General features: G+C 47.0%; 4 long non-coding RNA genes across 6 annotated transcripts; all 4 read left to right on the forward strand.

The window, feature by feature from the left end:
- Positions 1–4,409: 4,409 nt before the first annotated feature.
- Positions 4,410–5,310, forward strand: LOC132083622 (uncharacterized). The gene is made up of 2 exons (XR_009419963.1): positions 4,410–4,647; positions 4,782–5,310. It is a non-coding gene; the product is annotated as an uncharacterized LOC132083622 (long non-coding RNA).
- Positions 5,311–18,489: 13,179 nt separating this feature from the next.
- On the forward strand, positions 18,490–22,417 carry LOC132083663 (uncharacterized). Of its 2 annotated transcripts, XR_009419968.1 has the most exons (5): positions 18,490–19,043; positions 19,668–19,731; positions 20,429–20,504; positions 20,622–21,389; positions 21,984–22,417. It is a non-coding gene; the product is annotated as an uncharacterized LOC132083663 (long non-coding RNA). The 2 variants fall into 2 exon arrangements; XR_009419967.1 differs by having other exon boundaries at positions 20,429–21,389.
- A 16,494-nt stretch (positions 22,418–38,911) lies between these two features.
- Positions 38,912–42,972, forward strand: LOC132083664 (uncharacterized). Of its 2 annotated transcripts, XR_009419970.1 has the most exons (5): positions 38,912–39,598; positions 40,223–40,286; positions 40,984–41,059; positions 41,177–41,944; positions 42,539–42,972. It is a non-coding gene; the product is annotated as an uncharacterized LOC132083664 (long non-coding RNA). The 2 variants fall into 2 exon arrangements; XR_009419969.1 differs by having other exon boundaries at positions 38,915–39,598; positions 40,984–41,944.
- A 16,319-nt stretch (positions 42,973–59,291) lies between these two features.
- On the forward strand, positions 59,292–60,297 carry LOC132083633 (uncharacterized). The gene is made up of 2 exons (XR_009419964.1): positions 59,292–59,413; positions 60,010–60,297. It is a non-coding gene; the product is annotated as an uncharacterized LOC132083633 (long non-coding RNA).
- The last annotated feature ends 4,825 nt before the right edge of the window (positions 60,298–65,122 follow it).

The raw sequence follows: 65,122 nt of genomic DNA on the forward strand, positions 1-65,122 counted from the left end.
TGATGAGGTGGCCTTTGTTTGCACCTGACAGGGACCAGCATCCCCAGATGTATGAGAGATAAGTAGAGGGCTGTGACCCACAGAGGGGATGAAAGCAGGGTGCTTGTTTGGGAATTCCTGGGAGGGGTTTTTGAGTCCAGTTTGGAAGGGGGGGTGTTCATTAAATGGCTCGTTAGGCCCCATGAAAGCCAAGTCTCACTTTTGATCACAGTGCTGAGGTGTGCAGGGCAGAGCAGTCCTGGTGTGTCTCGTGTCACTTGTCTGTTGTGCCTTGTGTGTTGTTTGTGTATCTCCTGTCTTTTACCTTAGGCCTTTGAGGGCCCTGTCAGTACCCCTGGCATCATCGTTAGCATCTGTGATCTCTGCATTCCCTGGTCTGGCACCCGGGCCACAGAACTTTTGACTCGGGAGCTCAGACAGGCATCAGGCTCTCTTCTCTCTTTGGAAGCATCCAGTCAGACGTCTTTTCAGGTCTTGTTCTGAGCTGTATGGACAGCTGTGCCCCACCTGGATCCATTATGGTGGATTAGGACTTGTAATAGTACGAGGTTAGGTGCAGCATTCTGACCGTAGGATTTCTAGGCATCCACCTTTGCTGTCCTTGGAATTAATCATTCAGTTATCGTCTTCTTCCTCCAGGGTTCTCTGAGCCTCATCAGCTCACCATCGGTCTCAGCTGGGTCATCTCCTTTTGCATTCTCTCAGTCCTTGCAGCCATTTTCCTTGCCAAGAGATTTCTGTCTGTGTCTTGTGCCCATTGTTTGTCACGTCCTGTCCTGTGTCACGGGTGTCAGCACACATTTGGGATGGGGCTGCTCTGCCCTGCTGCATAGCCTGGTGCGATAGGAGAAGTCTTGGAGACTTGGAATGTGTAATGTGGGGTGTAGTTGGACTCTAGATGGGATTTGTAGATGGACACAGGATATCTGGAGCTCATCAGTTATCCTGCAACAGTGTGACTCTTGTCCTAACTTTTTTTTCAGATTCAGATGGCTTAAATCTGTGCCAGAGGGCCCCATGCCAGGTGAGGGGATTTCCCCGAGCAGGTGAGGCCCCATTTGTCTCTGCAGCAGTAGTCTATGTGGTGACTGTGTTACAGCTCTGTTCTTTGTCTTTCTTTTTAGGAAGTAACTCTGGATACCAGCAGCCAAGGTGAGCAGTGGAGAGAAGTGGTTGTTATTGCTCAGCTCTCAAGAACAACAATTTCTCAGCAAATTGATCATGTCACAAGAGGGATCTGCCCAGTGTCAAGGATGATGTTTGAGATTGAGGCTTCGGGTGAGTTGAGGATTGTGACTGGGAGAGGGAGGGTGAGCAGATATCCAGTTAGGAGTTCTTGGGAGGGGTTTTGCAGGCAGCAGGGTGAGAAAGGGTCTTTATTTATTTATTTGAGGACCCCCGACACAAGGTTGTTCAGAAGCCTAGCAGAGGCATTGCCATGTCTTAGAGCACACAAGGTGATCCACTGCACTCAGAGGAATGCCATTTAACTTTGCCTTTCTCTAACCCAGGTGCCACTCCTAATGAAGGCCACAGTCTTGGAATCAGGATGAAGCTGGAGCCTGAAGGAGCCAGGCACACTCAGGAGAGGGCAAGTAGCTGCCTTGGTGGGATTTGGCCCACATAACTCTGGACTCACACTTTGGTTTTGGTTTTCTTTATTGCAGCTGACCGAGAGGCTCACAGGCCATCACGAGGCCCTCCGAGGCAGACTCATTTCAGGTGCAACGTGGATTCCCATCACCGGTCATCCAAAAGATAAGTCGGGGGCCTTGGCCTGGAGATGAGAGAATAGTGGGTTGGGAGTTCTTGGGGCAGATTTGAAAACTGGCAGCAGGAAAAGCAATCTTCTCCAAGGGCCTCTTAGGAGAGCTAAAGGGAGAGGCTCTACTTTTGATGGCAGCTTTCAGGCGGGCAGTGCAGAACAGCTCCGGTCTGTCGTGTTGTCCAGTGTTCTGTGTTCCCTAGTGTGTCTTTAGGGTCCCTTTTGCCTTCTCCCCTCGAGACCCTCACCACAAGCATGATGTGTCGTGTTTCATGTCCCCCCTGTTTGTCACGTTCTGTGTCACGGGTGTGTGCACGCACTTGTGCCGGAGCTGTTCTGCCCTGCCGCATGGCGTGCTGCAATAGGACAAGCCTTGGGGAGTTGAAATTTGTAATGTGGGCTGTACTTGGGCTCTAGATGCTATTCCTAGATTGACATAAGGTGTTTGCAGCTTGTGAGTTACCCTGGTGGTGTTTGACATATGTTCTAACTTTCTTTCAGGTGCAGATGCATTCCATGTGTTGCAGGGGGTCAAGGTTAGGAGGTGCCGGGCCTCCTTTGGAGCACTGTGAGTAGCAGAGTGGTGGGGATTTGGCCGATGCGATGCCAAGATCAGGCACTGATGTTTGGTTCTCTTTAATCTAGCTGTCTGAGAGACACCAGCCCGGTGCCAGCAGGACCTTCCCAGGTGATGAGGTGGCCTTTGTTTGCACCTGACAGGGACCAGCATCACCAGATGTATGAGAGATAAGTAGAGGGCTGTGACCCACAGAGGGGATGAAGGCCTGGTGCTTGTTTGGGAATTCCTGGGAGGGGTTTTTGAGTCCAGTTTGGAAGGGGGGGTGTTCATTAAATGGCTCGTTAGGCCCCATGAAAGCCAAGTCTCACTTTTGATCACAGTGCTGAGGTGTGCAGGGCAGAGCAGTCCTGGTGTGTATCGTGTCACTTGTCTGTTGTGCCTTGTGTGTTGTTTGTGTATCTCCTGTCTTTTACCTTAGGCCTTTGAGGGCCCTGTCAGTACCCCTGGCATCATCGTTAGCATCTGTGATCTCTGCATTCCCTGGTCTGGCACCCGGGCCACAGAACTTTTGACTCGGGAGCTCAGACAGGCATCAGGCTCTCTTCTCTCTTTGGAAGCATCCAGTCAGACGTCTTTTCAGGTCTTGTTCTGAGCTGTATGGACAGCTGTGCCCCACCTGGATCCATTATGGTGGATTAGGACTTGTAATAGTACGAGGTTAGGTGCAGCATTCTGACCGTAGGATTCCTAGGCATCCGTCTTTGCTGTTCTTGGAATAAATCATTCAGTTATCGTCTTCTTCCTCCAGGGTTCTCTGAGCCTCATCAGCTCACCATCGGTTTCAGCTCGGTCATCTTCTTTTGCATTCTCTCAGTCCTTGCAGCCGTTTTCCTTGCCAAGAGATTTCTGTGTCTTGTGTCCTTTGTTTGTCACGTCTGGTCTGTCCTGTGTCACGGGTGTCTGCACATATTTGGGACGGGGCTGCTCTGCCCTGCCACATAGCCAGCTGCAATAGGAGAATCCCAGGGACTTGAAGTTTGTAATGTGGGGTGTACCTGGACTCTAGATGGGATTTGTAGATGGACATAGGATCTCTGGAGCTCTTCAGTTATCATGCAACTTTTTGACTCTTGTCCTAATTTTTTTTTCAGGTTCAGATGGCTTAAATCTGTGCCAGAGGGCCCCATCCCAGGTGAGGGGATTCCCCCAAGGAGGTAAGGCCCCATTTGTCTCTGCAGCAGAAGTGTGTATGGTGACTGTGTTACAGCTCTGTTCTTTGTCTTTCTTTTTAGGAAGTCAATCCAGATACCAGCAGCCAAGGTGAGCAGCGGAGAGAAGTAGTTGTTATTGCTCAGCTCTTAGGCATAACAGCAGATTTTTCAGCAGATTCATGGTGTCACAAGAGGGATCTGCCCAGTGTCAAGGATGACGTTTGCGACTGAGGCTTCAGGTGAATTGAGGATTGTGACTGGGAGAGGGAGGGTGAGCAGGTATCTAGTTTAGGAGTTCTTGGGAGGGGGTTTGCAGGCAGCAGAGTGAGAAAGGGTGTTTATTGGAGGGCCCCCCCACACAAGGCTTCTCAGAAGCCAAATAGAGGCGTTCCCATGTCTTACAGCATACAAGGTCCTCCACTGCACTCAGAGGAATGCCATTTAACTTTGCCTTTCTCTAACCCAGGTGCCACCACTAATGAAGGCCACCGCCTGGGAATCGGGATGAAGCTGGAGCCTGAAGGAGCCAGGCACACTCAGGAGAGGGCAAGTAGCTGCCTTGCTGGGATTAGGCCCACATAACTCTGAACTCACACTTTGGTTTTGGTTTTCTTTATTGTAGCTGACCAGAGGCTAACAGGTGATCATGGGGCCCTCCGAGGCAGACTCATTGCAGGTGCAACATGGATTCCCCTCACCTATCATCCAAAAGATAAGTCGGGGGCCACGGCCTGGAGATGGGAGAGCAGCAGGTTGGGAATCCCTGGGACAGATTTAAAAATTGGCATGTATGTAAGCATGTCGCCTTATATTGTGTGTACTTACACTCTATGTGGACTTGCACTGTATGCATCAGCTTATATTGTGTGTACTTACACTGTACCACTTATGATCGCAGCGGCCCTGCCCTGGCACGTAGTCACAGTTAGGTAGAACAGTTATAACAACTTTACTGTTCATCTGTCTTTCGTGGGATTTTGGGTAGAAAATTTATCAGTCCAGAGTGGGGACAAGTCCTAGCTGTCAGCCACCTGTTGACCCTTCCTGTTGTCTCACAGGTCCTCGTGGCTGCTGTTTTCCCCAGGATCTGCCATTTACCTCAAGGAGCGGCAGCCAGAAGATGTGTCAAAGCACCTTCTTCAGCATCTCAGGTAAGGGCCACAGTGAGCATGTAAGTGGAAGGAGTATGTGTGAGAGCACGTGGCTGTGTCTGTCTGCTCGTCTCTGTGTGTGTGAGCGCATGCTGACTGGATTTAACCTTGTGTGTGTGACTTTTGCTTTCCAGGTTTTGCAACTCCTTGTTAAATTTAGAATAAAAAATCCCCAGCTGCCTTCCACCCTGGCTGATTTTTTTTTTTGGTCCCGGCCAAGTAAAAACCCAGAAAAATACCACAAGATAGGCTAGAAAAGAACCAAAAAACCAAGAAAAAAAACCCAATATAGGTGAGAATACCGAGAAAAAAACCCCCAAGATGGGCAAGAAAAAAATGTAGAAAACACCCACAGAAAACCAAGAAAAAAACCCCAGGATGGGCAAGAAGAATCCCAGAAAAACAATGCTACATGGACCAGAAAAAACCCAGGAAAAACCAGAAAAAAAACCGGAAAAAAAAGGGAAAAAAATCCCAAGATGGGCAAGGAAAAAAACCCCCCCAAAAAAAACCACAAGATGGGCAAGGAGAAGATCCACAAAAAACCCAGAAAAATCACAGAAAAACCCCCAAGAAGGGCAAGAAAAAACCCAGAAAACACCCACAGAAAACCAAGGAAAAAACCCCAAGATGGGTGAGAAAACTCCCAGGAAAAAAAACCAAGATGGACCAGAAAAAACCCTTAAAAAACCAAGGAAAAAAAAAAAAAAAAAAAACGGAAAAAACCCCAAGGATAGGCAAGAATACTCCAGAAAAAACCTCAGAAAAAATCTGCAAGATGGGCAAGAAAAAACCCAGAAAAAAACACAAAAAAAAACCCCAAGATGGGCAAGAAGAAATCTGGAACAAACACCTCAAGACTGGCAAGAAAAAACGCCAAGATGGGCAAGAAAAAACTGACGTAAAACCGGCCGCAAAGCGCGACTGTCGTAAAGCCAGCCGTAAAGCGCGACTGTCGTAAAAGGTGCCGTAAAGCGCGACTGTCGTAAAACCGGCCGTAAAAGCGCGACTGTCGTAAAACCGGCCGTAAAGCGCGACTGTCGTAAAAGGTGCCGTAAAGCGCGACTGTCGTAAAACCGGCCGTAAAGCGCGACTGTCGTAAAACCGGCCGTAAAAGCGCGACTGTCGTAAAACCGGCCGTAAAGCGCGACTGTCGTAAAAGGTGCCGTAAAGCGCGACTGTCGTAAAAGGTGCCGTAAAGCGCGACTGTCGTAAAAGGCGCCGTAAAGCGCGACTGTCGTAAAAGGCGCCGTAAAGCGCGACTGTCGTAAAAGGTGCCGTAAAGCGCGACTGTCGTAAAACCGGCCGTAAAGCGCGACTGTCGTAAAAGCGGCCGTAAAGCGCGACTGTCGTAAAAGGTGCCGTAAAGCGCGACTGTCGTAAAACCGGCCGTAAAGCGCGACTGTCGTAAAACCGGCCGTAAAGCGCGACTGTCGTAAAACCGGCCGTAAAGCGCGACTGTCGTAAAACCGGCCGTAAAGCGCGACTGTCGTAAAAGGTGCCGTAAAGCGCGACTGTCGTAAAAGGTGTCGTAAAGCGCGACTGTCGTAAAAGGTGCCGTAAAGCGCGACTGTCGTAAAACCGGCCGTAAAGCGCGACTGTCGTAAAACCGGCCGTAAAGCGCGACTGTCGTAAAAGGTGCCGTAAAGCGCGACTGTCGTAAAACCGGCCGTAAAGCGCGACTGTCGTAAAACCGGCCGTAAAGCGCGACTGTCGTAAAAGGTGCCGTAAAGCGCGACTGTCGTAAAAGGTGTCGTAAAGCGCGACTGTCGTAAAAGGTGCCGTAAAGCGCGACTGTCGTAAAACCGGCCGTAAAGCGCGACTGTCGTAAAACCGGCCGTAAAGCGCGACTGTCGTAAAAGGTGCCGTAAAGCGCGACTGTCGTAAAAGGTGCCGTAAAGCGCGACTGTCGTAAAAGGTGCCGTAAAGCGCGACTGTCGTAAAAGCGGCCGTAAAGCGCGACTGTCGTAAAAGGTGCCGTAAAGCGCGACTGTCGTAAAAGGTGCCGTAAAGCGCGACTGTCGTAAAAGCGGCCGTAAAGCGCGACTGTCGTAAAAGCGGCCGTAAAGCGCGACTGTCGTAAAGACAGCCGTAAAGCGCGACTGTCGTAAAAGGTGCCGTAAAGCGCGACTGTCGTAAAAGGTGCCGTAAAGCGCGACTGTCGTAAAAGGTGCCGTAAAGCGCGACTGTCGTAAAAGGTGCCGTAAAGCGCGACTGTCGTAAAAGGTGCCGTAAAGCGCGACTGTCGTAAAAGGTGCCGTAAAGCGCGACTGTCGTAAAACCGGCCGTAAAGCGCGACTGTCGTAAAACCGGCCGTAAAGCGCGACTGTCGTAAAAGGTGCCGTAAAGCGCGACTGTCGTAAAAGGTGCCGTAAAGCGCGACTGTCGTAAAAGGTGCCGTAAAGCGCGACTGTCGTAAAAGGTGCCGTAAAGCGCGACTGTCGTAAAAGGTGCCGTAAAGCGCGACTGTCGTAAAAGGTGCCGTAAAGCGCGACTGTCGTAAAAGCGGCCGTAAAGCGCGACTGTCGTAAAACCGGCCGTAAAGCGCGACTGTCGTAAAAGGTGCCGTAAAGCGCGACTGTCGTAAAACCGGCCGTAAAGCGCGACTGTCGTAAAAGGTGCCGTAAAGCGCGACTGTCGTAAAACCGGCCGTAAAGCGCGACTGTCGTAAAAGGTGCCGTAAAGCGCGACTGTCGTAAAAGCGGCCGTAAAGCGCGACTGTCGTAAAAGGTGCCGTAAAGCGCGACTGTCGTAAAAGGTGCCGTAAAGCGCGACTGTCGTAAAAGGTGTCGTAAAGCGCGACTGTCGTAAAACCGGCCGTAAAGCGCGACTGTCGTAAAAGGTGCCGTAAAGCGCGACTGTCGTAAAAGGTGCCGTAAAGCGCGACTGTCGTAAAACCGGCCGTAAAGCGCGACTGTCGTAAAAGGTGCCGTAAAGCGCGACTGTCGTAAAAGGTGCCGTAAAGCGCGACTGTCGTAAAAGGTGCCGTAAAGCGCGACTGTCGTAAAAGGTGCCGTAAAGCGCGACTGTCGTAAAAGGTGCCGTAAAGCGCGACTGTCGTAAAAGGTGCCGTAAAGCGCGACTGTCGTAAAAGGTGCCGTAAAGCGCGACTGTCGTAAAGACAGCCGTAAAGCGCGACTGTCGTAAAACCGGCCGTAAAGCGCGACTGTCGTAAAAGGTGCCGTAAAGCGCGACTGTCGTAAAAGGTGCCGTAAAGCGCGACTGTCGTAAAAGGTGCCGTAAAGCGCGACTGTCGTAAAAGGTGCCGTAAAGCGCGACTGTCGTAAAAGGTGCCGTAAAGCGCGACTGTCGTAAAAGGTGCCGTAAAGCGCGACTGTCGTAAAAGGTGCCGTAAAGCGCGACTGTCGTAAAGACAGCCGTAAAGCGCGACTGTCGTAAAACCGGCCGTAAAGCGCGACTGTCGTAAAAGGTGCCGTAAAGCGCGACTGTCGTAAAACCGGCCGTAAAGCGCGACTGTCGTAAAACCGGCCGTAAAGCGCGACTGTCGTAAAAGGTGCCGTAAAGCGCGACTGTCGTAAAAGGTGCCGTAAAGCGCGACTGTCGTAAAAGGTGCCGTAAAGCGCGACTGTCGTAAAACCGGCCGTAAAGCGCGACTGTCGTAAAAGGTGCCGTAAAGCGCGACTGTCGTAAACAGTGCCGTAAAGCGCGACTGTCGTAAAGACAGCCGTAAAGCGCGACTGTCGTAAAAGGTGCCGTAAAGCGCGACTGTCGTAAAAGGTGCCGTAAAGCGCGACTGTCGTAAAACCGGCCGTAAAGCGCGACTGTCGTAAAACCGGCCGTAAAGCGCGACTGTCGTAAAAGGTGCCGTAAAGCGCGACTGTCGTAAAACCGGCCGTAAAGCGCGACTGTCGTAAAAGGTGCCGTAAAGCGCGACTGTCGTAAAAGGTGCCGTAAAGCGCGACTGTCGTAAAAGGTGCCGTAAAGCGCGACTGTCGTAAAACCGGCCGTAAAGCGCGACTGTCGTAAAAGGTGCCGTAAAGCGCGACTGTCGTAAACAGTGCCGTAAAGCGCGACTGTCGTAAAAGCGGCCGTAAAGCGCGACTGTCGTAAAGACAGCCGTAAAGCGCGACTGTCGTAAAAGGTGCCGTAAAGCGCGACTGTCGTAAAAGGTGCCGTAAAGCGCGACTGTCGTAAAAGGTGCCGTAAAGCGCGACTGTCGTAAAAGGTGCCGTAAAGCGCGACTGTCGTAAAACCGGCCGTAAAGCGCGACTGTCGTAAAAGGTGCCGTAAAGCGCGACTGTCGTAAAAGGTGCCGTAAAGCGCGACTGTCGTAAAACCGGCCGTAAAGCGCGACTGTCGTAAAAGGTGCCGTAAAGCGCGACTGTCGTAAAAGGTGCCGTAAAGCGCGACTGTCGTAAAAGGTGCCGTAAAGCGCGACTGTCGTAAACAGTGCCGTAAAGCGCGACTGTCGTAAAAGGTGCCGTAAAGCGCGACTGTCGTAAAAGCGGCCGTAAAGCGCGACTGTCGTAAAGACAGCCGTAAAGCGCGACTGTCGTAAAAGGTCCCGTAAAGCGCGACTGTCGTAAAACCGGCCGTAAAGCGCGACTGTCGTAAAAGGTGCCGTAAAGCGCGACTGTCGTAAAAGGTGCCGTAAAGCGCGACTGTCGTAAAAGGTGCCGTAAAGCGCGACTGTCGTAAAACCGGCCGTAAAGCGCGACTGTCGTAAAAGGTGCCGTAAAGCGCGACTGTTGTAAAATACCCTGGGTAGGTTCTAGATACAGTTCTAGGTCTGGTTCTAGGTGCGTTCTAGGTATGTTCTAGATGTAGTTCCGTACACTGAATATGGTCTGGGTGTGGTCTAGATTACGTTCTATGTGCGTTCTAGACATGTTCTAGACTCTACGAATCGTTGTAGATTGTGTTCTAGGTATGTTCTGGGTTCCATTCTAGATACAGTTCTAGGTACGTTCCAGAATGTTATGTTCCGTATATGTACTAGATATGTATTAAGTATGCTTCCGGATACGGTTCTAGGTATGGCTCTATGTTATATAGAATTATGTATAATATATATTCATAATATATAATACATACAATATATAATTCTATATAATCTATATAATACTATATATAAAGTATATATTCTATTTACAAATATTAATTAGTTTCACTCCAAGTATGAATTGAATTTGGCTGCTCAGTCATGCAACAAGCCGGTCCTTCATCTGAATGGATGTGCTTGCTTGAATGCTTGCCAGTGCCTGATGGCTGGAAGGCAAATGAAACTTTCCCTCACAAAACTGTGCAGTGGTATCATGGGTTGACTGGCAAAAAATAATGTATTTTCCTATGCCCGTTTGAGTTACTGATGATTATTTTCAGATTCAGAATAGAAGCATAAATTGTCAAAGCAAAATACCAGGTGAGAATTCTCTGAGGAAGAAGGAAAAGCCAGGCGTTTTTATAATCCCTAAAAGTTTGTGTTTTGAAGAATCCAAACATAAACTTAACTCTTGAGCATTTATGTTTATACAATTCATTGTACTCACAGGAAATAACATTAGGAATTGATTACTGCTGGTATCACCCCCTTCATAGCTGTGTGGACTAAGTTGATTCCAGTCATGTACAGAACTTGTGGCATTTTACTTCTTCAATTGTAATTGTTGTCCCAACCTCAATTTGAACCTGAAATGTCACCAGACTATCCTTTTTAGGTTAAAATAGAAAATAAAATATTGGAGCCTTTTGACTTCAGTAGTCTAACTCTGCTGAGTTTCCAGGATCCATCTGTAAATTAGTTTGGCTTTCAGCTTCCACTGTCCATAACATGTTCACTGTTCATAATTTTAGCTTCAGACAGGGAACTGATGTTCAGGCAAAAATGGATGGTTTAACACATAGCTCTAGATATAGCTCTAGATATATAGAATTAGATATAATATATATTAATAATATATAATATATAAAATATATAATTATATATAACAATAGATATAATGTTATCTATAAAGTATATATTCTATATAAGATATATTTCTATGAATACTATATATTTATATACATATTTTCAACTGCTTCTCAGATGAAAATGATTCAAGAACACTCCTCTTTCCAGACCAGTGACAAAATTGGATTTTCAGCAGAACAAAACACATGTGAGCTCTCAGGTGGGGAGCTCCTGAGTCCTGAGCCCCCAGCTGATTCCAGTGCTGCCTTCTGTCTAATCCCAGCCTGTGTTGGCAACCTGCCCTCCCATTTCAGCAGAAATTCAGAGAGGTGAGCTGGAATCACTAGGCACAGCACAGTGGCTGGAGCTCATCAGCCTGTTCCATACAGAAACCAGCTCTAGCAGAGTTATTCTGCTCCTGTGGTGTGCTCAGCTGGGCTGAGGTGAATCAGTCTGTTTGAATGGATTGCCTGGGAGCATCATGCAGTAATAGTCTCAAAGTGCATTGTCACCATATCCTTACCTGCTCAAGGAAAATTCCCTGGAGCTTTGAGTGCTAAGAACATGGAGTGCATGGAGGAATGGTTTCCTTCAGGCTCTCTGGTTTCCCAATATGTTTTTGGTGGCGACTGGTTCATGGAGAGGATGAGAAACAAGTATGATGTTCTATAGAAGAAGGTTTATTAGTTCTGTTGGTCTCTGACTATATTTCTGTTATTAATCTGTTTTAGTTAGTAATTGGACAGGTCACCTGTGCATAGGACTGGGAGTTGTTATAACTCCTCTAGGTGAGGCTGTAGCATGTTTCTTCAATCCTTGGCATAGAGAGGAGTCAATACCATGTTATTTAATGGAGGCTGAAGAGTGTTTGTGCTCCTAAAGTATTTGAGACAAGGAAGATCCTGTCCATAGTGATTTGATAAAGGACAGGGATCCTACCCTTTCTGTCTGTCAGTGCTGACTCACATGTGTTTGTTATTTGCACCATACCACTGCCTGTGTAGCTCTTAAGATGGCTCTTAAGATGGCCCTTAGGCATCCAGACACAGTCTGTATCTCAAACAGCCTAAAAATTCAATGATGGGATGAATTCTTTTGGAGATTATTTTTCTCTTATTAGGTTCCTATCTCAAGTGAACAAACTGCTTGATTTACAGCACTGTTGTTTGAGAGGTTCCCTTGTGTAGCTGAAGATTCGTGTAATTGCTACTTTGCAGCAAATAAAAAACATTTCTCTGGTTCAAACTGCAATTTGACTATTTCTGCTGTGTAGAGCCCATTATCAGAGCCTTGATGAGGCGCAGAACAGATTTGGATGAAAATGATGAGATTTGGATGAAATGGCCCTCCATCAGGGCAGGCTACAAAGATCCTCCTCTTTGAGGTATTGGCCCTTTTGATGCATAAAATGCATGAAAATTTGCTTGAAAAGTGCAAGTTGATGAGTAAAAGAGAATTCACAGTAATTGTAGTGAAATGAAAAAAGAAAACAAGGCAAAAGCATTGGAAAGAATATGTTTAATTGCATGTAATTACTTGATGTGGGTTTCAGTCAGGGAAAAAAGGAGAAAGGAACATGCTAAATAGCGCTGGTGTGGCAATTACTCTTTGATGATTTTCTCAAATGACTGAACTTTGTGTATTATTAAAAAAAATAAAGATACAGCAACAACAAAAACAACAAAAAAAAAAAAACCCAACCAGGAAAACCACACACACTACTTTATGTTGTAAGAACTTTGCTGTATCAGTCAAAATGCTCTGCCACGTCTTTCACCTCATGATTTTTGCATGTATAGACAAAATGAACTTTGTTTCCTGGTAATGCTGTGTCAACATGCTAGGTGGGATGCAAGTTTAATAGTTTTAACTATCAGGGTGTGAATAAAACATTGCCTGGGTTATCTGATAGCCTAAGCACTTTGAGATGGAGCTTCTCAGTTGAACAATTTTTTGACATGCCAGGTTTGCTGACAAACAAATCTGAACAAGTTGCAGTCTGGTGAAATAAAAATACAAGAGAAGCAGAAATAGAGGTCCAATAGAGGTGGGACAAGGTTCCTAGCACTAATTCAAATGGTTTTGTCTCTAAACAAGTAATCAGACTGTGGTGGTGTTTGAGGGTCCCCAGGACAAGGGAAGAAATGACATCTGATAATACCTCATCTTCCCTGAGGAGGCTTCCAGTAAGGAAAGGACAAATGCGGGAGTCTGGGGCTTCCCTTCTGGGAAATTGAAAATCGAGGAAGAAAACTAGATAGGGACAAAGAAAACTGATGCTATCCTTCTGATAACAGAACTGAAGTCATAAATGAATTTAGGACTGGTTCTCAGCATCTTTTAGGATTCTGTCAATGCACCTGTGACTGAGACTGGCAGTGATTTTCCCAGGTACAAAAGTACAACTTCATTTCAATGTGAAGGATCAGTCAAGGTCCAGCTGTATTTTGCTTGGGAAAAAATTCTGCCTGCTATATCTGCACCAGAACAGGCTTATTGGTGGAATTCTTTTCTGCAGATGTGGCAATTTTTGGGGGGGCTGTTTTTGGTCCTAATCTGGATTATTTCTTCTGGTTTTTGTGATAACTTTCACAGATAGGCAGGTAACTGGTAGTATTCTCCCAGTCTAAGTAGGTTTCTAGGAAAATGGAGTAGTAATAAAAAAGTAGGCATAGCAAGCTAAGGAAAGAAAAGACCTGTAGCCTTTTTTTTTATTTCACTGTGATGGAACACCACTCAGCTGAGTAGGGAAATATTGTCCAGTTCAGACTGTAATTGAGTAGAATCTGACTTATTTGGGGCTGAACACAAAAGTGAGGATAAATCAAGGAATTAACAAGACCAAGAGAACAGACTCTACTTTCCAAATCCCAGAGTGCCAGTGCTGGAAAGTTTATTGTAATGGAATTTCAAGCCAGGATTTCCAGGCTCAGGAGGTTTAGTTATTTTGGATGCATTTCAGATCAGCAGTGCCTGCTTGGCATGCTGTCTGCTCCTGTTGTAGCATTTAGTTTTGTGACAGGTTCTGTGTGAGAAACAAGAATGGCCCATATCAGCACACCTTGGCAGCTTTATTTCAGCTGTAGCATTTTCAAGGAGAAGTTCCACAGCTGTTATTCCTTGTAACCCTGGGCCGGTGTCTTTGCTTGAAATGGTTGAAAAGGACGTGCAAACTGAAGGCTCTTCCCCATAGAAAGGTGTCAGCTCAGCTGCTGTCGCTCCCAACGTGTGCAGAGTTACAAACACAGAGCCCTGGGGCAGCAATGCCATCAGCTGGCAGTTCAGCAGTTATAATTTACCACAGGGGATGGAATGGTTTTTTTGTGAGGGTTATCTTAGCAAGGCGCTCACTGGGGGACCCATCTGTTTCTGCTCATGTGCTTCCAAGGGTGACGTTTGCTAGCAGGGCCAAAAACCCCCCGGGAAACTGCATGTGAGCACAGTTCTCATGCGTAACCCATTGTAACTACATTTCCTCCTGTCTGTGATCTGCAGAACTCATCTGATAGGGAGTTTCTTTCCCAGTACTTTGGGTGAGTAGACTCACTAAATCCTGCTTCCTCTGTTTCTGCACTAGGGTTCATCCAGCACTGAGTACTGTGGGAATGTGTAAAATCAGAGGGGTTTGGGAAAGCTGCAAAAGGCAGGCCTCAGAGACAGCAGAACTGTGATCAGAGCTGAGCAGCAGCCATGAGATTGGTCAGCAGAAAAACTATTTAAACTGTGGAAAAGCAAGGACAAATAGAACAATGGTCTGTGTATTAACACTTGCCTAGAATGACTCCCTAAGCTACAGAAAGTTTATCTAGCAAGATATTAGGAAGTTCTAGGCTTAATACTGGAGCTCTGTGCATTGTGTTTAAGGCTCACAAGCAGGTATTGTATTTGAAATAAGCAAGCATTGTTTAACCAAAGGTACCTGTGCTTACAGTGGTTGGATAGAGCTACTGTCAATGTGCTTTTGCTTTGTGTGATTGGGCAAAAAACTGATAAAGTGAGTTGTGACATTGAGTTCTTGGTCTGCTGCCTGGGATGTGAGCTGGTGGCATCTTCCCATTGCCGTAACCATGGAATGAGGCTGATGCTGGAAAATCAAACGGCTCAAGGCAGTTCCCAGCAGCCCTGCCCTGTTTGTGATTTGTGCACAGACCCCTGCCAGTGTCAAGTACTTGGCACAGAGCTATGGTGAGAGGCACTGTGAAACTCCTGATCTCCTGCCTTCCTGCTTCCTCCCCATTTCCCTGATCCCTGAAAGCGTTTAGCCATGACAGCACTTCTCTTCACTTTAGCCATGACAGCACTGCACTTCATGTCCTAACAAGTGTTGGTTGCACAGAGGTAGTGCTGAATCTGTTGATGGTGCTGTTATTAGATGACCCCTGACACTCACCAACTAACTGAGAAACTGGAGACCATGAATTTCCCATTTCTCCTGAAATCACTTTCTTTCAGAAACTGCTGCACAGTCTTCCACACAACACATTACTTAAAGGCAGAGATGAGAATTCAGGGAGTGGGGTCTGACTTCCAGCTGAGGTAATTGTGCAAGGCTACTGCCAGGGAAGAAGCGAGGCAATCCTGACTGGATTGAAAGCTGCCTCACTGTGAGCAACCCCTGAACCTGGAGAGAACATCTGAGTGCTTGTTAGGCTGCTGAGAGGTGGGTCTGACAGCTGCTCCTTGTGTGCATAAAGACACAGAAAGCACACAGTCCTGAGGAAGGGAAAGTTGGATGTTAATTGGCTCCGAGTGACTTCTGGTGCCAGGAATGCTCAGTATGGGATGATGCTGGGGATGTAAATGGCAGGAGAGAATTAATTGCATATTGTGAGTGAGGAAGGACTATGGTGCTCAGAAATGAGTTTAGCTTGTTTTGTTGGTTTTCTGGTAATTTTTCTAATTTGGGTTAATTTTGTGGTAGTGATTATGCCTAAATATTGTTCTAAGTCTGAAATTAGTACTGTGGTTATCTGTTGAAAAAGTTCTTAGTCTCTTATCAGGTTTTTTTTGTATATATATATTTGTATATATTTATTTAATTTAAATAAATATAAGTAAAAAAATATGATACAGAAAATATATATCTATTATTATATTAGAAGGTATTCTCTCTAATATATATAATATCTATGAATAAAATAAATAAAAATATCCATATAAATATCATTAAATTTTGAAAAATAAATTTACTTTCTAAATTTTAAATCTGGTTCAAATAAAGGGGTGTCCTTGGTTTTTATTTGGTTAGAGGCAGGAGTTTTATTTTAAATAATATAAGTAATATAGAAATGTGGATCTTAAGATAGAAATATATAATAAATATATAAAGAGAAATTGCTAAAGTATGAATACAAATTTATATATAAATATATGTAAGTAATAGGAAGAGTTGTAGTATAGAATATAAATAACATTATATGGGAATATAAATATAAAAATAAGTAAATATAGTTTAAAAGAAAGGGAATGTTTTGGCTTTTATTTAAGTAGAGGCAGGGGTTTTATTTTGAATATTATAAGTGTTAGAGAAGTAAAAATCTTGACGCAGAAATATTTAATCAATGCATAAAAATATGTATAAAAATATATAAATATCTACTCGCATCAGATGTAATATAGAATATAAATTTATTTATAACTTGACATTGGTAAAGATAAATGTATAAGTAAGCAATAGACATTAATATACATTATAAATACAAATATGAATATAAAAATCAGACTTAAGGATAAAACATATTTAAATATTTTTTAAAAGAAAGGGTTGGGGTCTTTTTTATTATTGGGTTAGAGGCAGGGTTTTTATTTTAAATAATATGAATGTAGATATTATTGTTATATATTTCTAAATATTGAGATATAAAATCAAGATATAAATATATATATATAAACACAAAATTTAAGTAAATATAAATAATAGGAAGAGATGTAATGGAGAATACAAATAAGAGTATACATTAGTATACATTTTAAATGTAAAAGTGAATATGAACCTGAAAAACAGAATTTTAAAAAATATTTAAATACAGTTGAGAAGACTGAGGTTCTTTTTGGCTTTAATGTGGGTAGAGGCAGGGGTTTTATTTTAAATAATGTAAGTGTTACAGATGTAAAAATCCTAACACAGAAAGATATAATAAATATATAAAGATATGAATAAAAGTATATAAAAATATAAGTAATAGGAACACATGTAACATAGAATATAAATTTATAAATAAATCGCTAAATATAAATGCAAAATCGATCATACATCAGTAAACATTTTAAATATAAATTTGAAAAATGTTTTTTTAAAAAAATTAAATACAGTTGAGATGAAAGGGGGTTTTATTTGCCATGTATGGGGTAGAGGCAGGGGTTTTATTTTGAGTACTGTGAGTGTTACAGAAGTAAAAATCCTAACAGAAATATATACTTACTATGTAAAAATATGTATAAACATATAAAAATAAATTTAAGTTTTAGGGATATATGCAATATGGAATAGAAATGTATTCATAAAAACAAATGTATAAATGGACAGTGTACATCAATATACATGGTAAATAGAAATGTGAATATTAATATGAAAAAAATATTTTTTTAAATATTTAATTTTTTTTTAAAAGAAATTGTTGAGGTTTTGTTTTGTTTTGTTCTATTAGATTAGAGGCAGAAGTTTTTTTTTTCCTCTTCCCGGTTGTTTTGGGGCATTTATTTCAGAGCAGTTTTCGGCGGGGGTCGCCCCTGTTCTTTTTTGCCGTCTTCGCTGCCCGCAGCCCCGAGGCGCGCTGCGCCCCCGGCTGGGGCGGGCGGCAGTGCTGCCGCCTTGTGGGCAGAGCGCGGTACTGCAGCCCTGCGCCGAGAGGCCGCCACCTTGGGAGTGGCGCGTCGCGGATGTCGCGGACTTTTGGTTGACCTTCTCAACAGGGCGGCGAAAAGGGCGGGGAAGTGGAGGACCGGGGTGGGTGTCACTGGACTGCCTGCATGGAATACCGACCCCGGCGCGGCCCCGGTGGTATTTTCTGTGACGTTTCAAGTGTACCCGACACATGCTGTGGTCTCAGCGGCGCCGCGGGCGGGCGTATTTCGGCGGGTTTGTGACAGGCATGTGGGGAAACGCCTCGCTGTGCCGGGGTCCTCTGACAGCCGCTTTCCCGCCCTGAGGGAGCCGAGCCGGGCCGAATAGTTCCGAAGAGCCGAAGAGCCGAGTGTGGGCGAAAACAGCCGAGTTTCCCCGAAGAGCCGAGTGTAGCCGAAAACAGCCGAGTTTCACCGAAGAGCCGAGTGTGGCCGAAAATAGCCGAGTTTCACCGAAGAGCCGAGTGTGGCCGAACACAGCCGACTTGAGACGAAGAGCCGAGTGTAGCCGAACACAGCCGACTTGAGACGAAGAGCCGATGATAGCCGAGTGTAACCGATAGCCGACTGTAGCCGACATTGGCCGCATTTAGACAAAGAGCCGAATATGACCGACTTTAGCCCAACCGGGCCGAGTTCAGCCGAAGAGCCGGAAAAGCCGAATTTAGACGAAAAGCCGAACCGAAACGATTTTAGACCTAAGCCGCACCAAGCCTAATTTAGCCGAGTTTATTTAAACAGAACCGAACGACGCCGCAGCACTCTGCCTGCAGAGCGCCGGTGCAGACGGCAGGGGGCGGTGTATAAAGCGAGTATAAAATATCAACTGTATATAAGAAGGAATAAAAAGCTCTGTGTCATGTGCAGCAGTAGAAAATTTCAGGCTCCCAGGGAATAAATAGTTTTCTTTCAATCATTATAGTTTTGGTTTTTTTTTTACTCCCAGGTAGCCTGAAAGTTACTACTGCTGCTTTTTGATTCTAAAGCTAGGAAGGAAAACCAAGATTACAAATACAAGAAAAAGAAAGGGAAAGGGAAGGGGAAAAAAAGGAAAGGAAAGGAAAGAAGGCAGGAGAGCAGAAGGGAAGGGAAGGGAAAGGGGTGAAAAACAGCGTTAAAAAAAGAAAAAGAGTTGGAGGGGAAAAGAGAGGGCATTCGGGAGGAGCGGTCCTGCCTCAGGTCCTTCCCCGCCCTGGGGCGAAGGACCCGTTTGATGCCCGGGAGGGACTGCAGCTCCCGGTGGCGGGGGACGGAGCCGTGGCTGTCAGCCCGAGACTACAACTCCCGGCAGGCCCTGCTGCCGGCGCGGCGTGTGACGCAACGGCTATCGCGGCACATGAGTGGCTACCAGCCCGAGACTCCAACTCCCGGCAGGCCCTGCTGCCGGCGCGACGTGTGCCGCAACGGCCGACGCTGCCCGGGATTTTTCTCTAAATCGGCAGTAAATACAGCTGAGTAAAATTAGCTTGGTTTTCTTCCTTCTTTTTTAACTGAATTGTTTTTATTAAAAATACTATTTGAATATGTAGAAAAAGTGGGGATGTCCTGTACTATATCCTAGCTTTTCTTGTTTATAGGGTGCTCAGAAAACATGCGTCCCTTAGAGTCCCTCAGAAAGGTTCTCAGTGCGATCTCTACCAAGGTATGTATTTACTAATAAGTGATCCCTTTAGATATTTGCCTGTGTACCTTTTCCTGTAATTCAGAGCTTGCGTTCTGTGGGTTTTATGATAAACCTGTAAAATATGTAAGAATGCTTTTGCAAGTCTGAATCGTTGAAGGCAGCAGTAAGTGGATTTAGAGCCTGTTCTTGACCAGACAACGGGAAAAAGTGTGACTTTGATGCTGAACTTGTTTTTTTCATTTTTCATTTGACTTGTCTGGAATGATTTAGGAATAGAGAGAGCTAGAAAAAGAGAGAAATAGAATTGATTATTGAGCACTCCTCAAATGCTCACCACGATTCAGTGTAGAGCCGAAGTGAAGGGTGATGGAACAGAGCTCTGTGCTTTAGAAGGAAATAAATTTAAACCTGACCTCCGCACAGAGTCTCACTAACTTCTTTTGTTTTAAAATACAAAATATGATTAGGAAGTGTTGGAAGTTAGTGTTTTGGGAAAGAAACGGCAGTTCCACAGAACATTCCATTTAACAGAGGCTCTGGGAACGATTCATGTTGTAACTGCTGTCACTGCAATCAGTTGGTGGTTCAGCCTTGAAATGTGCACTTGCCCTTCTATAAAGCACTGTTTTGTTTGCCTTTCAGTGCTATGAGTCTTGATAAATTGGAGAAGAGCCCAAGAGAAATTTTTCATCCCTTGATATAAAAGGTAGGAAGTGACTTTTTTTGGTTTGGTTCTTTTTCTTTATTATTTCCTGGAAATAAAAGTAATTAAGTATAGGTACTACTGGTTTGTTTCTTCCAGTAGCAGATGATAACAATAGCAGTAGTAATAGTAAAAATAATAATAGAAATAATAATAATAGCAATGTAATACTACCTAAACTGTCTTTATCCATTGAACTGGCCATTTCAAATCAAAACTTCTAAACACAAATCAAACCATCATCCTCGTAGAATCTTTCACAGCAGTGGGCTATAGATCCTGGTTTTGTTGACAGGATTTATTGGTTCTGGAAGAGCAAGAGGGAAGTACAAGCCTAACTACTTCTAGCTCACAGACCCATCCAGTGAATACTGCTTTGTGTTTTGGTGGGCTTGTGATGACTTTGAAATCAATTGCTCATTCCAGTAAAAAAAATTAATGTTTTTTTGAACCTGACAGCAGAAATAACTTTAGGCACCAACTTAATAATAACAGATCACCAATTTAAGTTCATAATTTTATGCTGTACTATCAAAGTTTAAAGGTAAATTTTTACTTATTAGGAGATGGTATAAAGTGTATGTTCCAATGTGTTGGATGTATGCAAAGGTACATACGTACCCGAAAGTCCTTAGAGGAAACAAATTTTTACGTCTGCTGTTTGATTGTTTCTCATACAATATTTGGTTTTATTTCCCAGGGATCGGTGAATTTTAACTTTGGAGTCCTCTGTGCTAAGGATGCTCAGCCTACAGATGATGAAATGTTCAGTAATGGTGAGTTTTTCACCTTCTCTTTAATTGCTATGCTGATCTGAATAAGAAAAAAACAAAAGCAAGAGAAAAAAAAAGGATGGTTTATTATTTTTTACGCTGTTATGTTTGTTTCCTCAGTATTTGCTGCAGCTCTGCGAACCCAAGCTTTGGGTTCCTTCTGTCCCACTGGGAGTTGCCCAGTTTGGTTGCATCTGGTGAAATTCACCCTGAGACCTTACAGAGCTAGCTCAAACTACGTGAGAGCCATTTGCAGTTCTCTCCAGACACCTGGAGAATGGGTGATGTTTCTGAGGGTCTGGCAAGTATACTTGTATCAAAACTCAGTCTGTGAAATTTCTGGGGAAAACCCTTCTGTGTCCTGAAGGGTTCAAACTCTGGTGAGGATCCAGTTATCAGGTGCTCACCTGGATGGTTCCAGCTCTTAAAGTGAACACTTGTACTCTTACCCTGTAGTTTACATCTATTGTATTTTTGTTACTTTGCAAGATTTTACGGCTTTGCAAAATATTGTGCGTTTCACTCTTTGGAACCTCTCAGATCGTTCTTTGGTGCAGCACCACCTCATGGGACACTTGGCTGCCGTCCTGAAGGGGTCGGTCGCTAGAATTGTAAATCCTGGAGAGTTTGTAAGTCTTCTGTCCCCAGGGAGGTACCATGCTTTGTTTACTTTTGTTCTGTTTGTTAGGCGCTGCTTCTCATTGGAAGTATGAATTTCAAACTACCCTGTTCTTATTTTAACTGTTTTCCTGGTTCTCTCCCTACGGCAGGGAAAGACTCTCGTATCCTTGTCGTCGGGCTCGGTGCTGTCCAAGAAGATGCAGAGACTAAAAAAATCATAAGAAGCAAAATATGACTGCAGGGAAAACAAGCTGGAGAGAACAAAAGGTGATATTGTTATCCTTACCCTGTATTAGAAACATCCGCTGTGCTTTGATGCTGGCAGCTGCCAGGGGCTTGTTAGCTCTTTGTAGGCAGGTGTAGGTGTTCACTTGTAGGTTTTTTCTCTGGACAAGTCAATTCAAACTTTGCTAAGCTTATATTTGCAAATTACTCTCTAGCACAGTCCAGCATGACATTTTTGAATGTTGTAAAAATACCATGTTACTTGGAAATTGCTAATGATGAGAAGCTTTAGGGAAAAATAAGATGTCAGGGTTGGGAGATGTGAGAAGAATTTTGAGGGGATGTTAGACTGAAATAAAGCACACTTGAAGCTGGACTGGCACGCTGGCAGATCCCCTATTAAACAGTAGCGCTGAGATTAGCCTGGGGGTTGCCCATTGTTTCTGTAGAAATAAATGTTTTCTGGTCTTCAGAGGTAAGCTGCTTTGAAAAGCTGGAAGGCACAGCATAGTGACAATCCGTGTGCTTCGCATTAAAAATAGATTTCAGAAGGGTCCTAGGCTTTTGTCTTTTCCTAGAAGTCGATGTAATCCTATTGAGGAGTTTTTAATTCTGTGCTGCCATGTCATCGATCAGGGCCCTGTCGTACTAATCATCATACAGATGCAAAACAAAAAATCAGACCCTGTCCCGACCACTTAGAGCCCAGAACACGATTTCCTCAGGCTGCCATTTGTGTGCCATCGGTACTCACCACGGAAGCGAGCTGGGGATTGTTGCACCCGTTGGGAACAAACCGCTTCTCGTCACACAGAAATGGAATTGGGACGACGCCTCAGCCAGCCTCTCTCTCCTGAATCTGCAGCAGAGCAGTTCCAGTCCATGCGGGCAATCCAGTTCCTGACGATCTGAGCGCACGGAGCAGCGCTCAGCTGCTGTGGGGGGCTCAGGGAGGGCAGAGTGTGCATTGTCATCTTCCTGAACCTACAGACGCGAATCAAAGTGAGAAGCCACAGGGTGGAAATCAGTCGCATATATGCTAAATAAAACTTGCAGGTTTTTTTTAAGAATTGTTTTTGCTTGTTCTTTGTTGTGCTTCTGTGCTTAGAAAACCTCCCTTTACAATCAGTTCAATTCATCAATTGAACCTTTGTTTGCAGACTCTCACTGAGCAGAATTTGTTGCAGACTCAGTGCACGCTGTGCAGGCCTCCCGGGAGTGTGAGGAGCTCATGTGTGCTACTTTTTGCTTTAGGACGCTCTGAGGTATTTATTCCTTTTGGGATACATGATGAGAATTCCCAAGAGAGGTAGTTATAAGGTATGACATCGGGAAAAAGCCTGTGTGGTTGGAATGTTGTTGCTGTCAAAAGTTAATTTTTTCTTAGCCAGTAGTTAGCTTTTTGCTTTATTTTTGTGGTATCAATATTTTATTGTTTAAAAAATTCCTTCAAAATAACTTCAGTGGTCGCCCACCAGTACCTTGTTCAGATTTGCCTATTTGCTTGTAGCTGAAATGTTCACATCTTGTTTATCATTCTATTTAAGAAACTGCTGCCCAGCCAACTAATAACTGAATATCCATCTGTCTAGGACACGGGGAGAGGATTTAGGTAATGTCTTTATTTCCAGAAAAAAGTTCCAGTGTAGTTTCTAAATAGAGGAGAAGGGGGTGAAGACTCGGGGCTCTGATGCCGTTGGGGCACCCCAAGGTCCCCAGGAGAGGGGGCCCCACTGCGGTGCAGGAGCAGGTGTGTTCTCATGTAATATTGAACAAATTATAAATATAAATATGAAAATTATAAACATGAAAATATTTTTAAAATACTTAAATAAAGCGGGTTTTCTTTATTGGTCAATAGGCAGTGTTTTGATTGTAAAAATTATAAATGCAAATAATATAAAGGTAGAAATCTAAGTTTAGAAATATATAATAAATACATACAGATAAATATAAAAATTTAAAATATCAGAAAAAATTAGTTGTAGCAGTAGATATTATACATAATTTAAATAATGATTTAAATCTATTTTAAAATTTTATATATATATCATTATTAATGTAATACATCCAAAGAAACGATAAATTAAAATATGAATGTATAATTATACAAAGTATAAATAAAAAATATTTCAGTATCCTTTAAAAGAAGGGTTTTTTTATTTATTTGGTTAGAGACGGGGTTTTTATTTGGAATAATGGAAGTATTATAGAAGTATAAAATTAAATATAGAAATATACAGTCAATATAGAAAGATATTTGTAAAAACACGAGCGAACGACGCCTCCTTCGGCCGAACCAAGGCGAGACCGGCGGAACCTGACGGCCTCGAGCGAACCGAGGCCAGGCTTGCGAGGCTGCCTGAACGGAGCCGAGCTCAGCCGAACCGAGCCCGCTGCTCTCGTGCGCGCTAATTAGCGCGAGTGCGGTCACTGCCCAATGAGCTCCTGTGCCACGCCGCGCTCCCGATCGTGTCCGTGCGATGGCCGGGCCGCCCGCGGGACGCGGCAGCGGGAGAGCCCCGAGCCGGGCGAGTTTAACGTGAGGCGGCGCCGCTTGCCCGCCGTCAGGGAGCCGAGCCGAGGCGAGCTCAGCCGAACGCGGAGAGAGCGGCTCCGAGTTGGGCCGAAGCGAGCCGAGCCGCGCCGAGGGCAGAGAGCGGCTCCGAGTTCGGCCGAAGCGAGCCGAGGCGCGCCGAGCGCACTGATCGGCTCCGAGTTCGGCCGAGGCGAGCCGGGCCGCGCAGAGAGTGGCTCCGAGTTCGGCCGAAGCGAGCCGAGGCGCGCCGAGCGCAGAGAGCGGCTCCGAGTTCGGCCGAAGCGAGCCGAGCCGCGCCGGGCGCACAGAGAGGCTCCGAGTTCGGCCGAAGCGAGCCGAGCCGCGCCGAGCGCAGAGAGCGGCTCCGAGTTCGGCCGAAGCGAGCCGAGCCGCGCCTGGCGCACAGAGACGCTCGGAGTTCGGCCGAAGCGAGCCGAGGGGCGCCGAGCGCAGAGAGCGGCTCCGAGTTCGGCCGAAGCGAGCCGAGCCGCGCCGGGCGCAGAGAGCGGCTCCGAGTTCGGCCGAAGCGAGCCGAGGCGCGCCGGGCGCAGAGAGCGGCTCCGAGTTCGGCCGAAGCGAGCCGAGCCGCGCCGGGCGCACAGAGAGCGGCTCCGAGTTCGGCCGAAGCGAGCCGAGCCGCGCCGAGCGCAGAGAGCGGCTCCGAGTTCGGCCGAAGCGAGCCGAGCCGCGCCGGGCGCAGAGAGCGGCTCCGAGTTCGGCCGAAGCGAGCCGAGGCGCGCCGGGCGCAGAGAGCGGCTCCGAGTTCGGCCGAAGCGAGCCGAGCCGCGCCGGGCGCACTGATCGGCTCCGAGTTCGGCCGAAGCGAGCCGAGCCGCGCCGGGCGCACTGATCGGCTCCGAGTTCGGCCGAAGCGAGCCGAGGCGCGCCGAGCGCAGAGAGCGGCTCCGAGTTCGGCCGAAGCGAGGCGATCCGTGCCGAAGGGTCGAGTCCAGCCGAATGCAGATGACAATGGCCGAGTTTAGCCGATTAGAGCCGAGTTTAGCCGAGCAGCTGTGAGCCTTGCACGCTTGAGGTGAGCGTGCATCGTTGCCGGCCTGGGATTGAGTGAAATGCACTAAGGAAACCAGCTCTGGGGAGGGAGGCAGGGAAATCCTCTCTTAACGTTTACCAATTCGTCCGTCAAACTCATCACGGCAGGACAGAGTGAAGACTGAAAGTGTAAGAAGATGTGGAGGGAAACAGAGAATCTGGCAGGAGCATCGAACGCACAAGTGCACGAATTTTGCTTTTTGCTTGGATGTAAACTCAGAAGTTGTAAGGAATTTGGGAAGGAGAAGGGACATTTCAGAAGGAGAAGAAGTTGTTGTTGGAGTCCTGGCAAAAGCTTTAAAAAAAAAAAAAAAAAGTGGTTTCTTTTTTCTTCACTATTATATTCTTTGGTGGTATATGGTGTGCTGTTTTATTTCTTGGTGTTATTAGCTCTGTGTAAATTGTTTATTGAGTCAAGCTAACTTTGCATGGGTTGTTTTGTATTTGAGGTAGGATCAATTTCAAGAGGTTTCTTTCACAGACTTCTGATAGGTATTACTGGGATTTTGGTTTTGTTTACTGTATGCATAAACATAGAGATTTGGTAGGGCCAGCTGGGCTGCTGGAGTTTTGGGTGTGAATTTATTAGATGGCTTTTGGTAAACACAGAATAATTATGTAAGGTAACAGCAAATTACCCAATTACCCAATTGATCTAGCTATGTAACCTTACCACAAAGTTTTATATCTTGCCAGTTTTCTGTTCTTCTGCTCCAAGTAGTTGTTGCAAAAAAAGAAAGCACTGTTACTTTTCTGAAAAGTTTTCTTCTATAACAAGCCCTTTACTGCTCTTGAATGTGAGTCAGAGGAGCCAAACAGCTGTAGCTGCTCTGAGGGCTTGGTGGGATTCGCCCCCTCCCTTTTCCCGGGTGCCATGGGAACGAGAGGCGGGCACAATCAGGGGTATATTAACCCCAGCCGTGGCTGAGGGGCTTCATTCCCTCTCTGGGATGTGCTGGGTTAAGAGCTCTCCTCATTTCAGTGAAGAGGCTTTTTCAGCCCGTCTCAGCATCTTTTCAGCAGGTGTTTCTGGGCATCTAAAGCACAGAGGCTTGGAAGATTCTGTGAAGAAAACAGCATGGAATACAGGGAGGATTTAGGTTTGTGATTTTGGGTTTTGTGTTTAGGAGTGGTAAGGTGCTTTTGTAATTTTTAGTTTTGCTCTGGTTGTTTTTTTGGTGGAATTTTTGGTTTTTTTTGGTTTTCATTTTGGGGTTTTTAGTTGGTTTTTGTGGGGGTTTTGGATTTTTTGATGTTTTCTGTGGTTTTTTTGTTTCTGTGGGGAGTTAGATGTTTTGGGATTTATTGTTTGTGTGGGTTTTGTTTGTTTGGTTTTTTTTCTTTGTTTGTTTTTGGGATTGGTTTTGTTGGGTTTTTTTTTGTTTTGTTTTGTTTTTTTTTAATTGAGGAGTGCAACTCCCTGAAATTCCAAGCTGTGTCAAGCACAACATTTTATTCAGCAGATTGATCATGTCACAAGAGGGATCCGCCCAAGGTCCAAGATGATGTTTGAGATTGAGGCTTCAGGTGAGTTGAGGATTGTGATTGGGAGAGGGAGGGTGAGCAGTTAGGAGTTCTTGGGAGGGAGTTTGCAGGCAGCAGGGTGAGAAAGGGTCTTTATTTGTTTATTTGAGGCCTCCCCCACACAAGGCTTCTCAGAAGCCTAGCAGAGGCATTCCCATGTCTTACAGCACACAAGGTCATCCACTGCACTCAGGGGAATGCCATTTAACTTTGCCTTTCTCTAACCCAGGTGCCACTCCTAATGAAGGCCTTGGAATCATGATGAAGCTGGAGCCTGAAGGAGCCAGGCACACTCAGGAGAGGGCAAGTAGCTGCCTTGGTGGGATTTGGCCCACATAACTCTGGACTCATACTTTGGTTTTGGTTTTCTTTATTGTAGCTTACCGAGAGGCTCACAGGCCATCACGAGGCCCTCCGAGGCAGACTCATTTCAGGTGCAACGTGGATTCCCATCACCGATCATCCAAAAGATAAGTCGAGGGCCTTGGCCTGGAGATGAGAGAATAGTGGGTTGGGAGTTCTTGGGGCAGATTTGAAAATTGGCAGCCGGAAAAGCAATCTTCTCCAAGGGCCTCTTAGGACAGCTAAAGGGAGAGGCTCTCCTTTTGATGGCAGCTTTCAGGCGGGCAGTGCAGAACAGCTCCGGTCTGTGTTGTGTTGTCCGGTGTTCTGTGTTCCCTAGTGTGTCTTTGGGGTCCCTTTTGCCTTTCACCTCGAGACCCTCACCACAAGCATGATGTGTCGTGTTTCATGTCCCCCCTGTTTGCCACTTTCTGTGTCACGGGTGTGTGCACACATTTGTGCCGGAGCTGTTCTGCCCTGCCGCATGGCCTGCTGCAGTAGGAGAAACCGTGGGGCGTTGGAATTTGTAATGCTGGCTGTACTTGGGCTCTAGATGCTATTCCTAGATTGACATAAGGTGTTTGCACCTTTTGAGTTATCCTGGTGGTGTTTGGCATATGTTGTAACTTTCTTTCAGGTGCAGACGCATTCCACGTGTGGCAGGGGGTCAGAGTTAGGAGGTGTCGGGCCTTCTTAGGAGCGCGGTGAGTAGCTGAGTGGTGGGGTTTTGGCCGATGCGGTGCCAAGATCAGGGACTGATGTTTGGTTCTCTTTAATCTAGCTGTCTGAGAGACACCAGCCCGGTGCCAGCAGGACCTTCCCAGCTGACGAGGTGGCCTTTCTTTGCACCTGACAGGGACCAGCATCCCCAGATGTCTGAGAGATAAGTAGAGGGCTGTGACCCACAGAGGGGATGAAAGCAGGGTGCTGGTTTGGGAATTCCTGGGAGGGGGTTTTGAGTCCAATTTTGGGGGGGGGGTGTGGTGTGTTCATGAAGTGGCCCCTTAGGCCCCATAAAAGCCAAGTCTCACTTTTGATTGCAGTGCTGAGGTGTGCAGCAGGGCAGAGCAGTCCCGGTGTGTCTCGTGTCACTTGTCTATTGTGCATTATGTGTTGTTTGCGTATGCCATATCTTTCACTTAGGGGGGCCTGTGAGAAACCCTGGCATCATTGTTAGCCTCTGTGATCTCTGCACTCCTTGGCCTGGCGCCCAGGCCACAGAACTTTTGACTAGGGAGCTCAGACAAGCATCAGACTCTCTTCTCTCTTTGGAAGCATCCAGTCAGACGTCTTTTCAGGTCTTGTTCTGAGCTGTATGGACAGCTGTGCCCCACCTGGATCCATTATGGTGGATTAGGACTTGTAATATTACGAGGTTAGGTAGAGGATTTTGACTGTAGGATTCCTAGGCATCAGTCTTTGCTGTTCTTGGAATAAATCATTCAGTAATCATCTTCTTCCTCCAGGGTTCTCTGAGCCTCATCAGCTCACCATCGGTCTCAGCTCACTCATCTCCTTTTGCATTCTCTCAGTCCTTGCAGCCGTTTTCCTTGCCAAGAGATTTCTGTTCCTGTTGTGTCCCCGTTGTCTGTCCTATCCTGTGTCATGGCTCTCAGCACACATTTGTGCCGGAGCTGCTCTGCCCTGCTGCACAGCCTGGTGCGATAGGAGAAGTCCCAGGGACTTGGAGTTTGTAATGTGGGGTGTAGTTGGACTCTAGATGGGATTTGTAGATGGGCACATCATATCTGGAGCTCATCAGTTATCCTGCCACAGTGTGACTCTTGTCCTAACTTTTTTTTCAGGTTCAGATGGATTAAATGTGTGCCAGAGGGCCCCATGCCAGGTGTGGGGATTCTCCTGAGTAGGTGAGGCCCCATTTGCCTCTGCAGCAGACTCTGTTACACCTCTCAACTGACTCTGTTACACTGCTGTTCTTTGTCTTTCTTTTAGGAAGTAAATCTGGATGCCAGCAGTCAAGGTGAGCAGTGGAGAGAATTGGTTGTTATTGCTCAGCTCTCAAGCACAACAATTTCGCAGCAGATTCATCGTGTCACAAGAGGGATCTGCCCAGTGTCAAGGATGATGTTTGAGATTGAGGCTTCAGGTGAGTTGAGGATGGTTACTGGGAGAGGGAGGGTGAGCAGGCATCCAGTTAGGAGTTCTTGAGAGGGGGTTTGCAGGCAGCAGGGTGAGAAAGGGTCTTTATTTGTTTATTTGAGAGCCCCTCCCAAGGTGTCTCAGAAGCCTAGCAGAGGCATTCCCATGGCTTACAGCATACAAGGTGATCCACTGCACTCAGAGCCACTTAACTTTGTCTTTCTGTAACCCAGGTGCCACTGCTAATAAAGGCCACAGCCTTGGAATCAGGATGAAGCTGGAGCCTGAAGGAGCCAGGCACACTCAGGAGAGGGCAAGTAGCTGACTTGCAGGGATTTGGCCCACATAACTCTGGACTCACTCTTTGATTTTGGTTTTCTTGATTGCAGCTGACCGAGAGGCTCACAGGCCATCACAGAGCCCTCCAAGGCAGACTCATTTCAGGTGCAGCGTGGATTCCCCTCACCGATCATCCAAAAGATAAGTCGGGGGCCACAGCCTGGAGATGGTGGAGTAGCAGGTTGGGAGTTTTTGGGACAGATTCAAAAATGAGCAGAGAGGAAAGCAATCTTCTCCAAAGGCCTTTTAGGACAGCTAAAGGGAGAGGCTCTACTTTTGATGGCAGCTTTCAGGCGGGCAGTGCAGAACAGCTCCGGTCTGTATCCTGTTGTCCGGTGTGCTGTGTTCCCTAGTGTGTCTTTGGGGTCCCTTTTGCCTTTTCCCCTCGAGGCCCTCACCACAAGCATGATGTGTCGTGTTTCGTGTCCCCCTGTTTGTCACTTTCTGTGTCACGGGTGTGTGCACAGATTTGTGCCAGAGCTGTTCTTCCCTGCCGCATGGCCTGCTGCAATAAGACGAACCATAGGGAGGGGGAATTTGTAATGTGGGCTGTACTTGGGCTCTAGATGCTATTCCTAGATTGACATAAGGTGTTTGCAGCTTGTGAGTAACCCTGGTGGTGTTTGACATATGTTCTAACTTTCTTTCAGGTGCAGATGCATTCCACGTGTGGCAGAGGGTCAGGGTTAGGAGGTGCCGGGCCTTCTTAGGAGCGCGGTGAGTAGCAGAGTGGTGGGGTTTTGGCCGATGCGGTGCCAAGATCAGGCCCTGATGTTTGGTTCTCTTTAATCTAGCTGTCTGAGAGACACCAGCCCGGTGCCAGCAGGACCTTCCCAGCTGACGAGGTGGCCTTTCTTTGCACCTGACACAGACTGGCATCCCCAGATGTCTGAGAGATAAGTAGAGGGCTGCGACCCACAGTGGGGATGAAGGCATGGTGCTTGTTTGGGAATTCCTGGGAGGGGTTTTTGAGTCCAGTTTGGAGCGGGGGGTGTTCATTAAACGGCTCGTTAGGCCCCATGAAAGCCAAGTCTCACTTTTGATCACAGTGCTGAGGTGTGCAGGGCAGAGCAGTCCCCGTGTGCATCGTGTCACTTGTCTGTTGTGCATTGTGTGTTGTTTTGTGTATCTCCTGTCTTCTACCTTAGGCCTTTGAGGGCCCTGTCAGTACCCCTGGCATCATTGTTAGCATCTGTAATCTCTGCATTCCCTGGTCTGGCACCCGGGCCACAGAGCTTTTGACTCACGAGCTCAGACAGGCATCAGACTCTCTTCTCTCTTTGGAAGCATCCAGTCAGACGTCTTTTCAGGTCTTGTTCTGAGCTGTATGGACAGCTGTGCCCCACCTGGATCCATTATGGTGGATTAGGACTTGTAATATTACGAGGTTAGGTAGAGGATTTTGACTGTAGGATTCCTAGGCATCCGTCTTTGCTGTTCTTGGAATTAATCATTCAGTTATCATCTTCTTCCTTCAGAGTTCTCTGAGCCTCATCAGCTCACCATCGGTCTCAGCTCGGTCATCTCCTTTTGCATTCTCTCAGTCCTTGCAGCCATTTTCCTTGCCAAGAGATTTCTGTCTGTGTCTTGTGCCTATTGTTTGTCACGTCCTGTCCTGTGTCACGGGTGTCTGCACACTTTTGGGATGGGGCTGCTCTGCCGTGCTGCACAGCCTGGTGCGATAGGAGAAGTCTTGGAGACTTGGAGTTTGTAACGTGGGGTGTAGTTGGACTCTAGATGGGATTTGTAGATGGACACAGGACATCTGGAGCTCATCAGTTATCCTGCCACAGTGTGACTCTTGTCCTAACTTTTTTTTCAGATTCAGATGGATTAAATGTGTGCCAGAGGGCCCCATCCCGGGTGAGGGGATTGCCCCGAGCCGGTGAGGCCCCATTTGTCTCTGCAGCAGAAGTGTGTATGGTGAGTGTGTTACAGCTCTGTTCTTTGTCTTTCTTTTCAGGAAGTCAATCTGGATGCCAGCAGTCAAGGTGAGCAGTGGAGAGAATTGGCTGTTATTGCTCAGCTCTCAAGCACAACAATTTTTCAGCAGATTCGTCGTGTCACAAGAGGGATCTGCCCAGTGTCAAGGATGATGTTTGAGATTGAGGCTTCAGGTGAGTTGAGGATGGTGACTGGGAGAGGGAGGGTGATCAGGTATCCAGTTTAGGAGTTCTTGAGAGGGGGTTTGCAAGCAGCAGGGTGAGAAAGGGTGTTTATTTGAGGGCACCCCACACAAGGCTGAGAAGCCTAGCAGAGGCATTGCCATGTCTTAGAGCACACAAGGTGATCCACTGCACTCAGAGGAATGCCATTTAACTTTGTCTTTCTGTAACCCAGGTGCCACTCCTAATGAAGGCCACAGCCTTGGAATCAGGATGAAGCTGGAGCCTGAAGGAGCCAGGCACACTCAGGAGAGAGCAAGTAGCTGCCTTGGTGGGATTTGGCCCACATAACTCTGGACTCATACTTTGGTTTTGGTTTTCTTGATTGCAGCTGACCGAGAGGCTCACAGGCCATCACAGAGCCCTCCGAGGCAGACTCATTTCAGGTGCAGCGTGGATTCCCCTCACCGATCATCCAAAAGATAAGTCGGGGGCCGCGGTCTGGAGATGAGACGATGAGAGAGTATCAGGTTGGCAGTTCTTTGGCCAGATTTAAAAATTGGCAGTGGGGAAAGCAATCTTCTCCAAAGGCCTCTTAGGACAGCTAAAGGGAGAGGCTCTACTTTTGATGGCAGCTTTCAGGCGGGCAGTGCAGAACAGCTCCGGTCTGTATCCTGTTGTCCGGTGTGCTGTGTTCCCTAGTGTGTCTTTGGGGTCCCTTTTGCCTTCTCCCCTCGAGACCCTCACCACAAGCATGATGTGTCGTGTTTCATGTCCCCCTGTTTGTCACATTCTGTGTCACGGGTGTGTGCACAGATTTGTGCCAGAGCTGTTCTTCCCTGCCGCATGGCCTGCTGCAATAAGACGAACCATAGGGAGGGGGAATTTGTAATGTTGGCTGTACTTGGGCTCTAGATGCTATTCCTAGATTGACATAAGGTGTTTGCAGCTTGTGAGTAACCCTGGTGGTGTTTGACATATGTTCTAACTTTCTTTCAGGTGCAGATGCATTCCACGTGTGGCAGAGGGTCAGGGTTAGGAGGTGCCAGGCCTTCTTAGGAGCGCGGTGAGTAGCAGAGCGGTGGGGTTTTGGCCAATGCGGTGCCAAGATCAGGTACTGATGTTTGGTTCTCTTTACTCTAGCTGTCTCAGAGACACCAGCCCGGTGCCAGCAGGACCTTCCCGTTTGACAAGGTGAGCTTTCTTTGCACCCGAGACCCGCATCCCCAGCTGTATGAGAGATAAGTAGAGGGCTACGACCCACAGTGGGGATGAAGTCATGGTGCTGTTTCGGGAAATACTGGGTGGAGTTTTTGATTCAGCTTTGGAGGTGGGGGATGTTCATGAGGTGGCCCCTTAGGCCTCATAAAAGCAAAGTCTCACTTTTGATCACAGTGTGGAGGTGTGCAGGGCAGAGCAGTCCCGGTGTGTCTCGTGTCACTTGTCTGTTGTGCATTATGTGTTGTTTGTGTATCCCATGTCTTTTACCTTTGGAGGGCCCTGTCAGTACCCCTGGCATCATTGTTAGCATCTCTGATCTCTGCATTCCCTGGCCTGGCACCCAGGCCATATATGAGTTTCTGATACCTGTCTGAGCTCCCCAGTCAAAAGTTACCTCTTTGGAAGCATCCAGTCAGATTTCTTGTCAGGTCTAGTTCTGAGCTGTATGGACAGCTATGCCCCACCTGGATCCATTGTGGTGGATTAGGACTTGTAATAATATAAGGTTAGGTACAGCATTCTGACCGTAGGATTCCTAGGCATCCATCTTTGCTGTTCTTGGAATTAATCATTCAGTTATCATCTTCGTCCCCCAGGGTTTTCTGAGCCTCATCAGCTCACCATCGGTCTCAGCTCACTCATCTCCTTTTGCATTCTCTCAGTCCTTGCAGCCATTTTCCTTGCCAAGAGATTTCTTTTCCTGTTGTGTCCCCTGTTGTTGTCTGTCCTGTCTGTCCTGTGTCACGGGTGTCTGCACACATTTGGGATGGGGCTGCTCTGCTGTGCTGCACAGCCTGGTGCGATAGGAGAAGTCTTGGAGACTTGGAATGTGTAATGTGGGGTGTAGTTGGACACTAGATGGGATCTGTGGATGGGCACAGGGCATCTGGAGCTCATCAGTTATCCTGCAACAGTGTGACTCTTGTCCTAACTTTTTTTTCAGATTCAGATGGATTAAATCTGTGCCAGAGGGCCCCATCCCGGGTGAGGGGATTGCCCCGAGCAGGTGAGGCCCCATTTGTCTCTGCAGCAGAAGTGTGTATGGTGAGTGTGTTACAGCTCTGTTCTTTGTCTTTCTTTTCAGGAAGTCAATCTGGATGCCAGCAGTCAAGGTGAGCAGTGGAGAGAATTGGCTGTTATTGCTCAGCTCTCAAGCACAACAATTTTTCAGCAGATTCGTCGTGTCACAAGAGGGATTTGCCCAGTGTCAAGGATGATGTTTGAGATTGAGGCTTCAGGTGAGTTGAGGATGGTGACTGGGAGAGGGAGGGTGATCAGGTATCCAGTTTAGGATTTCTTGGGAGCGGGTTTGCAAGCAGCAGGGTGAGAAAGGGTGTTTATTTGAGGGCCCCCCCACACAAAGCTGTTCAGAAGCCTAGCAGAGGCATTCCCATGGCTTACAGCATACAAGGTGATCCACTGCACTCAGAGGAATGCCATTTAACTTTGTCTTTCTGTAACCCAGGTGCCACTCCTAATGAAGGCCACAGCCTTGGAATCATGATGAAGCTGGAGCCTGAAGGAGCCAGGCACACTCAGGAGAGGGCAAGTAGCTGCCTTGGTGGGATTTGGCCCACATAACTCTGGACTCATACTTTGGTTTTGGTTTTCTTGATTGCAGCTGACCGAGAGGCTCACAGGCCATCACAGAGCCCTCCAAGGCAGACTCATTTCAGGTGCAGCGTGGATTCCCCTCACCGATCATCCAAAAGATAAGTCGGGGGCCGTGGTCTGGAGATGGTGGAGTAGCAGATTGGGAGTTCTTGGGACAGATTCAAAAATGAGCAGAGGGGAAAGCAATCTTCTCCAAAGGCCTCTTAGGACAGCTAAAGGGAGAGGCTCTACTTTTGATGGCAGCTTTCAGGCGGGCAGTGCAGAACAGCTCCGGTCTGTGTCGTGTTGTCCGGTGTGCCGTGCTCCCTGGTGTGTCTTTGGGGTCCCTTTTGCCTTTTCCCCTCGAGGCCCTCACCACAAGCATGATGTGTCGTGTTTCATGTCCCCCCTGTTTGTCACTTTCTGTGTCACGGGTGTGTGCACACATTTTTTGCCGGAGCTGTTCTGCCCTGCCGCATGGCCTGCTGCAATAGGACGAGCCTTGGGGAGTTGAAATTTGTAATGTGGGCTGTACTTGGGCTCTAGATGTTGTTCCTAGATTGACATATGGTGTTTGCAGCTTGTGAGTTATCCTGGTGATGTTTGACATGTGTTCTAACTTTCTTTCAGGTGCAGACGCATTCCACGTGTGGCAGAGGGTCAGGGTCAGGAGGTGCCGGGCCTTCTTAGGAGCGCGGTGAGTAGCAGAGCGGTGGGGTTTTGGCCGATGCGGTGCCAAGATCAGGCCCTGATGTTTGGTTCTCTTTAATCTAGCTGTCTGAGAGACACCAGCCCGGTGCCAGCAGGACCTTCCCATCTGATGAGGTGGCCTTTCTTTGCACCTGACAGGGACCAGCATCCCCAGCTGTATGAGAGATAAGTAGAGGGCCGTGACCCACAGAGGGGCTGAAAGCACGGTGCTGGTTTGGGGATTACAGGGAGGGGGTTTTGAGTCCAGTTTGGAGGTGGGGGGGTGTTAATGAAGTGGCCCCTTAGGCCCCATAGAAGCCAAGTCTCACTTTTGATCACAGTGCTGAGGTGTGCAGCAGGGCAGAGCAGTCCCGGTGTGTCTCGTGTCACTTGTCTGTTGTGAATTGTGTGTTGTTTGTGTATCCCATGTCTTTTACCTTAGGGGTGCCTGTCATTAATCTTGGCATCATTGTTAGCATCTGTGATCTCTGCATTCCCTGGCCTGGCACCCAGGCCACAGAACTTTTGACTGGGGAGCTCAGACAGGCGTCAGACTCTCTTCTGTCTTTGGAAGCATCGCATCTGATGTCTTGTCAGGTCTTGGTCTGGGCTGTATGGACAGCTATGCCCCCACCTGGATCCATTTTGGTGGATTAGGACTTGGCGTAATATGAGGTTAGGTAGAGGATTCTGACCGTAGGATTCCTAGGCATCCATCTTTGCAGTTCTTAGAAGAAATCATTCAGTTATCATCTTCTTCCTTCGGGGTTCTCTGAGCCTCATCAGCTCACCATCAGTTTGAACTCGGTCATCTCCTTTTGCATTCTCTCAGTCCTTGCAGCCATTTTCCTTGCCTAGAATTTTCTGTCTGTGTTGTGTCCCCGTTGTCTGTCCTGTCCTGTCCATCCTGTGTCACGGCTGTCAGCACACATTTGTGCCCGAGCTGCTCTGCCCTGCCGCATAGCCTGGTGCAATAGGAGAGGGCCCGGGGATTTGTAATGTGCAGTGTGGGGTGTAGTTGGACTCTAGATGGGATTTGTAGATGGACACAGGATATCTGGAGCTCTTCAGTTCTCATTGAACCGTCTGACTGTTGTCCTAACTTTTTTTTCAGATGCACCTCCTCAGATGACTGCAGTAGTTGTGTAGGTTCCTTCTTCTGAAAGGGAATAGGGCGCAAGAATTCATCTTCCAGAGAATTTTTGCAAGTCCTGGCTTGTATTGTATCTGCCTATGGTGGCTTATGTTCTATGTACCTATACATCTGTCTTCTATTGGATTTTGGGTAGAAAATTTATCAGTCCAGAGAGGAGACAAGTCCTAGCTGTCAGATAGCCACTCGTTGACCCTTCCTGTCGTCTCACAGGTCCCCGAGGCTGCTGATTTCCCCAGGATCTGCCATTTTACCTCAAGGAGCGGCAGCCAGAAGATGTGTCACAGCACGTTCTTCAGCATCTCGAGTAAGGGCCGCAGTGAGCATTTAAGTGGAAAGATTGTGTGAGCGTGTGTGAGAGCACGTGGCTGTGTCTGTCTGTGTCTGCTCGTCTCTGCGTGTGTGAGTGCATGCTGACTGGATTTAACCTTGTGTGTGTGACTTTTGCTTTCCAGGTTTTGCGACTCCTTGTTAAATTTAGAATAAAAAATCCCCAGCCGGGTTGTATTGCATGAACTGACATGATATGTACCGATTTTGGCTTAAAACCCAGAAAACCAGACGAAGATGAGCAGGAAAAAACCAGAAAAAAACCACATGATGGACAAGAAAAAAGCCCAGAAAAAGCCCAGGATGGGCAAGAAAGCAACGAGAAAAAAACCCCAGAAAATAATCCCAGATGGGCAAGAAAAAAACGTAGAAAAACCCCAGAAAATCACCCAAGATGGGCCAGATAAAAACCCAGAAAAAACCCCCAAAAAAAAAACTCTGAGATGGGCAAGAAAAAAACCAGAAAAAAGTCTGAAGATGGGCAAGAAAAAACCCAGAAAAGACCCCCAAGATGGACAAGAAATAACCCAGAAAAAAATTCGAAGAAGGGCAAGAAAAGACCCAGAAAACACCCAGAAAAAAATCGCAACCCAAGTATAAATATAGAAATGTTTGTCAAGTATATGCAAATATATAAAGAAATGTTAAATTATTTGAAATATAAAATAACATAAATATAACATTTATACAGTATTACTTGTGTTATGGATCATATTGATTTTTATTTATTTCCTATAATACACTACAATATTTATATCAATTTTACATCTATCATATCTATCATTTGTTATATGTTATACCAGATTGATATACTCTAGGTTTTTTTAAGTAGTTTAAAATAAAGGGGATTTTTTTTTTTATTTGGCAAAAGCAGGTGTTTTAGTATAAACATTATAAATACAAATAATATAAAGGTAGAAATCTAAGAATAGAAATAGATCATAAATAGCTGAAGGTTAATACAAAAATTAAAAATGTAAGAAAAAATAAGTTGTAGCAGTAGATATGGTACATAATTAGGAAAATAATTTATCTCTTATTTGAATAGGATACATGTTATACATAATGATTAATATAATACTTAAGTATAAACTGCAAATATAAATGTGAATATAGTCATGAGCGCTATAAATATAAAAATATTTCAATGTAGTTTAAAAGAATAGAGCTTTTTTGTATTTATTTAGTTAGGATGGGATTTGTATTTTAAATAGTGAAAGCATGATAGAAATGTAATTTTAGACATAGAAATATGCAATCAATGTGAAAAGATATTTATAAAAGCACAAAATATAAGTAAATATAAATAATAGAAGTAGAATAATGTTATATAAATTACATGCTACATCAATGTCCACTATAGCTATGCATGTGAATATAAATACGAAAAATGGAAATAAAAAATTTATTTAAACATGGCTTTAAAGCAAGGGGCCTTGTTTGATTCTGGTGGGGTAAGAGGCAGGTTTTTGGCATTTATTTCAGAGCAGTTTTTGGCGGGGGTCGCCCCTGTTCTTTTTTGCTACCTTGCCTGCCCGCAGCCCCGAGGCGCGCTGCGCCCCCGGCTGGGGCGGGCGGCAGTGCTGCCGCCTTGTGGGCAGAGCGCGGTACTGCAGCCCTGCGCCGAGAGGCCGCCATCTTGGGAGTGGCGCGTCGCGGATGTCGCGGACTTTTGGTTGACCTTCTCAACAGGGCGGCGAAAAGGGCGGGGAAGTGGAGGACCGGGGTGGGTGTCACTGGACTGCCTGCATGGAATACCGACCCCGGCGCGGCCCCGGTGGTATTTTCTGTGACGTTTCAAGTGTACCCGACACATGCTGTGGTCTCAGCGGCGCCGCGGGCGGGCGTATTTCGGCGGGTTTGTGACAGGCATGTGGGGAAACGCCTCGCTGTGCCGGGGTCCTCTGACAGCCGCTTTCCCGCCCTGAGGGAGCCGAGCCGGGCCGAATAGTTCCGAAGAGCCGAAGAGCCGAGTGTGGGCGAAAACAGCCGAGTTTCCCCGAAGAGCCGAGTGTAGCCGAAAACAGCCGAGTTTCACCGAAGAGCCGAGTGTGGCCGAAAATAGCCGAGTTTCACCGAAGAGCCGAGTGTGGCCGAACACAGCCGACTTGAGACGAAGAGCCGAGTGTAGCCGAACACAGCCGACTTGAGACGAAGAGCCGATGATAGCCGAGTGTAACCGATAGCCGACTGTAGCCGACATTGGCCGCATTTAGACAAAGAGCCGAATATGACCGACTTTAGCCCAACCGGGCCGAGTTCAGCCGAAGAGCCGGAAAAGCCGAATTTAGACGAAAAGCCGAACCGAAACGATTTTAGACCTAAGCCGCACCAAGCCTAATTTAGCCGAGTTTATTTAAACAGAACCGAACGACGCCGCAGCACTCTGCCTGCAGAGCGCCGGTGCAGACGGCAGGGGGCGGTGTATAAAGCGAGTATAAAATATCAACTGTATATAAGAAGGAATAAAAAGCTCTGTGTCATGTGCAGCAGTAGAAAATTTCAGGCTCCCAGGGAATAAATAGTTTTCTTTCAATCATTATAGTTTTGGGTTTTTTTTTACTCCCAGGTAGCCTGAAAGTTACTACTGCTGCTTTTTGATTCTAAAGCTAGGAAGGAAAACCAAGATTACAAATACAAGAAAAAGAAAGGGAAAGGGAAGGGGAAAAAAAGGAAAGGAAAGGAAAGAAAGCAGGAGAGCAGAAGGGAAGGGAAGGGAAAGGGGTGAAAAACAGCGTTAAAAAAAGAAAAAGAGTTGGAGGGGAAAAGAGAGGGCATTCGGGAGGAGCGGTCCTGCCTCAGGTCCTTCCCCGCCCTGGGGCGAAGGACCCGTTTGATGCCCGGGAGGGACTGCAGCTCCCGGTGGCGGGGGACGGAGCCGTGGCTGTCAGCCCGAGACTACAACTCCCGGCAGGCCCTGCTGCCGGCGCGGCGTGTGACGCAACGGCTATCGCGGCACATGAGTGGCTACCAGCCCGAGACTCCAACTCCCGGCAGGCCCTGCTGCCGGCGCGACGTGTGCCGCAACGGCCGACGCTGCCCGGGATTTTTCTCTAAATCGGCAGTAAATACAGCTGAGTAAAATTAGCTTGGTTTTCTTCCTTCTTTTTTAACTGAATTGTTTTTATTAAAAATACTATTTGAATATGTAGAAAAAGTGGGGATGTCCTGTACTATATCCTAGCTTTTCTTGTTTATAGGGTGCTCAGAAAACATGCGTCCCTTAGAGTCCCTCAGAAAGGTTCTCAGTGCGATCTCTACCAAGGTATGTATTTACTAATAAGTGATCCCTTTAGATATTTGCCTGTGTACCTTTTCCTGTAATTCAGAGCTTGCGTTCTGTGGGTTTTATGATAAACCTGTAAAATATGTAAGAATGCTTTTGCAAGTCTGAATCGTTGAAGGCAGCAGTAAGTGGATTTAGAGCCTGTTCTTGACCAGACAACGGGAAAAAGTGTGACTTTGATGCTGAACTTGTTTTTTTCATTTTTCATTTGACTTGTCTGGAATGATTTAGGAATAGAGAGAGCTAGAAAAAGAGAGAAATAGAATTGATTATTGAGCACTCCTCAAATGCTCACCACGATTCAGTGTAGAGCCGAAGTGAAGGGTGATGGAACAGAGCTCTGTGCTTTAGAAGGAAATAAATTTAAACCTGACCTCCGCACAGAGTCTCACTAACTTCTTTTGTTTTAAAATACAAAATATGATTAGGAAGTGTTGGAAGTTAGTGTTTTGGGAAAGAAACGGCAGTTCCACAGAACATTCCATTTAACAGAGGCTCTGGGAACGATTCATGTTGTAACTGCTGTCACTGCAATCAGTTGGTGGTTCAGCCTTGAAATGTGCACTTGCCCTTCTATAAAGCACTGTTTTGTTTGCCTTTCAGTGCTATGAGTCTTGATAAATTGGAGAAGAGCCCAAGAGAAATTTTTCATCCCTTGATATAAAAGGTAGGAAGTGACTTTTTTTGGTTTGGTTCTTTTTCTTTATTATTTCCTGGAAATAAAAGTAATTAAGTATAGGTACTACTGGTTTGTTTCTTCCAGTAGCAGATGATAACAATAGCAGTAGTAATAGTAAAAATAATAATAGAAATAATAATAATAGCAATGTAATACTACCTAAACTGTCTTTATCCATTGAACTGGCCATTTCAAATCAAAACTTCTAAACACAAATCAAACCATCATCCTCGTAGAATCTTTCACAGCAGTGGGCTATAGATCCTGGTTTTGTTGACAGGATTTATTGGTTCTGGAAGAGCAAGAGGGAAGTACAAGCCTAACTACTTCTAGCTCACAGACCCATCCAGTGAATACTGCTTTGTGTTTTGGTGGGCTTGTGATGACTTTGAAATCAATTGCTCATTCCAGTAAAAAAAATTAATGTTTTTTTGAACCTGACAGCAGAAATAACTTTAGGCACCAACTTAATAATAACAGATCACCAATTTAAGTTCATAATTTTATGCTGTACTATCAAAGTTTAAAGGTAAATTTTTACTTATTAGGAGATGGTATAAAGTGTATGTTCCAATGTGTTGGATGTATGCAAAGGTACATACGTACCCGAAAGTCCTTAGAGGAAACAAATTTTTACGTCTGCTGTTTGATTGTTTCTCATACAATATTTGGTTTTATTTCCCAGGGATCGGTGAATTTTAACTTTGGAGTCCTCTGTGCTAAGGATGCTCAGCCTACAGATGATGAAATGTTCAGTAATGGTGAGTTTTTCACCTTCTCTTTAATTGCTATGCTGATCTGAATAAGAAAAAAACAAAAGCAAGAGAAAAAAAAAGGATGGTTTATTATTTTTTACGCTGTTATGTTTGTTTCCTCAGTATTTGCTGCAGCTCTGCGAACCCAAGCTTTGGGTTCCTTCTGTCCCACTGGGAGTTGCCCAGTTTGGTTGCATCTGGTGAAATTCACCCTGAGACCTTACAGAGCTAGCTCAAACTACGTGAGAGCCATTTGCAGTTCTCTCCAGACACCTGGAGAATGGGTGATGTTTCTGAGGGTCTGGCAAGTATACTTGTATCAAAACTCAGTCTGTGAAATTTCTGGGGAAAACCCTTCTGTGTCCTGAAGGGTTCAAACTCTGGTGAGGATCCAGTTATCAGGTGCTCACCTGGATGGTTCCAGCTCTTAAAGTGAACACTTGTACTCTTACCCTGTAGTTTACATCTATTGTATTTTTGTTACTTTGCAAGATTTTACGGCTTTGCAAAATATTGTGCGTTTCACTCTTTGGAACCTCTCAGATCGTTCTTTGGTGCAGCACCACCTCATGGGACACTTGGCTGCCGTCCTGAAGGGGTCGGTCGCTAGAATTGTAAATCCTGGAGAGTTTGTAAGTCTTCTGTCCCCAGGGAGGTACCATGCTTTGTTTACTTTTGTTCTGTTTGTTAGGCGCTGCTTCTCATTGGAAGTATGAATTTCAAACTACCCTGTTCTTATTTTAACTGTTTTCCTGGTTCTCTCCCTACGGCAGGGAAAGACTCTCGTATCCTTGTCGTCGGGCTCGGTGCTGTCCAAGAAGATGCAGAGACTAAAAAAATCATAAGAAGCAAAATATGACTGCAGGGAAAACAAGCTGGAGAGAACAAAAGGTGATATTGTTATCCTTACCCTGTATTAGAAACATCCGCTGTGCTTTGATGCTGGCAGCTGCCAGGGGCTTGTTAGCTCTTTGTAGGCAGGTGTAGGTGTTCACTTGTAGGTTTTTTCTCTGGACAAGTCAATTCAAACTTTGCTAAGCTTATATTTGCAAATTACTCTCTAGCACAGTCCAGCATGACATTTTTGAATGTTGTAAAAATACCATGTTACTTGGAAATTGCTAATGATGAGAAGCTTTAGGGAAAAATAAGATGTCAGGGTTGGGAGATGTGAGAAGAATTTTGAGGGGATGTTAGACTGAAATAAAGCACACTTGAAGCTGGACTGGCACGCTGGCAGATCCCCTATTAAACAGTAGCGCTGAGATTAGCCTGGGGGTTGCCCATTGTTTCTGTAGAAATAAATGTTTTCTGGTCTTCAGAGGTAAGCTGCTTTGAAAAGCTGGAAGGCACAGCATAGTGACAATCCGTGTGCTTCGCATTAAAAATAGATTTCAGAAGGGTCCTAGGCTTTTGTCTTTTCCTAGAAGTCGATGTAATCCTATTGAGGAGTTTTTAATTCTGTGCTGCCATGTCATCGATCAGGGCCCTGTCGTACTAATCATCATACAGATGCAAAACAAAAAATCAGACCCTGTCCCGACCACTTAGAGCCCAGAACACGATTTCCTCAGGCTGCCATTTGTGTGCCATCGGTACTCACCACGGAAGCGAGCTGGGGATTGTTGCACCCGTTGGGAACAAACCGCTTCTCGTCACACAGAAATGGAATTGGGACGACGCCTCAGCCAGCCTCTCTCTCCTGAATCTGCAGCAGAGCAGTTCCAGTCCATGCGGGCAATCCAGTTCCTGACGATCTGAGCGCACGGAGCAGCGCTCAGCTGCTGTGGGGGGCTCAGGGAGGGCAGAGTGTGCATTGTCATCTTCCTGAACCTACAGACGCGAATCAAAGTGAGAAGCCACAGGGTGGAAATCAGTCGCATATATGCTAAATAAAACTTGCAGGTTTTTTTTAAGAATTGTTTTTGCTTGTTCTTTGTTGTGCTTCTGTGCTTAGAAAACCTCCCTTTACAATCAGTTCAATTCATCAATTGAACCTTTGTTTGCAGACTCTCACTGAGCAGAATTTGTTGCAGACTCAGTGCACGCTGTGCAGGCCTCCCGGGAGTGTGAGGAGCTCATGTGTGCTACTTTTTGCTTTAGGACGCTCTGAGGTATTTATTCCTTTTGGGATACATGATGAGAATTCCCAAGAGAGGTAGTTATAAGGTATGACATCGGGAAAAAGCCTGTGTGGTTGGAATGTTGTTGCTGTCAAAAGTTAATTTTTTCTTAGCCAGTAGTTAGCTTTTTGCTTTATTTTTGTGGTATCAATATTTTATTGTTTAAAAAATTCCTTCAAAATAACTTCAGTGGTCGCCCACCAGTACCTTGTTCAGATTTGCCTATTTGCTTGTAGCTGAAATGTTCACATCTTGTTTATCATTCTATTTAAGAAACTGCTGCCCAGCCAACTAATAACTGAATATCCATCTGTCTAGGACACGGGGAGAGGATTTAGGTAATGTCTTTATTTCCAGAAAAAAGTTCCAGTGTAGTTTCTAAATAGAGGAGAAGGGGGTGAAGACTCGGGGCTCTGATGCCGTTGGGGCACCCCAAGGTCCCCAGGAGAGGGGGCCCCACTGCGGTGCAGGAGCAGGTGTGTTCTCATGTAATATTGAACAAATTATAAATATAAATATGAAAATTATAAACATGAAAATATTTTTAAAATACTTAAATAAAGCGGGTTTTCTTTATTGGTCAATAGGCAGTGTTTTGATTGTAAAAATTATAAATGCAAATAATATAAAGGTAGAAATCTAAGTTTAGAAATATATAATAAATACATACAGATAAATATAAAAATTTAAAATATCAGAAAAAATTAGTTGTAGCAGTAGATATTATACATAATTTAAATAATGATTTAAATCTATTTTAAAATTTTATATATATATCATTATTAATGTAATACATCCAAAGAAACGATAAATTAAAATATGAATGTATAATTATACAAAGTATAAATAAAAAATATTTCAGTATCCTTTAAAAGAAGGGTTTTTTTATTTATTTGGTTAGAGACGGGGTTTTTATTTGGAATAATGGAAGTATTATAGAAGTATAAAATTAAATATAGAAATATACAGTCAATATAGAAAGATATTTGTAAAAACACGAGCGAACGACGCCTCCTTCGGCCGAACCAAGGCGAGACCGGCGGAACCTGACGGCCTCGAGCGAACCGAGGCCAGGCTTGCGAGGCTGCCTGAACGGAGCCGAGCTCAGCCGAACCGAGCCCGCTGCTCTCGTGCGCGCTAATTAGCGCGAGTGCGGTCACTGCCCAATGAGCTCCTGTGCCACGCCGCGCTCCCGATCGTGTCCGTGCGATGGCCGGGCCGCCCGCGGGACGCGGCAGCGGGAGAGCCCCGAGCCGGGCGAGTTTAACGTGAGGCGGCGCCGCTTGCCCGCCGTCAGGGAGCCGAGCCGAGGCGAGCTCAGCCGAACGCGGAGAGAGCGGCTCCGAGTTGGGCCGAAGCGAGCCGAGCCGCGCCGAGGGCAGAGAGCGGCTCCGAGTTCGGCCGAAGCGAGCCGAGGCGCGCCGAGCGCACTGATCGGCTCCGAGTTCGGCCGAGGCGAGCCGGGCCGCGCAGAGAGTGGCTCCGAGTTCGGCCGAAGCGAGCCGAGGCGCGCCGAGCGCAGAGAGCGGCTCCGAGTTCGGCCGAAGCGAGCCGAGCCGCGCCGGGCGCACAGAGAGGCTCCGAGTTCGGCCGAAGCGAGCCGAGCCGCGCCGAGCGCAGAGAGCGGCTCCGAGTTCGGCCGAAGCGAGCCGAGCCGCGCCTGGCGCACAGAGACGCTCGGAGTTCGGCCGAAGCGAGCCGAGGCGCGCCGAGCGCAGAGAGCGGCTCCGAGTTCGGCCGAAGCGAGCCGAGCCGCGCCGGGCGCACTGATCGGCTCCGAGTTCGGCCGAAGCGAGCCGAGGCGCGCCGAGCGCACTGATCGGCTCCGAGTTCGGCCGAAGCGAGCCGAGCCGCGCCGGGCGCAGAGAGCGGCTCCGAGTTCGGCCGAAGCGAGCCGAGCCGCGCCGGGCGCACAGAGAGCGGCTCCGAGTTCGGCCGAAGCGAGCCGAGCCGCGCCGAGCGCAGAGAGCGGCTCCGAGTTCGGCCGAAGCGAGCCGAGGCGCGCCGAGCGCAGAGAGCGGCTCCGAGTTCGGCCGAAGCGAGCCGAGCCGCGCCGGGCGCAGAGAGCGGCTCCGAGTTCGGCCGAAGCGAGCCGAGGCGCGCCGAGCGCAGAGAGCGGCTCCGAGTTCGGCCGAAGCGAGCCGAGGCGCGCCGGGCGCACAGAGCGGCTCCGAGTTCGGCCGAAGCGAGCCGAGGCGCGCCGAGCGCAGAGAGCGGCTCCGAGTTCGGCCGAAGCGAGCCGAGCCGCGCCGGGCGCACTGATCGGCTCCGAGTTCGGCCGAAGCGAGCCGAGGCGCGCCGAGCGCAGAGAGCGGCTCCGAGTTCGGCCGAAGCGAGCCGAGCCGCGCCGGGCGCACTGATCGGCTCCGAGTTCGGCCGAAGCGAGCCGAGCCGCGCCGGGCGCACTGATCGGCTCCGAGTTCGGCCGAAGCGAGCCGAGCCGCGCCGGGCGCACTGATCGGCTCCGAGTTCGGCCGAAGCGAGCCGAGGCGCGCCGAGCGCAGAGAGCGGCTCCGAGTTCGGCCGAAGCGAGGCGATCCGTGCCGAAGGGTCGAGTCCAGCCGAATGCAGATGACAATGGCCGAGTTTAGCCGATTAGAGCCGAGTTTAGCCGAGCAGCTGTGAGCCTTGCACGCTTGAGGTGAGCGTGCATCGTTGCCGGCCTGGGATTGAGTGAAATGCACTAAGGAAACCAGCTCTGGGGAGGGAGGCAGGGAAATCCTCTCTTAACGTTTACCAATTCGTCCGTCAAACTCATCACGGCAGGACAGAGTGAAGACTGAAAGTGTAAGAAGATGTGGAGGGAAACAGAGAATCTGGCAGGAGCATCGAACGCACAAGTGCACGAATTTTGCTTTTTGCTTGGATGTAAACTCAGAAGTTGTAAGGAATTTGGGAAGGAGAAGGGACATTTCAGAAGGAGAAGAAGTTGTTGTTGGAGTCCTGGCAAAAGCTTTAAAAAAAAAAAAAAAGTGGTTTCTTTTTTCTTCACTATTATATTCTTTGGTGGTATATGGTGTGCTGTTTTATTTCTTGGTGTTATTAGCTCTGTGTAAATTGTTTATTGAGTCAAGCTAACTTTGCATGGGTTGTTTTGTATTTGAGGTAGGATCAATTTCAAGAGGTTTCTTTCACAGACTTCTGATAGGTATTACTGGGATTTTGGTTTTGTTTACTGTATGCATAAACATAGAGATTTGGTAGGGCCAGCTGGGCTGCTGGAGTTTTGGGTGTGAATTTATTAGATGGCTTTTGTTAAACACAGAATAATTATGTAAGGTAACAGCAAATTACCCAATTACCCAATTGATCTAGCTATGTAACCTTACCACAAAGTTTTATATCTTGCCAGTTTTCTGTTCTTCTGCTCCAAGTAGTTGTTGCAAAAAAAGAAAGCACTGTTCCTTTTCTGAAAAGTTTTCTTCTATAACAAGCCCTTTACTGCTCTTGAATGTGAGTCAGAGGAGCCAAACAGCTGTAGCTGCTCTGAGGGCTTGGTGGGATTCGCCCCCTCCCTTTTCCTGGGTGGCATGGGAACGAGAGGCAGGCACAATCAGGGGTATATTAACCCCAGCCGTGGCTGAGGGGCTTCATTCCCTCTCTGGGATGTGCTGGGTTAAGAGCACTCCTCATTTCAGTGAAGAGGCTTTTTCAGCCCGTCTCAGCATCTTTTCAGCAGGTGTTTCTGGGCATCTAAAGCACAGAGGCTTGGAAGATTCTGTGAAGAAAACAGCATGGAATACAGGGAGTATTTAGGTTTGTGATTTTGGGTTTTGTGTTTAGGAGTGGTAAGGTGCTTTTGTAATTTGTAGTTTTGCTCTGGTTGTTTTTTTGGTTGGATTTCTTTTGGTGGAATTTTTGGTTTTTTTTGGTTTTCATTTTGGGGTTTTTAGTTGGTTTTTGTGGGGGTTTTGGATTTTTTGATGTTTTCTGTGGTTTTTTTGTTTCTGTGGGCAGTTAGGTGTTTTGGGATTTATTGTTTGTGTGGGTTTTGTTTGTTTGGTTTTTTTCTTTGTTTGTTTTTGGGATTGGTTTTGTTGGGTTTTTTTTGTTTTGTTTTGTTTTTTTTTAATTGAGGAGTGCAACTCCCTGAAATTCCAAGCTGTGTCAAGCACAACATTTTATTCAGCAGATTGATCATGTCACAAGAGGGATCCGCCCAAGGTCCAAGATGATGTTTGAGATTGAGGCTTCAGGTGAGTTGAGGATTGTGATTGGGAGAGGGAGGGTGAGCAGTTAGGAGTTCTTGGGAGGGAGTTTGCAGGCAGCAGGGTGAGAAAGGGTCTTTATTTGTTTATTTGAGGCCTCCCCCACACAAGGCTTCTCAGAAGCCTAGCAGAGGCATTCCCATGTCTTACAGCACACAAGGTCATCCACTGCACTCAGGGGAATGCCATTTAACTTTGCCTTTCTCTAACCCAGGTGCCACTCCTAATGAAGGCCTTGGAATCATGATGAAGCTGGAGCCTGAAGGAGCCAGGCACACTCAGGAGAGGGCAAGTAGCTGCCTTGGTGGGATTTGGCCCACATAACTCTGGACTCATACTTTGGTTTTGGTTTTCTTTATTGTAGCTCACCGAGAGGCTCACAGGCCGTCACAGAGCCCTCCGAGGCAGACTCATTTCAGGTGCAGCGTGGATTCCCATCACCGATCATCCAAAAGATAAGTCGAGGGCCTTGGCCTGGAGATGAGAGAATAGTGGGTTGGGAGTTCTTGGGGCAGATTTGAAAATTGGCAGCCGGAAAAGCAATCTTCTCCAAGGGCCTCTTAGGACAGCTAAAGGGAGAGGCTCTCCTTTTGATGGCAGCTTTCAGGCGGGCAGTGCAGAACAGCTCCGGTCTGTGTTGTGTTGTCCAGTGTTCTGTGTTCCCTAGTGTGTCTTTGGGGTCCCTTTTGCCTTCTCCCCTCGAGACCCTCACCACAAGCATGATGTGTCGTGTTTCATGTCCCCCCTGTTTGCCACGTTCTGTGTCACGGGTGTGTGCACACATTTTTTGCCGGAGCTGTTCTGCCCTGCCGCATGGCCTGCTGCAGTAGGAGAAACCGTGGGGCGTTGGAATTTGTAATGCTGGCTGTACTTGGGCTCTAGATGCTATTCCTAGATTGACATAAGGTGTTTGCACCTTTTGAGTTATCCTGGTGGTGTTTGGCATATGTTGTAACTTTCTTTCAGGTGCAGACGCATTCCACGTGTGGCAGGGGGTCAGAGTTAGGAGGTGTCGGGCCTTCTTAGGAGCGCGGTGAGTAGCTGAGTGGTGGGGTTTTGGCCGATGCGGTGCCAAGATCAGGGACTGATGTTTGGTTCTCTTTACTCTAGCTGTCTCAGAGACACCAGCCCGGTGCCAGCAGGACCTTCCCAGCTGACGAGGTGGCCTTTCTTTGCACCTGACAGGGACCAGCATCCCCAGATGTCTGAGAGATAAGTAGAGGGCTGTGACCCACAGAGGGGATGAAAGCAGGGTGCTGGTTTGGGAATTCCTGGGAGGGGGTTTTGAGTCCAGTTTTGGGGGGGGGGGGGGGGGGTGTGGTGTGTTCATGAAGTGGCCCCTTAGGCCCCATAAAAGCCAAGTCTCACTTTTGATTGCAGTGCTGAGGTGTGCAGCAGGGCAGAGCAGTCCCGGTGTGCATCGTGTCACTTGTCTATTGTGCATTATGTGTTGTTTGCGTATGCCATATCTTTCACTTAGGGGGGCCTGTGAGAAACCCTGGCATCATTGTTAGCCTCTGTGATCTCTGCACTCCTTGGCCTGGCGCCCAGGCCACAGAACTTTTGACTAGGGAGCTCAGACAAGCATCAGACTCTCTTCTCTCTTTGGAAGCATCCAGTCAGACGTCTTTTCAGGTCTTGTTCTGAGCTGTATGGACAGCTGTGCCCCACCTGGATCCATTATGGTGGATTAGGACTTGTAATATTACGAGGTTAGGTAGAGGATTTTGACTGTAGGATTCCTAGGCATCAGTCTTTGCTGTTCTTGGAATTAATCATTCAGTAATCATCTTCTTCCTCCAGGGTTCTCTGAGCCTCATCAGCTCACCATCGGTCTCAGCTCACTCATCTCCTTTTGCATTCTCTCAGTCCTTGCAGCCGTTTTCCTTGCCAAGAGATTTCTGTTCCTGTTGTGTCCCCGTTGTCTGTCCTATCCTGTGTCATGGCTCTCAGCACACATTTGTGCCGGAGCTGCTCTGCCCTGCTGCACAGCCTGGTGCGGTAGGAGAAGTCCCAGGGACTTGGAGTTTGTAATGTGGGGTGTAGTTGGACTCTAGATGGGATTTGTAGATGGGCACATCATATCTGGAGCTCATCAGTTATCCTGCCACAGTGTGACTCTTGTCCTAACTTTTTTTTCAGGTTCAGATGGATTAAATGTGTGCCAGAGGGCCCCATGCCAGGTGTGGGGATTCTCCTGAGTAGGTGAGGCCCCATTTGCCTCTGCAGCAGACTCTGTTACACCTCTCAACTGACTCTGTTACACTGCTGTTCTTTGTCTTTCTTTTAGGAAGTAAATCTGGATGCCAGCAGTCAAGGTGAGCAGTGGAGAGAATTGGTTGTTATTGCTCAGCTCTCAAGCACAACAATTTCGCAGCAGATTCATCGTGTCACAAGAGGGATCTGCCCAGTGTCAAGGATGATGTTTGAGATTGAGGCTTCAGGTGAGTTGAGGATGGTTACTGGGAGAGGGAGGGTGAGCAGGCATCCAGTTAGGAGTTCTTGAGAGGGGGTTTGCAGGCAGCAGGGTGAGAAAGGGTCTTTATTTGTTTATTTGAGAGCCCCTCCCAAGGTGTCTCAGAAGCCTAGCAGAGGCATTCCCATGGCTTACAGCATACAAGGTGATCCACTGCACTCAGAGCCACTTAACTTTGTCTTTCTGTAACCCAGGTGCCACTGCTAATAAAGGCCACAGCCTTGGAATCAGGATGAAGCTGGAGCCTGAAGGAGCCAGGCACACTCAGGAGAGGGCAAGTAGCTGACTTGCAGGGATTTGGCCCACATAACTCTGGACTCACTCTTTGATTTTGGTTTTCTTGATTGCAGCTGACCGAGAGGCTCACAGGCCATCACAGAGCCCTCCAAGGCAGACTCATTTCAGGTGCAGCGTGGATTCCCCTCACCGATCATCCAAAAGATAAGTCGGGGGCCACAGCCTGGAGATGGTGGAGTAGCAGGTTGGGAGTTTTTGGGACAGATTCAAAAATGAGCAGAGAGGAAAGCAATCTTCTCCAAAGGCCTTTTAGGACAGCTAAAGGGAGAGGCTCTACTTTTGATGGCAGCTTTCAGGCGGGCAGTGCAGAACAGCTCCGGTCTGTATCCTGTTGTCCGGTGTGCTGTGTTCCCTAGTGTGTCTTTGGGGTCCCTTTTGCCTTTTCCCCTCGAGGCCCTCACCACAAGCATGATGTGTCGTGTTTCGTGTCCCCCTGTTTGTCACTTTCTGTGTCACGGGTGTGTGCACAGATTTGTGCCAGAGCTGTTCTTCCCTGCCGCATGGCCTGCTGCAATAAGACGAACCATAGGGAGGGGGAATTTGTAATGTGGGCTGTACTTGGGCTCTAGATGCTATTCCTAGATTGACATAAGGTGTTTGCAGCTTGTGAGTAACCCTGGTGGTGTTTGACATATGTTCTAACTTTCTTTCAGGTGCAGATGCATTCCACGTGTGGCAGAGGGTCAGGGTTAGGAGGTGCCGGGCCTTCTTAGGAGCGCGGTGAGTAGCAGAGTGGTGGGGTTTTGGCCGATGCGGTGCCAAGATCAGGCCCTGATGTTTGGTTCTCTTTAATCTAGCTGTCTGAGAGACACCAGCCCGGTGCCAGCAGGACCTTCCCAGCTGACGAGGTGGCCTTTCTTTGCACCTGACACAGACTGGCATCCCCAGATGTCTGAGAGATAAGTAGAGGGCTGCGACCCACAGTGGGGATGAAGGCATGGTGCTTGTTTGGGAATTCCTGGGAGGGGTTTTTGAGTCCAGTTTGGAAGGGGGGGTGTTCATTAAACGGCTCGTTAGGCCCCATGAAAGCCAAGTCTCACTTTTGATCACAGTGCTGAGGTGTGCAGGGCAGAGCAGTCCCCGTGTGCATCGTGTCACTTGTCTGTTGTGCATTGTGTGTTGTTTTGTGTATCTCCTGTCTTCTACCTTAGGCCTTTGAGGGCCCTGTCAGTACCCCTGGCATCATTGTTAGCATCTGTAATCTCTGCATTCCCTGGTCTGGCACCCGGGCCACAGAGCTTTTGACTCGCGAGCTCAGACAGGCATCAGACTCTCTTCTCTCTTTGGAAGCATCCAGTCAGACGTCTTTTCAGGTCTTGTTCTGAGCTGTATGGACAGCTGTGCCCCACCTGGATCCATTATGGTGGATTAGGACTTGTAATATTACGAGGTTAGGTAGAGGATTTTGACTGTAGGATTCCTAGGCATCCGTCTTTGCTGTTCTTGGAATTAATCATTCAGTTATCATCTTCTTCCTTCAGAGTTCTCTGAGCCTCATCAGCTCACCATCGGTCTCAGCTCGGTCATCTCCTTTTGCATTCTCTCAGTCCTTGCAGCCATTTTCCTTGCCAAGAGATTTCTGTCTGTGTCTTGTGCCTATTGTTTGTCACGTCCTGTCCTGTGTCACGGGTGTCTGCACACTTTTGGGATGGGGCTGCTCTGCCGTGCTGCACAGCCTGGTGCGATAGGAGAAGTCTTGGAGACTTGGAGTTTGTAACGTGGGGTGTAGTTGGACTCTAGATGGGATTTGTAGATGGACACAGGACATCTGGAGCTCATCAGTTATCCTGCCACAGTGTGACTCTTGTCCTAACTTTTTTTTCAGATTCAGATGGATTAAATGTGTGCCAGAGGGCCCCATCCCGGGTGAGGGGATTGCCCCGAGCCGGTGAGGCCCCATTTGTCTCTGCAGCAGAAGTGTGTATGGTGAGTGTGTTACAGCTCTGTTCTTTGTCTTTCTTTTCAGGAAGTCAATCTGGATGCCAGCAGTCAAGGTGAGCAGTGGAGAGAATTGGCTGTTATTGCTCAGCTCTCAAGCACAACAATTTTTCAGCAGATTCGTCGTGTCACAAGAGGGATCTGCCCAGTGTCAAGGATGATGTTTGAGATTGAGGCTTCAGGTGAGTTGAGGATGGTGACTGGGAGAGGGAGGGTGATCAGGTATCCAGTTTAGGAGTTCTTGAGAGGGGGTTTGCAAGCAGCAGGGTGAGAAAGGGTGTTTATTTGAGGGCACCCCACACAAGGCTGAGAAGCCTAGCAGAGGCATTGCCATGTCTTAGAGCACACAAGGTGATCCACTGCACTCAGAGGAATGCCATTTAACTTTGTCTTTCTGTAACCCAGGTGCCACTCCTAATGAAGGCCACAGCCTTGGAATCAGGATGAAGCTGGAGCCTGAAGGAGCCAGGCACACTCAGGAGAGAGCAAGTAGCTGCCTTGGTGGGATTTGGCCCACATAACTCTGGACTCATACTTTGGTTTTGGTTTTCTTGATTGCAGCTGACCGAGAGGCTCACAGGCCATCACAGAGCCCTCCGAGGCAGACTCATTTCAGGTGCAGCGTGGATTCCCCTCACCGATCATCCAAAAGATAAGTCGGGGGCCGCGGTCTGGAGATGAGACGATGAGAGAGTATCAGGTTGGCAGTTCTTTGGCCAGATTTAAAAATTGGCAGTGGGGAAAGCAATCTTCTCCAAAGGCCTCTTAGGACAGCTAAAGGGAGAGGCTCTACTTTTGATGGCAGCTTTCAGGCGGGCAGTGCAGAACAGCTCCGGTCTGTATCCTGTTGTCCGGTGTGCTGTGTTCCCTAGTGTGTCTTTGGGGTCCCTTTTGCCTTCTCCCCTCGAGACCCTCACCACAAGCATGATGTGTCGTGTTTCATGTCCCCCTGTTTGTCACATTCTGTGTCACGGGTGTGTGCACAGATTTGTGCCAGAGCTGTTCTTCCCTGCCGCATGGCCTGCTGCAATAAGACGAACCATAGGGAGGGGGAATTTGTAATGTTGGCTGTACTTGGGCTCTAGATGCTATTCCTAGATTGACATAAGGTGTTTGCAGCTTGTGAGTAACCCTGGTGGTGTTTGACATATGTTCTAACTTTCTTTCAGGTGCAGATGCATTCCACGTGTGGCAGAGGGTCAGGGTTAGGAGGTGCCAGGCCTTCTTAGGAGCGCGGTGAGTAGCAGAGCGGTGGGGTTTTGGCCAATGCGGTGCCAAGATCAGGTACTGATGTTTGGTTCTCTTTACTCTAGCTGTCTCAGAGACACCAGCCCGGTGCCAGCAGGACCTTCCCGTTTGACAAGGTGAGCTTTCTTTGCACCCGAGACCCGCATCCCCAGCTGTATGAGAGATAAGTAGAGGGCTACGACCCACAGTGGGGATGAAGTCATGGTGCTGTTTCGGGAAATACTGGGTGGAGTTTTTGATTCAGCTTTGGAGGTGGGGGATGTTCATGAGGTGGCCCCTTAGGCCTCATAAAAGCAAAGTCTCACTTTTGATCACAGTGTGGAGGTGTGCAGGGCAGAGCAGTCCCGGTGTGTCTCGTGTCACTTGTCTGTTGTGCATTATGTGTTGTTTGTGTATCCCATGTCTTTTACCTTTGGAGGGCCCTGTCAGTACCCCTGGCATCATTGTTAGCATCTCTGATCTCTGCATTCCCTGGCCTGGCACCCAGGCCATATATGAGTTTCTGATACCTGTCTGAGCTCCCCAGTCAAAAGTTACCTCTTTGGAAGCATCCAGTCAGATTTCTTGTCAGGTCTAGTTCTGAGCTGTATGGACAGCTATGCCCCACCTGGATCCATTGTGGTGGATTAGGACTTGTAATAATATAAGGTTAGGTACAGCATTCTGACCGTAGGATTCCTAGGCATCCATCTTTGCTGTTCTTGGAATTAATCATTCAGTTATCATCTTCGTCCCCCAGGGTTTTCTGAGCCTCATCAGCTCACCATCGGTCTCAGCTCACTCATCTCCTTTTGCATTCTCTCAGTCCTTGCAGCCATTTTCCTTGCCAAGAGATTTCTTTTCCTGTTGTGTCCCCTGTTGTTGTCTGTCCTGTCTGTCCTGTGTCACGGGTGTCTGCACACATTTGGGATGGGGCTGCTCTGCTGTGCTGCACAGCCTGGTGCGATAGGAGAAGTCTTGGAGACTTGGAATGTGTAATGTGGGGTGTAGTTGGACACTAGATGGGATCTGTGGATGGGCACAGGGCATCTGGAGCTCATCAGTTATCCTGCAACAGTGTGACTCTTGTCCTAACTTTTTTTTCAGATTCAGATGGATTAAATCTGTGCCAGAGGGCCCCATCCCGGGTGAGGGGATTGCCCCGAGCAGGTGAGGCCCCATTTGTCTCTGCAGCAGAAGTGTGTATGGTGAGTGTGTTACAGCTCTGTTCTTTGTCTTTCTTTTCAGGAAGTCAATCTGGATGCCAGCAGTCAAGGTGAGCAGTGGAGAGAATTGGCTGTTATTGCTCAGCTCTCAAGCACAACAATTTTTCAGCAGATTCGTCGTGTCACAAGAGGGATTTGCCCAGTGTCAAGGATGATGTTTGAGATTGAGGCTTCAGGTGAGTTGAGGATGGTGCCTGGGAGAGGGAGGGTGATCAGGTATCCAGTTTAGGATTTCTTGGGAGCGGGTTTGCAAGCAGCAGGGTGAGAAAGGGTGTTTATTTGAGGGCCCCCCCACACAAAGCTGTTCAGAAGCCTAGCAGAGGCATTCCCATGGCTTACAGCATACAAGGTGATCCACTGCACTCAGAGGAATGCCATTTAACTTTGTCTTTCTGTAACCCAGGTGCCACTCCTAATGAAGGCCACAGCCTTGGAATCATGATGAAGCTGGAGCCTGAAGGAGCCAGGCACACTCAGGAGAGGGCAAGTAGCTGCCTTGGTGGGATTTGGCCCACATAACTCTGGACTCATACTTTGGTTTTGGTTTTCTTGATTGCAGCTGACCGAGAGGCTCACAGGCCATCACAGAGCCCTCCAAGGCAGACTCATTTCAGGTGCAGCGTGGATTCCCCTCACCGATCATCCAAAAGATAAGTCGGGGGCCACGGTCTGGAGATGGTGGAGTAGCAGATTGGGAGTTCTTGGGACAGATTCAAAAATGAGCAGTGGGGAAAGCAATCTTCTCCAAAGGCCTCTTAGGACAGCTAAAGGGAGAGGCTCTACTTTTGATGGCAGCTTTCAGGCGGGCAATGCAGAACAGCTCCGGTCTGTGTCGTGTTGTCCGGTGTGCCGTGCTCCCTGGTGTGTCTTTGGGGTCCCTTTTGCCTTTTCCCCTCGAGGCCCTCACCACAAGCATGATGTGTCGTGTTTCATGTCCCCCCTGTTTGTCACTTTCTGTGTCACGGGTGTGTGCACACATTTTTTGCCGGAGCTGTTCTGCCCTGCCGCATGGCCTGCTGCAATAGGACGAGCCTTGGGGAGTTGAAATTTGTAATGTGGGCTGTACTTGGGCTCTAGATGTTGTTCCTAGATTGACATATGGTGTTTGCAGCTTGTGAGTTATCCTGGTGATGTTTGACATGTGTTCTAACTTTCTTTCAGGTGCAGACGCATTCCACGTGTGGCAGAGGGTCAGGGTCAGGAGGTGCCGGGCCTTCTTAGGAGCGCGGTGAGTAGCAGAGCGGTGGGGTTTTGGCCGATGCGGTGCCAAGATCAGGCCCTGATGTTTGGTTCTCTTTAATCTAGCTGTCTGAGAGACACCAGCCCGGTGCCAGCAGGACCTTCCCATCTGATGAGGTGGCCTTTCTTTGCACCTGACAGGGACCAGCATCCCCAGCTGTATGAGAGATAAGTAGAGGGCCGTGACCCACAGAGGGGCTGAAAGCACGGTGCTGGTTTGGGGATTACAGGGAGGGGGTTTTGAGTCCAGTTTGGAGGTGGGGGGGTGTTAATGAAGTGGCCCCTTAGGCCCCATAGAAGCCAAGTCTCACTTTTGATCACAGTGCTGAGGTGTGCAGCAGGGCAGAGCAGTCCCGGTGTGTCTCGTGTCACTTGTCTGTTGTGAATTGTGTGTTGTTTGTGTATCCCATGTCTTTTACCTTAGGGGTGCCTGTCATTAATCTTGGCATCATTGTTAGCATCTGTGATCTCTGCATTCCCTGGCCTGGCACCCAGGCCACAGAACTTTTGACTGGGGAGCTCAGACAGGCGTCAGACTCTCTTCTGTCTTTGGAAGCATCGCATCTGATGTCTTGTCAGGTCTTGGTCTGGGCTGTATGGACAGCTATGCCCCCACCTGGATCCATTTTGGTGGATTAGGACTTGGCGTAATATGAGGTTAGGTAGAGGATTCTGACCGTAGGATTCCTAGGCATCCATCTTTGCAGTTCTTAGAAGAAATCATTCAGTTATCATCTTCTTCCTTCGGGGTTCTCTGAGCCTCATCAGCTCACCATCAGTTTGAACTCGGTCATCTCCTTTTGCATTCTCTCAGTCCTTGCAGCCATTTTCCTTGCCTAGAATTTTCTGTCTGTGTTGTGTCCCCGTTGTCTGTCCTGTCCTGTCCATCCTGTGTCACGGCTGTCAGCACACATTTGTGCCCGAGCTGCTCTGCCCTGCCGCATAGCCTGGTGCAATAGGAGAGGGCCCGGGGATTTGTAATGTGCAGTGTGGGGTGTAGTTGGACTCTAGATGGGATTTGTAGATGGACACAGGATATCTGGAGCTCTTCAGTTCTCATTGAACCGTCTGACTGTTGTCCTAACTTTTTTTTCAGATGCACCTCCTCAGATGACTGCAGTAGTTGTGTAGGTTCCTTCTTCTGAAAGGGAATAGGGCGCAAGAATTCATCTTCCAGAGAATTTTTGCAAGTCCTGGCTTGTATTGTATCTGCCTATGGTGGCTTATGTTCTATGTACCTATACATCTGTCTTCTATTGGATTTTGGGTAGAAAATTTATCAGTCCAGAGAGGAGACAAGTCCTAGCTGTCAGATAGCCACTCGTTGACCCTTCCTGTCGTCTCACAGGTCCCCGAGGCTGCTGATTTCCCCAGGATCTGCCATTTTACCTCAAGGAGCGGCAGCCAGAAGATGTGTCACAGCACGTTCTTCAGCATCTCGAGTAAGGGCCGCAGTGAGCATTTAAGTGGAAAGATTGTGTGAGCGTGTGTGAGAGCACGTGGCTGTGTCTGTCTGTGTCTGCTCGTCTCTGCGTGTGTGAGTGCATGCTGACTGGATTTAACCTTGTGTGTGTGACTTTTGCTTTCCAGGTTTTGCGACTCCTTGTTAAATTTAGAATAAAAAATCCCCAGCCGGGTTGTATTGCATGAACTGACATGATATGTACCGATTTTGGCTTAAAACCCAGAAAACCAGACGAAGATGAGCAGGAAAAAACCAGAAAAAAACCACATGATGGACAAGAAAAAAGCCCAGAAAAAGCCCAGGATGGGCAAGAAAGCAACGAGAAAAAAACCCCAGAAAATAATCCCAGATGGGCAAGAAAAAAACGTAGAAAAACCCCAGAAAATCACCCAAGATGGGCCAGATAAAAACCCAGAAAAAACCCCCAAAAAAAAAACTCTGAGATGGGCAAGAAAAAAACCAGAAAAAAGTCTGAAGATGGGCAAGAAAAAACCCAGAAAAGACCCCCAAGATGGACAAGAAATAACCCAGAAAAAAATTCGAAGAAGGGCAAGAAAAGACCCAGAAAACACCCAGAAAAAAATCGCAACCCAAGTATAAATATAGAAATGTTTGTCAAGTATATGCAAATATATAAAGAAATGTTAAATTATTTGAAATATAAAATAACATAAATATAACATTTATACAGTATTACTTGTGTTATGGATCATATTGATTTTTATTTATTTCCTATAATACACTACAATATTTATATCAATTTTACATCTATCATATCTATCATTTGTTATATGTTATACCAGATGGATATACTCTAGGTTTTTTTAAGTAGTTTAAAATAAAGGGGATTTTTTTTTTATTTGGCAAAAGCAGGTGTTTTAGTATAAACATTATAAATACAAATAATATAAAGGTAGAAATCTAAGAATAGAAATAGATCATAAATAGCTGAAGGTTAATATAAAAATTAAAAATGTAAGGAAAAAGAAGTTGTAGCAGTAGATATGGTACATAATTAGGAAAATAATTTATCTCTTATTTGAATAGGATACATGTTATACATAATGATTAATATAATACTTAAGTATAAACTACAAATATAAATGTGAGTGTAGTCATGAGCGCTATAAATATAAAAATATTTCAATGTAGTTTAAAAGAATAGAGCTTTTTTGTATTTATTTAGTTAGGATGGGATTTGTATTTTAAATAGTGAAAGCATGATAGAAATGTAATTTTAGACATAGAAATATACAATCAATGTGGAAAGATATTTATAAAAGCACAAAACATAAGTAAATATAAATAATAGAAATAGAATAATGTTATATAAATTACATGCTACATCAATGTCCACTATAGCTATGCATGTGAATATAAATACGAAAAATGGAAATAAAAAATTTATTTAAACATGGCTTTAAAGCAAGGGGCCTTGTTTGATTCTGGTGGGGTAAGAGGCAGGTTTTTGGCATTTATTTCAGAGCAGTTTTTGGCGGGGGTCGCCCCTGTTCTTTTTTGCCACCTTGCCTGCCCGCAGCCCCGAGGCGCGCTGCGCCCCCGGCTGGGGCGGGCGGCAGTGCTGCCGCCTTGTGGGCAGAGCGCGGTACTGCAGCTCTGTCGCTACCGGCAGCCGCGAGGCCGCCATCTTGGGAGTGGCGAGTCGCGGATGTCACGGACTTTTCCTTGACCTTCTTAACATGGCAGCGAGAAGGGCGGGGAAGTCGAGGGCCAGCGTCGGTCTAATCGGCTGCCTGCATGAAACACCGACGCCACGGCGGCCCCGATGGATTTTTATGTGGCATTTTAAGTGTATAAGACACGGCCTATGTGGTCAGCGGCGCCGTGGGCGAACATATTTAGGCGGGTTGCTGAGAGGCATCTGGGTAAAACCCTATTTCTTCCGAGGGTCCTCCTCGGCCGCCATTTTGGGAGGGGCGCGTCGCAAATGTCGCGGGCGTTCTTTGACCTTCTCAAGATGGCGGCGAAATGGGCGGGGAAATCGCACGCCCCCATAAATCTCCTCCCCCTGTGGCCACAGAGCGGGATCGCACCCCCCCGAGCCAGCGCCCTGCCCCTCGCCGCTGAGTGCCGGGGGCGGGGCAAGGACGCGGCTGCCGAGCGAGGGAAGGGCGCTGGAGCCAGCGGCGGTCGGCCCAGGGTCTGTAAATGGGGGGGGCGGGTGAAGGACATTCGGTCATGCAAAGGGATGCGATGGCCGAGGAGAACGGCCGCGGCGGGGGCGGCCGGGCGGGGCCGGTTTCGGCGGGCGGCGGAGGTGCGGTCGCAGCGCTCCGCGGGCCGGGGCAGCGGGCGGGGGCGGGCGAGCGGCGTCGGAACAGGGCGGCAGCTCCCGAGCCCGCGCCCGCCCCGCTCCAGGCGCTGGGAGCGACCGCGGGCCGGACAAGCCCGGCGGGGCGGCCCCGGGGCGGCGGGCAGGCGGCGGAGCGGGGCCGTGGCGCTCCCCGCCTTCGCTGCCGCCAGCTTTGGAAGGTCGGGCCGGGCGCCCGCCCCGTCCCGCTGCCTCCCGGTCTCTGTAAACTCCTCTCTGGCTTCATAGGTCCGTGCTGGAGAGAGGGACAAAGGGCCCTGCTGGTTGCCGTGTCCTCGGGGGGCAGAGAGTTCTGACCTTGGCCGCATGGGCTGCCGAGTGTTGGAACAATGGGGATGCGCTTTTATGTATTTAGTGACATTTATGTATTTTTGTGTACATTTCATGTATTTAGTGACATTTAGAGATTTATTCCCCTGCTTCAGGTGAGCGTGCATCATTGCCGGTTTGGGATTGAGTGAAATGGCTGAGGAAACCAGCTCTGGGGGGGAGGCAGGGAAATCCTCTCTTTACCCATTCTTCCGACAAACTCATCACGGCAGGACAGCCTGAAGACTGAAAGTGTAAGAAGATGTGGAGGGAAACAGAGAATCTGGCAGGAGCATCGAACGCACAAGTGCACGAATTTTGCTTTTGGCTTGGATTTAAACTCAGAAGTTGTGAGGAATTTGGGAGTGAGAAGGGATATTTCAGAAGGAGAAGAAGAAAAAGAAGTTGTTGTTACAGTCTTGGCAAAAGCTTCTGTTCTAGCTAATAAAATAAGTTAGTTTAAATAAAAAAAAAAAAAAAAAAAAGTGGAGTATTTTTTTTCCTACACTATTATATTCATTGGTGGTATATGGTGTGTTGTTTTATTTCTTGGTATTATTAACTCTGTGTAAGTTGTTTTTTGGGTGAAGCTGACTTTCTGGATGGGTTGGTTTGTATTTGAGCTAGGATTAATTTCAAGAGGTTTCTTTCATAGACTTCTGATAGGTATTACTGGCATTTTGGTTTTGTTTAATTTATGTATAAACATACAGCTTTGGTAGGGCCAGCTGGGCTGCTGGAGTTTTGGGTGTGAATTTATTAGATGGCTTTTGTTAAATGCAGTTTTTCATTTTTGAAATGTTTTTCAATGTAGTGGTTTTAAGGTGGTTTTTAAGAATTCACTGTATTGTTTTATGTTGTTTGTAGTTGGTGTATGATAAGGGATGTGGTGTGACTTCTTGAACGCTATGGTTTTAGTGTTCCTAAGTTCCGATTTCTTTCTGGTTCGTTAGGTGTTTTTAGTTTTATTGTTGGGGAGAGGGGCATTTATATGGTGGGTTTTTATAGGCAATATTTTTTAAATTTAGTTAGTGATATTTTGTAGTATTTTAATAGTTTAGATTTTTTTTATTTTTATGCTTTTAGTTAATTTGTAAAATTTTTTCAAATAACTTTTCCAGATTATCGGTTATTATTTGTGCATAAACGTAGAGCTTTTTTTTGTTAGTACTGTTTTGGGTCAGTTGTACAGTTTTGAGTCTAGTGAGTTGGTTCGATTTAATTTTTAATGGGTGTTTGTTTTTATTAGTAGTTGTGTCATTTTCAAGGTGTATTTGAGTTTGTGGGTGTTTGAGATATTGGTTTAGGAGGAAGTTTATGATGAGAATGTGTGGAGGCTTTGGGCTGCTTATAGTGGGATTTAAAATTTATTTACAGTTAGGTTTATTTGAGTTTTTATTAGGGTTCAATGTTGTGGGATGTTTGTTCCTTTAGTAATAGAAATAGGTTTTGTTTTGATGTGCTGCAATGGGATGAGCGCGGGCTGCGTACAGGTGCTGACAAAGGTACGGTATTGTTGTGGTTCTGATGTGTCGGGTTAATGAACTTACATGGTCTAACATACACATGAAAATAGAAATAAATATAAATTTAAAAATAAATATGAAATTAGAGTGGTAGACATAGATAACAGATACATACATAAAAGTATAATATATGGTATATAATTGTAACATTATATATAGAGTGGAGTATAATTTATATATATTAAGAAAGATATATAAACATAGAATGTAAATATAAAAAGGTTAAAATAAATTGGAGATTTTTTTCGGTTTTTTTAGGTTGTAGGCTGTTTTTTTAAATACATAATATAAATAGAAATAATATAAAAGTAGAAATCCAGATATACAAATATATAATTTATATACCAATATCTATAAATATCTAATATGAATAAATATAAGTAAAAGAAATACATAATATAAAAATAATACATCTATTATTATAATAAAAGGTATTCTCTCTAATATATATCTATAAATATAATAAATAAAAATTTTAAAGGTAGATGTGAATAGAATTTTAACTATTGTTTAACTCAAGGGATGTCCTCTGTTTTTATAGAGGCAGGAGTTTTATTTTAAATACTATAAGTCTTATAAAAATGTGAATCGTAAGTTAGAAATATATAATAATTATATAAAGAGAAATTGCTAAACTATGAATATAAATTTAAATATAAACATAAGTAAGTAAAATGCAGATTTGTAATATAGAATATAAATAACATTATAGGGCACTATAAATTATAAATAGGAATAAAAATATAAAGCTATGTAAATATATTCCAAAGGAAAGGAATTTTTTTGGCTTTTATTTAAGTAGAGGCAGATGTTATTTAAAATAAAACATAAGTGTTACAGAAGTAAAAATCTTGACAGGGGAATATATAATCAATATGTAAAAATAGGTATAAAATAGATAAATAAGTGCTTGGAGTAGATATAGAATAAAAATTTATTTATAAATTGACATTGATAAAGATAAATGTATAAGTAAGCAATATACATTTATATTTATAATGCATATTGTGAATGTAAATATGAAAACATAAGGATCTATATATTTGAATATTTTTTAGAAGAAAGGGTTGGGGTTTTTTTTGGTTCTTACTGGGTTAGAGGATGCCTCCCAGACCCAAGCTGCCACCTCAGCCGACTCAAGCAATCTGCAACAAGGAATCTGGGGGGCTGAGTTTTGCTTACCTGGGGAAAGCGTCAGCACTAGTGTTCAGGAGCCTCTGGCCAAGAGGGGCCGGCCATCTGCCTGCTGAAATTCTGCATTGCGCAGGATGCCTCCCAGACCCAAGCTGCCAGCACGGCAGAGTCAGGCTGGTTTGAGGGTCCCCAAATGTGTCCAGCAATCTCCCATCAGGAACCTGGGGTGCTGAGTTTTCTTCTTCTGGGAAAGGGCTGGCATTGGTGTTCAGGAGGCCTCGCCTGGAGTGGCTGGCTGCCTGCTGATATTTCTGCATTGCCAAATGTGCCTCCCAGACCCAAGCTGGCACCAGTGAAAACTCCAGCTGCTTTTGCCTCGGCACGTGTCTCCTGCTATCTCCCATCAGGAACCTGGGCTGCTGAGTCAGGCTTACCTTAGAAAAGGGCTGGTGTTCACGTTCAGGGCCCCGGGGGCCCTTCGTAGCCATCAGCCTGCTAAAATTCTGCATTGCGCAGGATGCCTCGCTGACCCAAGCTGCCACCACCGTAAAGTCAGTCTGGTTTTAGGGTCCCAAATGGCTCCAGAAATCGCAGCAAGGAACATGGGGGGCTGAGTGTTGCTTACCTGGTCCGCCCCCTCCTATGGGAGCTTCTTTTAATGGAAATAGACCAATTCCTTTATCCCATTCTTTTTTGATTTTTATCCTCTATAGGTTTCTTCCCGTACTTTTAGGAAGAAGCAGGAGAGGGCTTTCTTTTAACTGAACTTGTAGTGTTTCGAGAAGGTGATTCCTTTAGAAAGTTCCCCTGAGCAGCCGGAGCTGTGGTTACCAAGGGAACGGAGCTCAGGGCGGGACGGGGGAGCTGGGCACAGCTCAGGTTTCGGTCCTCCAGAGGCGGGATCTGCAGCCGGGATCGGCGGAGGGGCCGTTCCGGTGCAGACCGAGCTGGAGCGTGCATGGCTCCCGCGTGGCTCACGGCGGCTGATCCGGCAGAGACAAAGCCGGGACTGACGCCGGCTGCAGCGGAGGGAGCCGAGCAGAGTGAGAACAGACGGGATCCCGCTCCGTGCGGTGACCACGGTGCGCACGGCAGGACCCCCCCCCCTCCCTCCCCCGGCACGGCCGGCGGAGCGGCCACGGTCCAGGCGGTCAGACCGAGACAGCCCTAACCTCAGCCTAACCAGCCCCCCTAAAAACAGCCTTTTCCCCCAAGAGCAGCAGCACAACACAGCAACCCTAACAGCGAGACCAGACAGCAGCCTTCACACACCAGGTCAATGACAGAACCCTCAGAGACCAACAGACCCACTGCAAAAAGGTAGGGGTGACGTCTGTGGGCTAGACAGCAAGAGGTGGAATTCGGAGACGAGCACGTCTTTTTGAGTTTTTTTGTCTAGGACTTTTAAAGGTATTTAGAAGATTTTGGAAGGGACTTTTCAGGGTATTGTTGGGGCTTTTTCCAACCCATTCTATGATTCTTTAGCATATTTTCAAGATTATGGTCAGGGTCAGAGGAAACACCCTCTGAAAAGGCAGAGTTTTAGGACTGCAGTGGAATGCTTTAGAAAGGGGCCAGCGGTGGCACAGTGGGTCGGGTCCCACCCTGCCAGTCCAAAGGTTGTAAGTTTTAGACCCAGTTAAGTTGTTGTGGTTAGGGTTAGATGGTCTCAGGTTTGGTCCGGGAGAATTTCTGCACAGAAAAACTCACCCCCTGAGTTTCCTGATGCCAGTTTGCACTAGGAGGTGCTTGCCACTGCCAGGGCAGCCCGAGTTCTCGGTGGGGGCATCTTTGCTCCTGGAGAAATCCTGTGCCGGCGTCTTCCCTGTAAAACCAAACTCACACCTGCTGCGTGTCCACGTCAGAGGCACGTGGCACTGCAAGGGCAGCGAGAATTCTTGGTGTCGGCAGCTGCGGGCTGTGAGAAATTGTTCTCTGCAGTTTTGGAGGCCGAATCGCAGTTTCAGCCATGGGCACACAGAGAGGAAAGGCTGTTAATTTCCTTCGAAAGGAAAGTCTGGCACCCCATGGTTTAAGGGGCAGAAGAAGGGCTGTGTAGGGGAAGGAGCTCCTCACAGGACCTTTCTTCACCTCCACCCCCAGTCCAAGGTCTAGCAGCGCCCCGTGTGACCAGCTGCTTTCAGAGGGTTACCCGGGCACAGGTGCACAGGGAGCTGCTCGGCCAGAGGGGCTAACAGGGGTATCCCAAGTGTCCCTCCATGAACTATGGTCAGAGCATCCAGCACGGACGAGGGAGCAGCCGGACCCACCCGGGCACAGAGCATCACTTTGGGAAAACGCCAAGGGAAGAGCCCTTTTGCCAAGGGGCAGCATCTGAGCAGACCAGGCAGCATGTGGGGTTCCACGAGAGGGCTTGCAACTGTCCCCTTTTACTGTGTCAGTCCCTCTCCAAAGCCCCAGACCCTCCAGAGCACTCCCAGAAAGGAGAAGGGTTATTAGGAGAAAAAGGGTTTTGGGAAAAGGGGAAAAGCTTCCTTTTCCATTACTTTTTGTGTTCAAACTGGTAGGGACTTGGATTCCCCTGCAATTGTAATGGTCTCAGTTGAAA

Source organism: Ammospiza nelsoni, chromosome 24 (genome assembly GCF_027579445.1).
Source record: "Ammospiza nelsoni isolate bAmmNel1 chromosome 24, bAmmNel1.pri, whole genome shotgun sequence".
Classification (NCBI taxonomy): Eukaryota; Metazoa; Chordata; class Aves; order Passeriformes; family Passerellidae; genus Ammospiza; species Ammospiza nelsoni.